Genomic DNA, 62,173 nt, shown 5'->3' on the forward strand with positions numbered 1-62,173 from the left:
AGGCAAGTGGCTGCCACGCGCCATTGACCCACTGCTCGAACACGGCCCCGACCGCGTGGTCGGAGGCGTCGGTGGTGAGCGCGACCCGGGCATCGGCCCTCGGGTGCGCGAGCAGAGTGGCGTTGGCGAGCGCGTTTTTGGTGGCGTCGAAGGCGGCTGCCGTGTCAGTGGTCCAGGCTACGTCCATCTTGCCGGATTTTCCTCGGAGGGAGTCGTATAGGGGCTTCATGAGGGCTGCGGCTCTGGGGATGAACCTGTTGTAGAAGTTCACCATCCCGAGAAACTCCTGGAGGCCCTTGATGGTTGTGGGGCGGGGGAATTGCTGGACGGCCTGCACCTTGTTGGGCAGGGGGACGGCCCCAGCAGGGGTGATGTGGTGACCGAGAAAATCGATCTCGGTTAGGCCGAATTGGCACTTCGCCGGGCTGAGGATGAGCCCGTGTTGGGCTAGGCGCCCGAACAGGATGCGAAGGTGTTCGAGGTGTTCCTGTTTGGAGGAGCTGGCCACGAGAATGTCGTCTAGATAGACGAATAGGAAGTTCAGGTCCCGGAGGACTGAGTCCATAAGGCGCTGGAAAGCCTGTGCTGCATTCTTGAGGCCGAAGGGCATCCTCAGGAACTCGAACAGGCCGAATGGGGTGATGACGGCCGTTTTGGGGATGTCCGCGGGGTGTACGGGGACTTGGTGGTAACCGCGCACCAGGTCGACTTTGGAAAAGACGGTTCGTCCGGCCAGTCGGGCTGAGAAGTCCTGGATGTGTGGCACCGGGTATCGATCGGGGGTGGTGGCGTCGTTGAGGCGGCGGTAGTCCCCGCAAGGGCGCCAGCCTCCGCCGGGCTTGGGGGCGATGTGGAGGGGTGAGGCCCAAGGGCTGCTGGAGCGGCGGATGATGCTGAGTTGTTCCATGTTGGTGAAGTCGGCCCGCGCGATTTCCAGCTTGGCCGGGTTGAGTCTGCGGGCGTGGGCAGAAACTGGGGGGCCGGTGGTGGGAATATAGTGTTCCGCACCGTGCTTGGCGGCTTTGGCCGAAAAGGTCGGGTCAGTGAGGGCGGGAAACTCAGCTAGGAGTGCCGAGTAGTCGTCCGTGGCTCTGGCGAGGCAGTAGGTCGTCAGGCCGGCCGAACGGGCCGGGGTAAAGGCGCCGGGGATGGGGGCCATAGTGTTGATGTCGACGAGGCGGTGCCTCGGAATGTCGACAAGGAGGCCGTGGGCGCGTAGGAAGTCGGCGCCGATGAGTGGGCAGAGGACCTTGGCTGTGAGGAACTCCCAGCGGTAGCGGCGGCCCGCGAGGTCGAGCGTGACCATGCGGGTGCCATATGTGCGGATTTCAGAACTGTTGGCTGCAGCCAGTGTGATACCCCGTGTGCCGCGTTGGATCTCGAGGGCGGAGGCGGGGGTGATGCTGTGCTGGGCCCCTGTGTCGCACAGAAATCGGCGGTTGGTTCTGTCATCAGTGACGTACAGTAGGGGCTCCTTCTGCCCCGCGGCCATCGCGGGGGCCGGTGCGGGGGGGGGTTTGAAGGTACACGGTGGCGTGCAGCGTTGAGCCCTAGCGCCAAAACGGGTGTGGTAGTAGCAGTGACCCGGAGTGGTAGGGCGGTCGGGCCTAGCGGCCCGGGAAGACCGCGTGGTCGTTGCCGTGAGGTCGGGTGCGACGTCGCGAGCGGCCTGTGCAGAGAGCAGCCGGTCGGCCTTTTCGGCTATATCATTCAGGTCCATGGAGTCAGACTCCACAATGAGCGGGCGGATGCTGGCGGGGAGCTGCCGAATGAAAAGCGTGCGAAAAAGGGCGCCGGGATTTTTGTCGTCTGAGAGGGACAGCATGTGGGAAAGCAGGTCTGATGGTGAAGCGTCACCAAGGCCGGGGAGGTCCAGGAGTTGGCAGTGGCGCTGGTAAGAGGACGTTTGAAATTTTTTAAGTAGCGCAGCCTTCAGATGTTCGTACTTGCCCTCCGTTGGTGGATTCTGCAGCGCAGCCCAAACCTTGGGGACTGTAGCGTAGGTGAGCGAGGCGACGAGGTAGTCGTACTTCGTGGCGTTGACTGTAATGCCTTTCAGCCGGAATCTGGACTCAGCTTGAACGAACCAGGCTTCGGCGAGGTTCTCCCAAAAGTCTGGTAATTTAACCGTGACTGCGTTTGTATCCGCCATGCTAGCTTAGGATTCGTCCTGAGCGTCGGGGTCACCAGTGTTGAGATACCGCGGCAAACGTGGGAGTCGAGACCAGAGCTATTGAAAACACAACTGCTTTATTCCAACCACATGAAAAACAGGAACTAGAAAAGCCCGCGCATCCACTTAAATACTTCCCAGACAGGAAGTGCTCCCGGCTGCCTGCCCCTGCGGGAAACAAGTTGCTGGAGGAAAGGGCCCCCGGCTGGGGGCTTCTGCTTAGACTGTCTGTGCCGCCGTGAGCGGATTATGTCCAGTGGTGGCGTGTCGCCACAATGTGACAAATAAAATTGAAATTGAAATTGAAATTGAAATTTGTATATCACCGAACACAAAATCTGCCAAGAACCAGCGCAATCGGGCAGCATTTTAAAACATAATTTTTTTTTCCACCTGAGAGAGTAGATGGGGCCTCGGTTTAATGTCTCATCTGAAAGACGGCACCTCTGACCGTGCAGCTAAAGGTTAAAATAAAAATTAACCCAACAATTTTGCACATCCACCAAAAGAATCCCAGGTCTTGGAGGTGCTGATCTGAATGGGGTATCTAAACCCAAAGAAAACTCGTGAGTGATTCATTCTGGATTCCATAAATGGAAATCGATTGCACCCTAATAGGGCATAGGCACTTTCTTAGGTGGAATACTTTCTTGCCTGCTTTAGATCAGTGTTGTCCAATATCAATGTTAACCACTAGCCACATGTGGCTAATTGGGAATCCAGATGTGGCTAATTGTATTTTAAATTAATAAATAAAAATGAGCAATAGATAGTGCCGTTGCACATGAGATCTCAGTACTCACATTAGCACGCATCTACATGTGATCTTTAACCTTTTTCTGCGTTTGTCAGTAAAATGGTAAGACAAAAAGTGATATGTGTGAGTGTTTTCTTGATTGTCATGTGTGCTTTGGTTACTGCTTATTGGTTTCTGCTAAAAAGGTGTGTAACATGGATGAAAATGCACCATGGAACACACGAGCAACATTGTATGGGGCGGGGAACTATCATAATGGTGAATTCCACCAATTGGAACAACCTCTCCAGGCCAGCAGAAGAAACCATGAAGAGCCAATAAAGAGTGGCTCCAGCAGGGCATGTCATGGCAAAGGGCAAGCAGCAACCAATCATGTTCTGGATGGCGATCAAGGGTGGATCTGGCCCGTCTTGTTGTGCAAGTCAACATTCTCAGCAATCACTCTGATGAAGTCAAAGAAACGCTCATAACTGCTGGACAAAAAGCTGGAAGATGTGCTGTGTCTGATAAATTCATGCCAGAATTCTAAACTTGGGGGAAAGAGAAAGACTATGGGCGGGCACAAAATTTGGATCTGTAACGCCCATTTTTTGGGCGCTATGAGTGTCCTTAGAGGTGTAAAATGGCATCCGCAGCACGTATGCATGCCCTTGTGGGGTGAATTGCGTCAGACGCCATATTGGTGAGGGTGTTAGCAGGCGAGCAGTAAACGCCCGCCAGAAGTATGCACAGCAGGCAGATCATGATGTCAATCAGCGTGCAGCTCTAATTTGACACCAGCACTGCCATTTTGGAACTCAACACTCCAGCTGACGCCTTCTCTTAAGCTCGCACAGCTGAGCACACATTCGGCAGCATGCAGGACCCCCCCACCAGTGCTATTTAAAGGGATCATCAACTAATTACAGGTTAGTTGCTGGTTGATTTCTTCTGGCTGTTGTTATGCATCTACAAGTATTTGGTGCTTTCTATAGTTGTTTGAAGTTGCCAAAATCTACAGAGAGTGGTGTGGCATGTGAAGGACTTTTTCCTGAGTTCAAGGCTTCTGCACAAACCACTTGCTGCCAGACATGGGTGCAGTAGTAGGAATTCCCCTTGGAATACAGCATGACTTGAAGAATGAACAGAGGCTACACAGAACAGGATTAGCTGCTGGAAGAGGGAGGGGGAGGAGGAAGGGGAGAAGGGTTCTCAGTAGGAAGTCATATCTGCCCAGGGTGTTCAGGGAGCATTTCTCCTACCGGAACCTCGGCAAGAAACAGTGTGTGAGACATCTGCGCTTCAGTCAGGACATCCTCACTGAAATCTGCCACCTGCTGCAGCCACAACTGCAACCTCAGAGCAGGGCAAGGATCGCATTGCCAGTGGCTGTGAAGTTGACTGTGGCGATGAACTTTTATGTGTCAGGCTCCTTCCAGGCTGGAGATATTTGCAACATCTTGCAATTTGCCATCCAAGGAGGTCACTGAGGCTCTCTATTCAACGAGAATTGGCTACATTTAATTCTCTCTTGCCAGAGAGCAGCAGGCAGAGCAAGCATGGTGCAGGGTGCCATTGACTGCACGCACATCGCTTTGCAGACTCTGTATGTCAACTCTGCCATGTACCGGAACAATGTCCAGCTGGTGTGCGACCATAGGCAGGGAAACATGCAGGTCAATATCCGGTATCCTGGCAGCAGTCATGATGCCTTCATTCTGTGGCAGTCCGCTGTGCCATCTGCATTTGAGTCATCATGGCAAATCAAAGGATGGCTACTGGGTGTCAAGGGCTATCCACTGATGACATGGTTGATGACTCCAGTGCACAACCCATACACACGTGCACAGAATGCTTACAATGAAAGCCACACTGCTGCACAAAATGTACTGGAGCAGACCATTGGCATGCTGAAACAATGCTTCCGCTGCCTGGACCACACTGGAGAAGCACTGCAGTACTCCACAGAGCAGGTGTCAAGATTCGTGGTGGTCTGCTGCATGCTGCACAACCTCACCATCATGAGGGCACAGCCCTTGCCACCAGCTATATGGTGAGCAGCTGAGGAGGAGGAGGAAGAGGAAGGGAGGAGGCAACCTAGACAGCCCCTTTCTGGTCAGGTGTCTGTGAAGAGCTCACCTGAGTGCAATGCCCAGTTCCCCATTTGAAGGGATAATTACAGTCCTAGCCCTTTTGGGCTATCCCAGATCAGGCGTATTCCCCAGACGTTCACCTTCAGCTTAAGTTAGAGATAGCCGAATTCCACAAGATGCTTAAATGGGTCTAAAGGTTCAGGCTATCTCTCCCTGGAGGAATGGAATGACTAAAGATGTTACCATCCTCCAGATAGGACTTTTAATAAGTTGAACTAGACTGTAACCTTCCGGATATTATGAGGGTCTGGAATACCCCCCAGAATTCTGCAACTCCTTACAAAAGAGTGTACAGAATTTGTGGTTCACAAGTTTATACAGAATTACTCTTTGAGACAATTCTAAAAATATATAGTTTTATTTAAGAGCCGACATTCAGTTAACATCTGTTGAATCAGTCGCAACATTAACAATTCAAAATACAATTCGCTTACATTTCTTATTTCTCAGAGATCCTTATTCTCAAATCTTTACTTTGTTACATTTCTTATTTCTTACTTATTTCTAAACCCAGGACATCCACCAAAATCAATCACTTTGACTTCCCGAGACTCATAGTTAAAGACTTACAGAGATGCCTCTGAAGAGTTGAGAAATGCTTTGCCCGTTTAGCGAGTTCTGACTTTCTGTTAAAAAGGTCTTATTTTTATACTCTTTTGGCAGTGGTTTCTTCTTTGATGTTCTCTGCTGATGTTAGCTAATTGTCTTTATTTATATCTCTTTCAAATGCTTTCTATCTTACTATCAATTCAACTATTGCATGCATAATTATTTCTCTACCTTTCGGTGTTCCAAAAACTATCATAAAAACAATGACAGCTATGGTTTCTGTTTGATGTCATTCCTACAAAATGTTTTCATTCAATTCTTAATATTGGCTTTACTGGTTTTTAGCAGACATTTTGACTCCGTGGTGATCCAAGTTTAATACAAACACAATGCAATTGTTTGGTGCCTCTGTTGAAGTCATATTTTCAAAGCCTTCTTGTTGGTATTATATTTACAATATGTAAATCAAAACCACTTTAACTGTGTGTTTACTTGTTTTCTAGCTATCTCAATTGGTTGCATATTTAATCTTATGGTTCCTGTTTTCCAAGTTTAACATAAAACTATTTGACCAGCAGGTTTTTCTTTACTTGATGTCATGTTTTCAAAGGTACTTGCCTCTTTTAATGTTTGTGTTTCTTTTTCACGTGTTAGCTCTTCACACTTTCAACTGGGCATTCTCATTGTGTTACCTCCAAACTCTAGACCTTTCAGAAGCACCAATGGTTTGCTTCAATCTTTCATTGTTTTAGTATATTTAACTAATTCCCATTTCAAAGCTTGTTCACAACTTTGTTATCAACTGATCTTTTCTCAGAAGCCTGTATTTCTGTTTACAGCCTGTGTCTCCAAGGCTTTCCAGACTTTTAAACCCAGTATATTCTGTATTAATAATATCAGAATTCTGTTCATAGTATCAGGTATTTCTCTGAATCATGGCTATTCCTTCACACATTCACCAAGAGTCCCACACCTTATCTCCCCTCTGTCACTGACCATCAGAGTGTCCTCTTGGCCATAATGCAAAAATAAAAGACACCACAAAACAAACATTCCAAACGAAATTTTTAAATCAAATTATGCCATATTGCATACAAATGCAAACTAATCACCCTTGTGTATTCCCTTAGTGCCTTTCTTCTGTGTGCCTTTGCCTGTCCTAGTACTCCTATGAAGTGCTATCCCAATGGCTGCAGCATGGTTGGAGGAAAGCTGCTGACTTTCAGTGGAGGAGACTGCAGATGGCCTTGGAGGATGATCTCGAGCAGCTCTGGGCCTAGAAGGCCCGACTGCGGACTGCAGCTTCTCAGCATGGGTGGCAGTGGTCTGGGCTGGCTCTCTGACAGGCGACAGCAAGGGCACGGGTGGAGTGGCGGTATTGGGCGCATGAATGCTGTCATCCTGAAAGAGGACGGCAGGTTTGCGTTCCATGGAGCCACTGCCACTCCCCCGGGTCAGCGCCTCAGCATTTCTAGTGATCTGTTGGAGGACAGATTGCTGGACTGCTGTGATACCCTGTGACGTAAGAAAACTACTAAGCACTTGGTTTGAGTATAAAACAAGGCTTTAATCAACTGTTTCACAACCATGAGCTTTAGTTACATCACTAGTTCCTGGTTACAAAAACGTCCTGAGCAAGCTGGGCCCACGCCCGAGTATTTATACTTTCCTTGGACGGCGCCACCAGCTGGCTGCCCAGTGTTATCTCATGAGTCATTTCTACATGAATGGTAAGATTCATGACACCCTGCAAGCCCGTTTGAACACAGGAATCCAGAGCCATGACGGCAGCAGTCTGAGTTTCCATTGCAGCACTCAGACGTTGGGTGGCTGCTGCTTGTGCTGCAATGAAAGCTGAGACATCAGTCATCAGATGCTGCATCATGGTTGGGTCCACAAGTGTGCTAATGGAAATGGCCACCAGGTCCATGTTGGAAAGGGTGGGCTCCAAGCTCTGCACAAAGCCCTGTGCCAAGTTGGAGCCGGACTCCTCCATGCTCCTTGACATCACATGCAGGCTTTCTGGCAAGCTTCCCAATGCACCAAGCATTTCATTGTTCATACCCATAGCCTTCTTCTGTAGCCTGCCCCATCGAAGTGCTCATCTGAGTCCTCTGCAGCAGAACTCATGTGCGACCTCACCCTCCGGCGAGCTGGCACCTGCGCTATCCTTGTCCCCTGCCATGACTCCAGGCCACACCTGCCCGGTGTCTCACCACATGCAGATCCCGCCTCTATGCTATTCTCTAAATTACGCACAGTGTCAGTATCTGAACAGATGGCTGCGAGTGTGAAATCGAGTGGCGGTGTGTCTTCATCTTCATTATCTTCCCGCTCTTTCACCACTACCTGGCCAGGTTGCAGTTCTTGGGTATCTGAAAGGAGAAAGGCACAAGGGTAAGGTTGTGATGAAGGGTGGAGGTGGGGGGTGGCAGGGTGGGGGGGTGACGCAAGAGGTGCATGCTTAAAACATCTGCAACTTGTAACTCAGAAGAGATTATGGGATGAGGGGGTAGTAGGATGTGAGAAGGAGGATTAGGTATGAGGATACCATCATCTTCGATGGTTTCAGCCCCGCCGCTGGCCATGGCCTCAGCAATGGCCGTTCCAATAATGGCCAGCACCATCTCTTCCAATGGGGGTTAGGACATGCAGGTATGCCTGTTCTCCGCCGGTTAGCTCCTGCTGCCTCCGGTTGTGCGCCATCTGCAAGAGAGAAAGGAAGTGTGTCAGTGAGTGTCGTACAATCTGTTTGGGTGATGTGGCTGTCATGGTTGAATAGCTGGCAGTGTGTGCAAGCTGTGAAATGTGCGTGTGAGGCTTGCAGCAGTGCTAAGTGTGTAAGGGTGAGGTAAAGCTATGAATGTTAGGTATGAGTCCTGATTGATAGAGATAGTTAGTAGGTGAGTGATGGGTGTGGTGCATTGAGCAGTGTGTGAGGCTAGTGGTGCAGTTAGAAGGATATGGCATTTGAAGATGCATTCACTGACCTTGACCGCTCGTGTGAGGTCATTGAACTTCTTACGGCAGTGTATCCTGGTCCTTGAGGCTTAACTCCTGGCATTGACCACCACGACTATCTGGTCCCACTGCCTTTTGCGTGTGTGACTGGAGGGCCTCCTGGCCCCCTGTGGATACAGCAGATCTCTCCTCCTCTTCCAGCAAGGCCTCCAGTGCAGCGTCGGAAAACCTTGGAGCCCTCTCTCTCCCATGTTGTGCCATTGTTGATTGTTTCCCAGGTCAGAATCCGTTGTAGAATAACTTCCAGCACCTGCTCCAGCCACAATGCACCTCCCTTTTAAGAGGTGCAGGCTAACTTTAACTGGTGCTAGCCTCTCATGATTATGAGCCCCCTGCTGATGCGTGCAGCCAATCAACAGTTCGGTTAGTGCTGGCTGCATGCAGAAATCATGTAAATGAGCAGGAAGCACAAAGTTGGCATGCTGCCTGCATTACGTTGAATGGGCGTGGGTTAATCGCGCATCGCGATCCCCACGCCTGTTTTCGGGGGCTATCGAATTTAGCCCCATACAAAGTTTTGCACTGAATGGTGGTAGATGTTTGTAAAGTAAATATGCATGTGAAGTACATTTACCTGTATTGTGTGTAAGTCGTTTTCTACTAAAATTAGTGCACGTGGCTGAAACAGTGTCGCCATGCCTGTAGGTAGTCAGCATTTTCTATTGGACAGCATTGCTTCAGATGTCCTGCAACTCTACCACCATTATGTTCTATCTATACCATTCTTAAGACAACATGGTATCAAAAAATGAATTCAGATTTATGCTGTGTCTAATGTTTTATGTGATCTCAATTATTGCAGACTGCTTTTGAACATCCTTTCCTCATGTAAATAACTTGATGAACGTTTCCATTAGCAGACGGTGCCCATTACAAACATTTGTGTCTTTTATTCTCTACTGCACTAAGTTAGCATAGACCAAGTTTAATAATTAATCTCGATCCTCGTAAATTGCTTATTGGAGAACATTTAGGATGCCCACTTTCTCTCCCATCTATTTGGTCAATGGAAAATATCGTATTGTTGGACCAGTTTATAAACGGTAAACTATTGTTTAGCATTTGTTTACAAATAAAAAAACTCACAGAAGCAAATACTTATTCAAAATGCTGCATGGCACACCCAGTAATTTACATTATATACGATGGGTTAACTGTTCAAAAAGAGTCTGTAGTTCTTCCAGTTTCTCTTCGCAGACTCTAGAAAAATCATAGGGCAGGATTTTCATTGGGCCGTGGAGGCAGGATTGGAGGCATGTGGGGGGTTAAAATCTCGAACCCATCCCGCCCTCAACCCGCCTCCATGCCAGTTTCAAAGGAGGTGAATACCCGACCTGTGCTGGTGGCGCCTCCCCGAGGCGGGAAGGGGATTAGTGCCAATTAACTGCCTGTTAATAGGTAGTTAACAGGCAGTTTTTAGCCTAATCCTTATTTTTATCCCTGAAGTGTGGGATTCCCGATGGCTCCAAACCATGCCAAGTTAGTGAGACGGACCGTCGGGCTGAAGGGCTTGGAGGGTTCCAGATGTCCGTTGTTCAGGTGAGTGATGGGTGCATGAGTGCAGAGGTAAGTGTGTTTTGTGTGTGTAAAGTGTTTAAAGAAGTTTTACTTACCTTTTCTTACCTTTACAGCCTTCCTCCCTTCAGGTCTCGGGAGTCCCTCATCTCACCGGCACAGAAAGCAGAATGGCCGCGAGCTGTCAAAAGTTGTAACATTCAGCTTTCTGTTCTGGAGAGATCTCTAAATCAGCCTGAGAGGAAGGAATTAACTTAGTGTACAGATTGTCAGTGTTTGACAGCTTCAAAGAGCTGTCAAACACTGATATTTCATCTGTCAAAAGCTCTTGACAGATGAAATGTCAATCTGTGACGTCACCTGTTGCCGGGTGGCCCTTAATTGGCCTGCTGAGCCCACTGGGCGGGCTCAACAAGGTCAATCAAGGGAAAATCGCGTGGGTTGGCCACAACTCGATGGAGGCGGGACTACAACCCCGAAAGTTGTCGTCCCGCCTCCTACACGCCTCCAGTATTAAAATCCAGCCCATAGTCTCTGGAGGAACATAGCTAAGCGCTACTGACAGAACTCTGTCACCCCCGACATGTGTAGCGGTAAATGAACAGAACTAATGAACGGCTACAAGACCCGACATTTATATATTGGATCCTTTGGCTGTAGAAGCAGCCCCTTTGAGATTGCCTTTTACAAACAGAATCTGAGCAGACTAATATCTCAGTAAACAATGGATACTGCAAATATCTCTTCTCAATGGCACTTACATCTTTCAACTTGTCTGTTTTTAAAACCTGACAATTGGAAATTAGATTTTTAGACTGATGAGTCACATAAAATACCCCTGTTGAGGGTCCTATGGAAATAAGCAGCACGCTATGCTTTGGCAGCCAGACATGGGTATAAAACAATGAAAATACAATTGATTAGACATCCACATTGAATCAGTTGGCAAGGTGGCTGTTTGTTGAATTCAATTGACAAGTGTCTCAGATGGATATTTAATCAACCTACCAGTGATGAGGTTATTCATGCAGCCATGTGGATTGGCCATCCGTAGACTAACTTTGGTACAGAAAGACTCATACGGACCCAGCTGGCTGATGTAGTTTTTAATATGGAGTTAGCTTAACTATTTTAAACCAAATAAAACCAAAGAAAACATTCCGATTTCGTCACAATGTCTAATTTGGCTAAAGTCACTCTGCATAAACTGACACCATTAAAAAGAGCCACAATGGACCATCAGTATGAATGCAGTACAACAATAGCAAAATACTGCGGATGCTGGAAATCTGAAATAACAACAGAAAATGCTGGAAATACTCAGCAGGCCAGGCAGCATCCGTGGAGAGAGAAAGAGAGTTAACGTTTCAGGTCTGGGACTCTTCATCAGAACTGGAAAAAGCTGGAGATGTAACAGATATTAAGCAGGTGCAGGGATGGGGGTTGGGGGGTGGTTAGGAGGGGAGGAAGGAACTGAAAGAATATACTGTGCTTATGTAAGAGGCAGGAAAGATAAAATGTTGCAAATGGGAATGGCAAAATCAAACAGCATGAAAAATGGGGGCAGGGATTATTATCTGAAATTGTTGAACTCGATGTTGAGTCCGGAAGCCTGTAAAGTGCCTAATCGAAAAATGAGGTGCTGTTCATCGAGCTTACGTTGAGCTTCATTGGAACAATGTAATACGCCGAGGACAGAGAGATCAGAGTGGGAGTGAAGCGGAGAATTAAAATGACAGGCGACCGGAAGCTCAGGGTCACCCTTACGGACTGAACGGAGGTGTTCCGCAAAGCGGTCGCCCAATCTGCGTTTGGTCTCCCCAATGTAGAGGAGACCGCATCGTGCGGCCATGGAGGGAAGATCTCCAGAGGAGATGAGGTCAGTGACAGTCTTGGAATGTTAGGGTTGGATCGGAGAGAACGGAGTGCTGCAACTTCAGAGGGAGGTAGGTTGGAGTGAGAGAGGGGAGCAGAGAAATTGAGACAGTCAATGTCATATCGGCAGTTAGCAATGAAAAGATCTAAAGAGGGTAAGAGGCCAGAGGGAGGGGTCCAAGTAGAACGAGAATTTAGAAAGCGGGGGGAAGACTCCTGGCCAAAGAAGTGGGCACGGAGGTGAAGGCGACGGAAAAAGAGAGGGTTAGTGGGTTAGTTACTTCTTTGGAACCTATCTCTTCGACCAAGCTTTTGGTCATCTGTCCTAATTTCTCCTTATGTGGCTCGGTGTCAAATTTTTTGTCTTATAATACTCCTGTGAAGTGCCTTGGGACGTTTTACTATGTTAAAGGAGCTATATAAATACAAGTTGTTGTTGTTGCTGTTTATGTTTTTTTCCCTTCGAGAAGTGATAAAAATTCTTTAATTCTGAATGAAGGGACTGTGTGTGTATGGGGTCCATGTGTGTGGGCTCCATATGTGTGGTGTGTGTGTGTGTGTGTGGGTGCGTGTGTGGGGTGCGTTTGTGTGTGGGGTGCGTTTGTGTGTGGGGTGTGTTTGTGTCTATCCAACCTTCTGACACACCAGTGAGTTCACACTGGGGAGAGGCCCTTTAGACCTGGATCACGTTCGTTCCCCATCCCCACTGTTCTCTCTGTGCTCTAACCCCACCCCAAGTTCGAGACCTTGCCTTCCCCACCCGGTGTTCCTGACCTTCTCCCCCCGAGGTCCTGACCTTCTCCCACCTGCAGCACCTCTCTCCACCCCCTCAAGCTCCTCTCTTCCCACTCCGAGCTCCCCTCTCCCTCCTCCAAGGTCCTCCCCCCCCTTCAAGTTCCTCTCTCTACCCCCCAAGCTCCTCTCTCCTCTCTCCCCACTCCGAGCTCCTCTCTCCCCCTTCAAGCTCCGCTCACCCCCCCCCGAGCTCCTCTCTCTCCACTCCGAACTCCTCTCTCCCCACTCCGAGCTCCTCTCTTCCCCTTCAAGCTCCTCTCACCCCCCCCGAGCGTCTCTCTCCCCACTCCGAGCTCCTCTATCCCCCCTCGAGCTCCTCTCTCCCCCTCCTCTCTCCTCTCTCCCCCCTCCTCTCTCCACTCTCTCCCCCGAGCTCCTCTCTCTCCCCGAGCTCCTCCCTCCCCCCGAGCTCCTCTCTCCCCCGCCCCGAGCTCCTCTCTCCCCCCTCCGAGCTCCTCTCTCCCCCGCCCCCCCGAGGTCCTCTCTCCCCCCCGAGCTCCTCTCTCCCCCGCCCCGAGCTCCTCTCTCCCCCCACCCCCCGAGCTCCTCTCTCCCCCGCTCCGAGCTCCTCTCACCCCCCGCGAGCTCCTCTCCTCCCTCCTCCCCCCTCCGATCCTGTCCGCTCCCCCCATCCCGATCCACTGTCCTCTCCCCCACCGATCCCCTGTTCTCTCCCCTCCCCGATCCCCCTCTCCTCTGCCTGCTCTGATCTCCTGACCTTCTCCCTAATCATGTGCAGCACAAACAGACTGAAACTTCAGTCCGGTGTCTGTAAGCCGGAGCTGCTGAGCCTGAGTCTGGTCCCCACACCCAGACTCCCACCCGGAGGGCGTGGCCTACTACTGAGGTATGCACCCGCCAACCTGCCCCACATAGGAGGACAAGGGCAAACTTCAGCCCGGTGTCTTGACGCCCCCAGCCCCGTGGCTGCAGAGCCTGAGTCTGGTCCCCACACCCAGACTCCCACCCCAAGGCCATGGCCTACTACTTAGGTATGCACCCGCCAGCCTGCCCTACATAGGAGGACAAGGTTCCGGAGGGGGCGGGATGGTGTTTAAGCTCCGCCACCATATGTTGCGCATGCACAGAAGGATGCAGAACACCTCATGCAAGTAGTCACAGTGATAATAATTTGATTGTCAAAGCAATCATCACAAACAGAACAATAATTTGGTTTCAGAATTACAACAGCACAGCATTAATTGGGTTCAATTTAATAATTTTAACAACTCATTTCAGCATTACACTATCATAACCTTAGCTGGAGTCAACTTAATATGACATAACAGTAACATTCAGTATGTGCTTCTCAAAGTTAGCCCTTTTCAGTTCACATTGCAAGGAAACAACAGGAAGCAAGCATAACCGGCCTGTTAAATTCTATAAAGCCTGGGTGATATTGGCATCAAGACTAAAATCTCCTTTATCTGATGACAGTTTAACTGCTATATTGAAACAGTTCCGCCTTCCTTCGCTGGTTTCACTATTGGGTTAAGTCTTCAGGAAATTATTGGTCGTCACCTTTTTCATGGTCCAACACAATCTGCTTGTTCTCACTTCTAGCTATCACCTTGTATGTACTTATATACTGTTACATTACAGACTGGAAATTACTGTTGGGTGAACACTTCACACAATCATATGACATTTCTCTTCTAATTAGCTACTTTAATAGAAACATTAACCCATATATTTTAAACAGGTTAAAGCCTCCATTATTATAGAGGACAGAGTAATATCGTGTAAAGTGTTCATACGCTAAAATGACAGTCAGTTTTAGGTTTATATTTCTACAGTCCTATCATACTTGTTGACCTACTGTGTTCCACAATTCTGCATTTCATTAAAATGTTTTTCACACTTTTCAAATCTATGTACATACATTTATAAATAACTAAACTGAAATCCTTTCATTTAAATGCCCTAACTTATCAGGATTAAAGCATTACTTCAGGCAATCTGACCAGTCAACCTCTCTCCATCAAGGTTAGAATTTCAATTAGTACATATTAGTGGATTTTACAAGGGTGAGCACACCTAATTTTGTTGGCATAAAATCCTGAAACTTATTTTTTATATTTATATTATATGCAGAAGGTTGTGGGTTCAAGTTCCATTCCAGAGACTTGAGCACAAAAATCTAGACTGGCACTTCAGTGCAGTAATGAGGGAGTGCTGCACTGTTGGAGGTGCCATCTTTCGGATGAGACGTTAAACCGAGGCCCCATCTGCTCTCTCAGGTGGATGTAAACGATCCCATGGCACTTGACATAATAAAACTCACTACGCACGTGGTTTGAGCATAAAGCAAGGCTTTAATCAACTTGTTTCAGAACATGGAGGTCTAGTTGTACCTCATTAGTTCCTTGTCTTACAAAATGTCCCTTGCAAGCTGGGGCCGACGCCTGAGTATTTATGCTCCTTGGATGGCGCCACTAGCTGGCCGTCCAGCGTTATTTCATGAGTAGTTTCTTGATGAATGATGAGATTTATAACATTCTTCCTGCCTAAAAGATTTGGAAGTCCGACGACTTTCTCTTAGCGGATCAGGCGGACCACAAATAGCTGCAGTATTTTAGATTTTTGTTTATGGCTAGAAGGCACGTCTCCCCAGACCATGTCTTGGTCCCTGGGCCGCTTGATCCGTACCGGTGGATCGAAAGGGCCCGTGTTACTCTGATCGACCCGAGGGAGGCTGGGGAGATCGTGACTCTGGGTGCGGGTCCCCACAGGTGCAGAACTGGCTTCATCCTGTTGGATAGCCAGGGATTGACCGGCGTCCTGGCCTCGGGTGGCCATCCCACGGGGAGCGCTTGGCTCCCCGAGTGGATCCGGTGGGGCAGCTGGCAGATCTCTCGATGCCCCAGGTAGGGTGTCATCTTCGGGGGAGCGCAGAGTGTCGGCATCATCCCCGTGGGTCCCTCTATCAGTTGGGTCCATGGAACCGGCAGGACAGGGAGACAAGTCCCGGAGCGAAATGGTGGACTCCCGGCCATCCGGGTACCGCACGTGCGCGTACGTGGGGTTGACGTCCGTGAGTTCTACCTCGTCGACGAGAGGATTGGTTTTGACGATCAGACGAATCTTCTGAGCAGCACGGGGCCGGGAGCTGCCAACCATGGCGGTAGAGACGTCCCATGGGTGGAGCGACGCTGGAAGCTGAAGAATTGCTCGTCAGGTGTGACATTGGTAGATGTAGAAAGGAGAGACCTGATGGAATGCAACACGTCAGGGAGCATAGTTTCCCACTGCTGGTCTGGTAGGTTGCGTGACCTCAGCGCTAGACGAACAGCGTTCCAAATGATAGCGTCGTATCTCTCAACCTGTCCGTTACCGATGGGATGATACGGTGTCATTTTACTTGTGGCGATTCCCCTTTGGGAGAGGTAACTTTTGAGTTTGCTTGACATGAAGGAGGGACCCCGATCAGAGTGGATGAAATTGGCCGTACCGCAAAGGGAAAAGACTTGATCAAGGCATTTGATCACTGTGGAAGTAAGCATATTGGAACAGGGGAAAGCAAAGGGAAAGCGTGAATATTCGTCCACCATAATCAGTAAGTAGGTGTTTCGCGCTGAGGAAGGCAATGGCCCTTTAAAGTCAATGCTGAGTCGCTGCATAGGCTGCATAACGTGTATGAGCGAGCCATCCAATGGACGGAAGAATTGCGGTTTTAATTCCGCACAAATTCTACAGGAGGAGCACGTTCTTTTCACATCTGCCGTAGAAAATGGGAGATTTTTAGGTTGCACAAACGCCAGGATGACATAAGTCAGTATGAAGATCCGCCAGAGTCGAAGTTGACATAGAAGAGCAGAATGCCCGCGTGAGGGTATCCGGGGCCACATTCTCTTTGCCGGGTCGATAATGTATGGTGTATCCAAAGGCGGCCAATTCCATCCTCCAGAGTTGTATTTTGTTATTCTTGATCTTAGTGTGTTTCCGGCTATCCAGCATAAAGGCCACGGAGCGCTTATCGGTTATAAGTGTGAAATGGCGACGAGCGAGAAAATGACTCCATTTACGTACCGCTTCGATGATGGCCGTAGCCTCCTTCTCGACAGGAGGATAATGGAGCTCGCTACCCTGCAAAGTTCTGGACAGAAATGCAACGGGTTGACCACCTTGATTCAAGGTAGCAGAGATCGCCATGTCCGATGCATCGCACTCGAACACGAAAGGAAGATTTTCATCAATGGAACGAAGCGTGGCTTTTTCCAGTTGTCGCTTGAGGAGGTTGAAAGCTGAAATAGCCGTTGCCTCTAATGGAAATGACTTTGCGTGAAGTAGGGGCTGGATCTTGTCGGAGAAGTGGGGTATCCATTTCGCATAATAGGCGAACATGCCGAGTGCCCGACGAAGAGAGCCAAGATTCGTAGGGGGAGGGAGCTCCTGAAGCGGACGAAGTCACTCCAGATCTGGTTTGATGACACCGTTGCCCACCCAGTAGCCAAGGATGTTGACTGATGGTACTGATTTCGCAGATTTGGACTCATTTAAGGTTAAGTTGCGACGACGGAGAACGTCAAAATATTTCTGGAGGTTGGCATCATGCTCCTTCTGGTCATGACCAGCAATGGTGATATTATCCAGATGTGGAAAAGTGTCCGTTAAGTTCTCCTGTTTGACTAGGCTATCCATTGCCCGTTGAAAGATGGCCACCCCATTGGTGACCCCAAATAGAAGGCGACAAAACTGGTAAAGCTGACCATTGGCCTCAAAGGCCGTATACTTCTTGTCAGAGTCCTTTAACGGCACTTGATGATATGCACTCTTTAAATCAAAAGTTGAAAATACCTTGTAGTTGGCAAGGTGATTGACCATGTCATCGATGCGTGGTAGTGGGTAGGCATCCAGGTCAGTATACTGGTTAATAGTTTGTGAGTAATCGATGCAAAGACGTTTCTTGTGTTGCTTCAGAGGATTTTTAACAACAACGACTTGAGCCCGCCAGGAAGATGAATATGGCTCAATGATACCATCAGCTAGAAGGCGAGAGATTTCTGTCTCGATAAAGGATCATCTTGGCTGAAACGTCGTGATTTAGTGACTATAGGCTGTCATCGGGGGGAAAGATTGGCAAACAAGGAGGGCTCATCAAGCGCATTCGCCGAAAGCGCACAAAACGGTACTTTGGAAATAGTAAGCTTCCGGCTTTGACCCTCCAAACTCGAAAGTGAGTCTTTGTGTTGTTTCTGGAAATCCTGTCCCAGGAGCACATCACTGCATAGGTTCTTGAGCACCCCGAGTCGTGTGGAGGAATAAGTGCGGCCATTGAGAATAAGGTCGACAAGACAAAAGCCGGAAGAATTGGTGGTCAGTGCCGTCAGAGCCATTGCAATTTCCCTGTCCGAGGGGTAAATACGCAGTTTTAACTTACTGACAGCCCACTCACTAATGAAGCTGTCAGAGCTGCATGAGTCAATTAGTGCACTCAAAATGTGTCCATTTACCGAAACTTTCGTGGCTGCATGGGACAGACTTTGGGGGAAAACAGCTGTGATGGGAGGAGGGGCAGTTTTACCCTTGACAGCTGTAACCTTAGTAGTGGTTCTGTAAGGGGTTTTCCTTGAGAGATTTCCCTGGGGTTTCTCCCTCTAGAGGCCTCTCTTTCTTGCACAGTAAAACCTTGAGTGGTTCGACCCACTCACCCCTTAGATTCTATACTCTGGACTTAGGGGCAGGGATTACAATGTAGAGAAAACTCTTGTAGACCAAGTTTGATGAAACAAAATGGAATTTTATTGCCTAAGGAAAATTATCAAATCAAATGCAAGCAGATAAGGGAGTACATGGGAGGGAAAAACACACAAACAAATCATAATGACACAGTACTAACTAAGGCAAATACAGGCATCTTATACTCTACAAAGATCATCATGAAATAAGGAAACACACGGAACATCGAGGGACAACAACTCATGTTAATTGTACCCTTAAATCCACCCCCTTATTAAACCTATCTAGATCTGATTGTGAAGGGCCAGAAACATGCTCACCAATCCCACTAGGAAGTGCAAGGTTTTGAACCAGTCTGCCTTTGATCCTTTCAGGCTTTCCGTTTCCACGTGGATCATGGAGCCCCTGCGAGCTGCGCCACACCTCTCTCCTGAGGTGGGGGTCGGGGCAGCTGGACACCGGCGGGCCTGGATGTCGGCGGGGTCGAGGATCGTCGGTTAGACCCTGGTTAGAGGAGCCTTGGGCTGGCTCCCATCGCTTCTTCAGTTTATTTTTATCTCTTCTCCTTCCAACCGGGGTGGCTGGAAGGCTTCTTCTCTTGGGGTTTTTATTTTTTTGTTTCTTCTCCCAAGTTGGGGCGATGGCCTCTCGTTCCGGCAACGGCCCGGGGATGGTCGATGATCTGCCGATGTGTTTCCCCGGGGCGGGCCGCTGGCTTCGAGACGGCCTTCTCGATGTTGGCTTGGTTCTTCTTCCTCCTCCGAGTGCCTGCTTCTTCTTCTGAGTGTCCGGATTCAAACTCTGTGTCCTCTCTTCCCCAACTGCCGAAAAGTCTTCCAGATATACCTTTCTCCCAGAAACTTCCATCTCCCGCCCAAAATCAGGTTAGTCTTTGTTTAACTTTTGGTGGGCTGGGAGCACAGCGGGGTAGTTATTATATTTTAAAATGTTTTAAACAGCCGGTAAAGGCCCATCTCTGGTCTTGAATTACCTTCATTGTTTTTAATGTCCTGCTGATCTCGTTATCTAGTCCTGGGTGCTGTTCTCATGAATATGAAATTGTCCCCTTTTGTCTGGGTCAACATTTAGATGGCCTCTGTCTCCAGGCCGATCTTGACTGGATCTGCATCTAATCCTAACGTGTGGGTCTGGTTTCGTTCTCTCAGAAACGGCTTCCAGAACTTACTGTGGGTTGAATCCACAAAGCTGTCTGAGGTTGCGCAGGAACCATTTAAAAGTGTCCCAATAAGCTGGTCACACGGTATGGTGGCCATTTTGTATGCCCCTTTTTCTGGGCTTCTTTTAAAACAGTCTTTAAAATCATGGCCTCTTCTGCCATTTTGACCCTTTATTAATACAAAGTCCAATTTTGCGAATCCTACAGTTCTTGGGGGAGGAGCAGTTTTATAGATTGCAGCTGTAACCTTAGTAGTGGCTCTTGGGGGAGGAGCAGTTTTATAGATAGTAGCTGCGACCGGTATACCTTAGACAAGTGGCCTTTCTTACTAACAGCGGCTCTTGACTGGTATACCTTAGAAAAGTGACCTTTCTTGCTGCAATGATTGCAGGTCGCGTTACAAGCAGGACAAAATTTCCTATAATGGAACACACCTCCACAGAAGAAACACTTCCTTCCAGATTGCCAAGATGCCGCTAGGGTGGGGTTGTCATCAGTGTAGGTTTCTAGGGTAGGGTTGTCATCAGCTGGGTTGGCGTCGTCATCTGTGAGGGCTTCCGCCTGAGGCCTATCGAAAGAGTCACTAAAAGTGATAGCAGCAGCCCGTGCACGTGGTGAAAGATAGGTGTCTGCATTCCTCTTTGCTATGTCCAGAGAACATGCCTGGTCATAGGCAGCCTGTAACTTGAGGGTGTTATTCTCCAACAGACGCTGACGTATGAAGGGAGACGCAATCCCATTAATAAAGGAATCACGAATTAACTCCTGGTACTGCTCAGCTGTAACAGCTTCAAGATTACAATCCTTGCTGAGCCTGCGAAGTTTCTGAAGGAATTGGTCAAGTGTTTCCCTGGGTTGCTGTTGAGTTGTGGCCAGTAGATGCCGAGCAAAAATTTCATTTGGGGACTTGGCATATCGCTGTTGTAGTATTTGGATAGCGGTGTCATTGTCTACACAGTCTTCAATATAATCAAACACATGAGGGGATACATAATTAGCAAGCATTCGTAACTTGTTCGGAACATTCTCACCACACTCCTCAAGGAAGTTGCTAAAGGTACGATAGTAGTGTTTCCATACCTTAGCGGCTGTAAGTGAATTCGGGTCCAGGTCGAGACGGGCGGGTCTGAGTAGTTTCTCCATGATGGATCAATTACTTGTCTGAGTTCCCTTCTACGGTTCGAGTCATAGCTGGACTGTTCCCGAATCACCCAAAGCATGGAGTCGATATCAAGATGATTAAATTGACGTAATAAAACTCACTAGGCACTTGGTTTGAGCATAAAGCAAGGCTTTAATCAACTTGTTTCAGAACATGGAGGTCTAGTTGTACCTCACTAGTTCCTTGTCTTACAAAATGTCCCTGGCAAGCTGAGGCCGACGCCTGAGTATTTATACTCCTTGGACAGTGCCACTAGCTGGCCGTCCAGCGTTATTTCATGAGCAATTTCTTGATGAATGATGAGATTTATAACAGCACTATTTCGAAGAGGAGCAGGGGAGTTACGGCAGTTAAGGGGTACAGTAGCATAGCGGTTATGTTACTGGAATAGTAATTCAGAGGTCTGGACTAATAATCCGGAGATGTGAGTTCAAATCCTACCATGGCAGCTATGGAATTTAAATTCAGTTAATAAAATAAATCTGGAATAAAAAGCTAGTATCAGGAATGGTGACCATGAAACTACTGGATTGTTGTAAAAACTCATCTGGTTCACTAATGTCCTTTAGAGAAGAAAATCTGCCGACCTTACCTGCAATGTGGTTGACTCTTACCTGCCCTCTGAAATGGCCTAGCAAGCCACTCAGTTGTAAAAAACTGCTACAAGAAACAATAATAATAAGAATAAAACTGGACGGACCACCCGGCATTGACCTCGGCACCGGCTTCAGACACGACAACAACACACCCAGCCCAGTTGACCCTGCAAAGTCCTTCTCAATAACATCTGGGGACTTGTGCCAAAATTGGGAGAGCTGTCCCACAGACTAGTCAAGCATCAGCCTGACATAGTCATACTCACAGGGGGAAAAATTCAGTTGATTTGCGCCTCCCGTTAGCGCCCTAAGAGGGCAGTAACGGGGCGCAAAGCAACTCACGCCCGGGTGCAGCACTGCCAACGCCTCCCGCGAAATTCAGCAGGAGGTTAGCGGCGGCGCTAACCGTTAGTGCCCCGCGGCGCTGCGCCGCTGGTGATGACATCATCGCTGTGCGCTGCGCCCCATTCGCGCCCCGGCCGTGGTCTTTGGTAGCACCCCCTGACTTACCACTGGACGCTATGTCCAACGGGGTCAGGGGGGCCTACCTGTGGCTGGGGCGGCGCTATTTAAAGGCGAGGTGCCGGGCAGCCATCTTTGTTGCTGGCCGCCTGCCAGCACCTGCCTGTGCTGCTGTCCCCGGCCTCCTTACCCGCACCGCCCCCCCGCGGAATGCTGGCTGTGCTCTATGAGCCCGGCACTTCTCTTGAGTGCTGGGCTCTTTTGCCGGCACTCCTGATTCCTGGGGACCCAGCTGGGCCCCGGGTCGTGCTGCGCAAGGCCCCTCCTCTTTAAGGAGAGGAAGGCCTGCAATACCGCGACACGATGTGCTGCAGTGCGTGGCGCTGCGGCACGTAGCACTGCGATATTCCCTCACAGCGCCCCAAGAGGGAGGCGGGCCACTTCCAATAGTGCCCCACTTCCCTCTTGAGGCGCTGCCACTCAATTTCTGTCATGGGGCGCTAATTTTCCGGGGCGCTTAAAGTAGTGCCCTGGCGAAGTTAGCGCCCCAAAGGGGGCGCGACTCAATTTTTCGCCCACAGAATCATATCTTTCAGCCAATATCCCAGGCTCCTCCATCAGTATCCCTGGGTATGTCCTGTCTCACCAGCAGGACAGACCTGGCAGAGTGCTATACAGCCGGGAGTGAGTGGACCTGGGAGTCTTTAACATTGACTCCATACCCCATGAAGTCTAATGGCATCAGGTCAAACATGGGGAAAGAAACCTCCTGCTGATTACCACCTACCGCCCTCCCTCAGCTGATGAATTAGTACTCCTCCATTTGGAACACCACTTGGAAGAAGCACTGAGGGTAGCAAGGGCACAGAATGTGCTCTGGGTGGGGGATTTCAATGTTCATCACCATGAGTGGCTTGGTAGCACCACTACTGACCGAGCTAGCCGAGTCCTGAAGCACATAGCTGTCAGACTGGGTGGTGAGTGAACCAACATGAGGGAAAAACATACTTGACCTCGTCCTCACCAATCTACCTGTTGCAGATGCATCTGTCCATGACAGTATTGGTAGCTGTGACCACTGCACTGTCCTTGTGGAGATGAAGTCCTGTCTTCACACTGGGGACACCTTTGATCATGTTGTGTGGCACTACCACCGTGCTAAAGGAGATAGCTTCAGAACAGACCTAGCAGCTCAAAATTGGGCATCCGTGAGGCGCTGTGGGCCATCAGCAGCAGCAGAATTGTATCCCACCACAATCTGTAAATACATGGCCCGGCATATCCCTCACTCTACCATTACCATCAAGCCAGGTGACCAACCCTGGTTCAATGAGGAGTGTAGAAGAGCATGCCAGGAGCAACACCAGGCATACCTAAAAATGAGGTGCTGACCTGGGGAAGCTGCAACACAGGACTACATGCATGCTAAACAATGGAAGCAGCATGCTATAGACATAGCTAAGCAATCCCACAATCAACAGATCAGATCAAAGCTTTGCAGTCCTGCCCTATCCAGTTGTGAATGGTGGTGGACCATTAAAACAACTAATGGGAGGAGGAGGCTCCATGAACATTCCCATCCTCAATGATGGCGGAGCCCAGCATGAGAGTGAAAAAGACAAGGCTGAAGCGTTTTCAACCATCTTCAGCCAGAAGTGCCAAGTGGGTGATTCATATTGGCTTCCTCCTGAGGTCCCCACCATCACAGAAGCCAGTCTTCAGCCAATTCGATTCCCTCCACGTGATATCAAGAAATGGCTGATCGCACTGGATACAGCAAAGGCTATGGATCTTGACAATATCCCGGTGGTCATGCTGAAGACTTGTGCTCTAAAACTAGCCACGCATCTAGTGAAGCTGTTCCAGTACAGCTACAACACTGGCATCTACCCGACAATGTGGAAAACTGCCCAAGTATGTCCTGTCCAAAAAAGCAGGACAAATCCAATCCTGCCAATTACCGCCTCATCTGTCTACTCTCAATCATCATCAAAGTGATGGAAGGTGTGGTCAAAAGCCCGCTTGATTGGAATCCCATCCAGCATCTTAAGCATTCACTCCCTCCACCACCGGTGCACCATGGCTGCAGTGTGTACCATCTACAAGATGCACTGCAGCAACTCGCCAAGGCTTCTTCAACATCACCTCCCAAACCCGCAACCTCTACCACCTAGAAGGACAAGGGCATCAGGAGCGTGGGAACACCACCACCTCCAAGTTCCCCTCCAAGTCACACACCATCCTGACTTGGAATTATAGCACGGTTCCTTTATCGTTACTGGGTCAAAATCCTGGAACTCCCTCCTTAACAGCACTGTGGGAGTACCTTCACCACACGGACTGCAGCGCTTCAAGAAGGCGGCTCATCACCACCTTCTCAAGGGCAATTAGGGTGGACAATAAATGCTGGCCTTGCCAGCGACGTCCACAGCCCAGGAACTAATAAAAAAAAAGTTATCCCCAGTGTCCTGGCCAATATTTATCCCTCAATCAACATCACTAAAACAGATTATCTGGTCATTATCACATTGCTGTTGGTGGGAGCTTGCTGTGCACAATTTGGCTGCCTCATTTCCTACATTCCAACAGTGACTACACTTCAAAAAGTATTTCATTGGCTGTAAAGCGCTTTGGGATGTCTGGTGGTCGTGAAAGGTGCTATAGAAATGCAAGCCTTTCTTTCTTTTTAAAACTCACTTTCACTGTGGCGTTTTCATTAGACATGCTCGTCAATGACAATAGAGGAATTTTCGTTGAAAGTGCCAGATTTGTGCAACTTCCACAGGTTGCTCCAGGCTGTGGGACCTATTTCCTCAAACCTCCTACTTTAAAAATGTATAAAAACCCACCATTGATATGGGGGTACATGTTATGATTTAGTGCCCCCAGTGCAGAGCTTTGCATAAAATGAGCACATATTAGGAATTCAAGCACAGAAATCAGGGCGCCTGATTTGTAGTCCATGCAATTTTCCATTATTTAAAATGAATGTAATTGTAGGATGTGATCCTCAAAGCATAAATCCTGCAACCTCATGTATAAAAGTGGAATTTGACTTATTCAATCACCGTTTAAAGTTCCTGTGAGCAAAATGAGTTGTTGAACATACAATAACCAACGACGTTACATTCAACAGTGAGTTCCATTCACTGGCACTTTAAACAGGTGATTCTATGTTCAGTTTTGGGCACTACACCTTAGGAAGGATATATTGGGCTTGGCGAGGGTGCAGTGCACATTCACCAGAATGATACCATGGCTTAGTGGGTTATATTATGAAGGCAGGTTGCATAAACTTGGCTTGTATTCCCAAGTCACCTGCAATGGCTTCTCTCCCAGCTCCCGCATCGTTACCTCTGGTGTGCCCCAAGGATCTATTCTTGGCCCCCTCCTATTTCTCATCTACATGCTGCCCCTTGGCGACATCATCGGAAACACAGAGTCAGTTTCCACATGTACGCTGACGACACCCAGCTCTACCTCATAATGCAGAAACCCGCATCGAATTAAAAAAGTATTTGGATATGCACTTGAAGTGCCGTAACCTACAAGGCTACGGACCAAGAGCTGGAAAATTTGGATTAGACTAGATAGCTCCTTCTCGGCCGACGCAGACACAGTGGGCCGAATGGCCTCCTTCTGTGCTGTAAATTTCTATGATTCTATATGATAGTAACAATTATTGACAATAATTAAACATACACTGAACAGCAACACTTCCTATGTTTCTATGTTAACAGCAACACTTACGGCAAAAACCTTGTGAGTCCATCGGAGAATCCAAAACATGTTGCAGTTCAGAATTTGGTGTACTTGGTTGGCCAAACCTTCAAATTCCAAAGTATCTGTTCTAACACCCACTTTTTAAACCTTTTTTTCCAACCCTGTTATGTGATGATTCGCGGGTTCCAGAGCATTACCTTATTCAACATTGATTTGTGTGTCCTGCCCTTGCAGCACACGGATCATACTCCCTAACTTGACTCAGGCTCCCTACCTTTCCAGATCTATGGTCTTTCCCATGCAGGTGCTTCTTCAAGGCCTCCCTATCAAACTAAGCGTTTGCCTGTTCTGTGCAATAACTTATTATCAGCTAAAGCTCTCTGACTAGAGTGTCTTCTAATTAAGTTTTACTGACTATTGCTTTTCACTGCATTTTATATTGCCAGAATAAAGCAAGCCTGTCTTATGATTACACATTCATTCTTCTAACAAAACCTGAAAGTTAATATTACTACAATATAAAGATTACAATTAGCAATCGGCAGCTCTAATTATAAATAAATATAATTATGGAATGTGTAATTTCCAAACACCAGTCAAAAAATCTCACACTAAAAGTGGAGTTTTACTTACTCAAGCAACATAAACCAAAGGCCATGATCATGAAATAACAACAGAAAATGCTGGAAAAACTCAGCAGGTCAGGCAACATCCGTGGAGAGAAATTTGAGTTGACATTTCAGGTTGGACCCTTCTTCATGATTCTTCCCCACTCAAAAGTGAGTTAAAATGGTACATGGCCTACTCGCTACTTGTGATGTGGATTTGGTACACCACTCCACTGTGCTAAGTTGCCAATATCTTCTAGTTGAGCTAACCCCATTGTGTTAGATTTTCCACATCCTTTCCTATAACCAGCTGTTTGTAGGCTGATTTCATTGCTTCCATATGGGAGATGGCAGAGGCAAGGACCTCCATGATAACTTGCCTGAGTTTGGGATCTCTCTACATAAAGAAGAAAGACTTACATTTAAATAGCACCTTTCATGACTTCAGGACGTCACAAAGTGCTTTACAGCCAATTAAGTACTTTTTTTGAAGTGTAGTCACTGTTATAATGTAGGAAATGCGACAACTAATTTGTGCACAGCAAGGCCCCACAAACAGCAATGAGATGATGACCAAATAATCTGTTTTTAGTGATGTTAGTTCAGGGATTATTATTGGCCAGGAGAACTCCCCTGCTCTTCCTCGAATAGTGTTGTGGGATCTATTACGTCCACTTGAGAGGGCCTTAGTTTAACGTCTCATCTGAAACACGGCATCTCTGACAGTGCAGCACTCCCTCAGTACTGCACTGGAATGCCAACCTAGATTTTGAGTTCAAATCTCTGAAATGGTATTTGAACCCACAACCTTATGACTCAGCGGCAAGAATGCTACCAACTGAGCCATGGCTAACATGGGCTACTTAGGAGTTAAAGCCATATTTTATCATTTAATACAGACAAAATAACCTAGACTACATTGGTGAGAGGTGTTAAAACAGAATTCTGTAATTTTACTCACAACGCTGACCACAGCTCTTTGGTGTTCCTAAATTATTGCCATCTACATTACAGAAAATTAGAAAAACACACAATTTTCTTGATGTATTTTAGACATAGTTACTGTCGGCTTCTGCTTCAGGGTCCCCTGTATCTCCTGAACCTGAAAGTCTGTGTACATACTTCCATGCTGCTGTCACCATTAGGTCTGCATAATGTAATTCTAAAACCCAGTAACTTTCCCAAATATTTCAGTTCTCTATGCACAAGTTACAATGTTGTGAATGAATTATTGTTATCTCCACTAGTAGAAACAAAAATCCGATCACGCAGAGCTTCATAAAGTTTCTGCTCAAAACATGAGTGCTTGCATGGTTCATTAAAGCTAAAATACAATTAAATCAATTGGTAATTTTTTTCAGACCAGAAGAGTGCAGTATGATATAAGTGAGAAATAAGTCCAATCTGTGCAACAAATATATGGTAATAGATTAAACTAATTCATCATTTGGATTCAAAATAAAGTCCTGGTTTCTTCGTGTTAATATAATGGTACCTCATAGTATTATAAATGCTTACAGTAACAAACTACAAATTAAAATTAAGTTTGTTATGAACAGGTGTAATACAATGGTTTGGGACAGTATTTACCCATAATAATTCTTAAATTCCCCACTAAAGGGATTTTCAAGATGGTCACCACAGTCACTAGTCACTGTTGAACAGAATTGGTTCAGTCTGTGTTATTGCCACATATGCATTTTCAAGAAAGGTGACAAATCCGATTGCGGTAATTACAGAGGAGTCTCCCTGCTGTCTGCCACAGGGAAAGTCATCGCAAGAATCCTCCTCAATCACCTTCTCCCAGTGGCTGAAGAGCTCCTCCCAGAGTCACAATGCAGATTCCGCCCACTAAGGAGCACGATGGACATGATCTTCACCACGTGTCAACTACAAGAGAAATGCAGAGAACAGCACCAACCGCTGTACATGGCCTTCTTTGACCTCATAAAGGCCTTCGACACCGTCAATCATGAGGGATTATGGAGTGTCCTCCTCAAATTCGGCTGCCCTCAAAAGTTTGTCACCATCCACTGCCTGCTTCACGCGACATGCAAGCCGTGATCCTGACCAACAGATCCACCACAGACCCAATTCACGTACGGACTGGGGTGTGCCATCACACCAACGCTCTTCTCGATCTTTCTGGCTGCAATGCTCCATCTCACCCTCAGTAAGCTCCCCGCTGGAGTGGAGCTAATCTACAGAACAAACGGGAAACTGTTCAAGTTACCTTCAGTTCAGATCCAAGGTCGTCCCATCCTCTGTCATCGAATTACAGTATGCAGGCGATACTTGCGTCTGTGTACACTCTGAGGCCGAACTCCAAACCATCGTCAACACCTTCACCGAAGCGTACGAGAGCATGGGCCTTACACTAAACATCCGTAAGACAAAGGTCCTCTACCAACCTGCCCCCGCCACACAGTACTGCTCCCCGATTATCAAAGTCCATGACAAGCCTTGGACAACGTGGACCACTTTCCACCTCGGGAGCCTACGGTCAACAAGGGCAGACGTCGATGATGAAGTCCAACACCGCCTTCAGTGTGCCAGTGCAGCCTTCGGTCATCTGAGGAAGAGAGTGTTTGAAGACCAGGACCTCAAACCCAGCACCAAGCTCATGGTCTACAGAGCAGTAGTGATACCCGCCCTCCTGTATACTTCAGAGACATGGACCATGTACAGCAGGCACCTCAAAGCACTGGAGAGTTACCACCAATGCTGTCTCCGCAAGATCCTGCAAATCCATTGGCAGGATAGGTGCACCAACATCAGTGTTCTCGCTCAGGCCAACATCTCCAGCATCGAAGCTTTGACCACACTTGATCAGCTTCGATGGATGGGCCACATCATCCGCATGCCCGATACGAGACTCCCAAAACAAGCACTGTACTCGGAGCTCCGACACGGCAAGAGAGCCCCAGGTGGGTAGAGGAAACGCTCCAAGGACACCCTCAAACCCTCCTTGAAAAAGTGCAATATCCCCACCAACACCTGGGAATCCCTGGCCCAAGACCGCACAAAGTGGAGGAGAAGCAACCGGGAAGGCACCGAACACCTCGAGTCTCTTCGCCAGAAGCAAGCGGAAGCCAAGCGCAAACAGCGGAAGGAGCGCACGTCAACCCAAGCCCCACATCCACCCTTCCCTTCAACCACCGTCTGCCCCACCTGTGACAGAGACTGTAGGTCCCGCATTGGACTCATCTGTCTCCTGAGAACTCATTTTTAGTGTGGAAGCAAGTCATCCTCGGTTCCGAGGGACTGCCTAAGAAGAAGAAGGAGAAGATCTGTTGGTCCACCCATAGATCTTAACCTGTCCGTGCTAAGTGCCCATGAAACTGGCATGGTCTGTTACTGCAGTGGGCAACCCCAGCTTAATATGAACATCGGCAGGCCAAATAGCCAGCCTGGGGACTTGCATGACACTAACAAACTAATCCCAGTTTGAGTACATGCACACCTTGATAGGATGAATCCATGGACATACATGGATTTGATTGGCTAATCTGGTCCTGATTGGGGTGCTACATGGTGCTGACATTTCAGGGAGATTTTCCTGGGCCTGCACCCAGCTCACTGGATTGCCTGGGTGCAGCAAATATTGGAAAATTGGGTGGGAAAATTGGACACATGCCTGTAAAGGAACCCATCTGATTTTCCTTCTATTAAAGAAAAGACCAAAAGCTCCCTTCTCCACTTCCCAGCATTGTCCCAAAAGAACTGTGTCCAGACTGAAGGTGACATCCACCAGGACCCTTGGCTGTTGGTGTGAATCAACAGTTGGGCAGATACCCTTTGCTTCAATTAATACTTTTGAGACCTGCTTTTGAGTTATGCAATAGCAGGGCCCTATTGCAATGTTTATTCCTGGTCTCAGCCACTTTGTCAGTGACATCCATGTCATGAAGCCAGTATCAGCAGCTTAGAGTGGCACTGCTGTGTGTGCCACAAGTTAGCCTCCGCCATTTGATGTCAAATGTTATGTGCTCCTGGAGTCAGTCATGCCATTTAGTGTGTCAGTGCTATGTATGTCCCTGAAGCCAGCATATGTCACTTGAGGTGTCAATGCCACAGGTGAATGCTTGAAGCTTTCCTTGGCTGTTCACGATGACATTATTGTCCATCTCCACAGAGCTGGCATCTGCTACTCTAGTTTGGCTGGTGTTTGGTTGTCCCAACAGATGATGCTGCCACTGTGTCAAGCATATCCAGAGCCAGACACCACTTGCTCAGTAAATCAGTACCCAGGCGTGTGCACATGGCCAGACATAGCTGCTCGGTGTGTCCGTGCCATATGTGTCTCTGGAGCGAGATGAAGTTACTCAGTGTGTCATTACCACACTTGTACCCGGAGCTGGATTAAGCTGCTCAGCGTGTTAGTGACATACATGCCCCCAGAATCAGACACAGCTACTCAGTGTGTCAGGGACATGCATGTCCCTGGAGCCAGATTAAGCTACTAAATGTGTCTGTGCCAAGCATGTCCCCAGAGATATGCATGTCACCAGAATCAGGCACAGTTGCTCGGTGTGTCAGCACCTGGCATGAGAAGGGAGCCAGTTGCTTGGTGCATCAGCACCAGGCGTGTACAGGGAGCCAGTGTGTCAGTGCCAGGGAGCCAGTGTGTCAGTGCCAGGCATGTCCAGGAAGCCGGTGTGTCAGTGTCAGGTGTCTCCAGGGAGCCAGTGTGTCAGTGCCAGGCAGCTGTTGTGTCAGTGCCAGGCATGTCCAGGGAGTCGGTGTGTCAGTGCCAGGCAGCTGTTGTGTCAGTGCCAGGGAGCCAGTGTGTCAGTGCCAGGTGTGTGCAGGGAGCCAGTGTGTCAGTGTCAGGGAGCCGGTGTGTCAGTGCCAGGGAGCCGGTGTGTCAGTGCCAGGGAACCAGTGTGTCAGTCCCAGGCGTGTCCAGGGAGCCAGTGTGTCAGTGCCAGGGAGCTGGTGTGTCAGTGCCAGGGAGAAGGTGTGTCAGTGCCAGGTGTGTGCATGGAGCCGGTGTGTCGGTGCCAGGTGTGTGCAGGGAGCCGGTGTGTCAGTGCCAGGTGTGTGCAGGGAGGCGGTGTGCCGGTGCCAGGTGTGTGCAGGGAGCCGGTGTGTCGGTGCCAGGTGTGTGCAGGGAGCCGGGTGTCGGTGCCAGGTGTGTCGGTGCCAGGTGTATGCAGGGAGCCGGTGTGTCAGTGCCAAGTGTGTGCAGGGAGCCGGGTGTCGGTGCCAGGTGTGTCGGTGCCAGGTGTGTGCAGGGAGCCGGTGTGTCGGTGCCAGGTGTGTGCAGGGAGCCGGGTGTCGGTGCCAGGTGTGTCGGTGCCAGGTGTGTGCAGGGAGCCGGTGTGTCGGTGCCAGGTGTGTGCAGGGAGCCAGGTGTCGGTGCCAGGTGTGTCGGTGCCACAGACTCGCGGGTGCTGGGGAAGCGCTGCTCTGTCGCCGGCCGCTGTGGTTCCCGGTGGATTGTGGGCAATAGGTGATCCAATCAGGGGAAAGGCAGGAGGTGGCGGCGGGGGAGCGGCTGCGAGCCCCGGGGAGACTCTCGCCTCTCACTCACTGTGTGTCTCACACTCTCGGAGAGAGAGAGAGAGAGAGGCGTCAGTGTGCCGCCGCTGGAACATTCGCGACCGACACAAGGTTCCAGTCGCAGGTCCCGTGCAGCAGCGACAGTGAGGAGACGGAGGGAGAGGACGGCAAGGCGGGCGAGTGAGTGAGTGTGCGAGCCCGCCATACCGCCAATTACTGGCAACCTCTGCCGGTGCTTCAGCCTGTCGGTGTGTTTACAGTTCGGGAGACGCGCGAGTGGTTGTGCGGCCGGCCAGAGAGGCTGCGCAACAGGCTGAGTTAGTGAGTGGGGGAGGGGGGCGATTACACCGTGTCTGCTCCCCTCTCCCCGGGCCGACAGCTCCACCGGACCCGGGCAGCGGTGAAATAAAACCCCACGGCACGGCAGGCCCTGGCTGGTTGGCCGGGAGACACTGACTGACTGAGTCCCGGCCCCGGCCGGGCTCCCTCCCCTCCCGCTGGCGGCTTCGGGCTGTGCCCCTGACGGGTGGGCGCAGCGAGTGGCCATTCCCGGCAGCCGGAAAGTTTCAGCTCACCCCGGCCACCAGCATCTCAACCGGGTGCCGCCTCCTGACTGCTCTGAAGTAGGCCTACGGGGGGCAGAGAGAGAGAGCGAGAGGATGGAGTCAAATCCCAACTATCGGAATTTACTCAGCGGGCGGGGGCCATAAAAGCTGGGGGGTGGGAAAAGCCCCGGTTATAATCGAGCGGCTAAGTTTCTGTAGGAGCCGCTCAACTTGGTGGCTTCATTTCTTGTCTTTAGTTTTCCATCGGGAAAGAAGATTTTCAAAGTGCCAGGCTCACTCAATAAAACTAGAGTGGGGCTGTTCACACCAAGAGTTAATCCAGGGCCAGTCGTGTGTGTGTGTGTATATATATTACAAGAGGTCGTTCACGCACATAACTAATAATGATCATTCCTTGAAGGTGTATTTCTGGTTGCGACCTACGGTGTAAGTGTGCAAGTGAGAACTGGTTGCATTCACTGAGAAAGAAGTCGGCCACCATGTATCTGTCTATCTATGCCAGTTCTCGCCTGAATTTTACACTAGTCAGAGGGGATGTACTTCTTGAAAATCATTTTGAGCCCTTGCACTGAAGTCGGTGTACGTGTCAATTTGTGGAGTTGCGAGTGTCGGTATCAACAGATTTAATCTCCGCCATGATGCAATGCTTTGGTTATACAACTACAAATGTTCTGCTAATGAGGAAATGATCTTAACCAGGTCAAAAACGCAATACCAGAGGGCATCCTTTCAGTTACTGAAGAGCGGTTAAGTCGCAAATGTTGTGCTAGGTTAATTGTACGTGTAATTATGCTGTGTTTTTGCCGGTGGATATACAGTTTACATACTGAAAATGCTTGGATTTGTTGGCACTTTTGTTTACAAGTCATATTTTTGTTAAGTGTAAACTTGCGTCTTTTGCTTTTGCGGAAACGGGGAAGTTGCAGCTGTTGTCTGACCCGTGATGTGGGTGTGGTTCATTGCTGAGGTTTTTTTGTGGCCCCAGCAGATGTTCATTTTGCGGGGGAATAATATTTGCCATGCTGTCACTCTTGAAATAGGAAGCGATGAGACTGCTTAAGAACAGTACAGAAGAGATCAGTATATAAACGTAGAAGTTTTAAGTGTTTAACTTTCAAGTTTCCTCTTTGCACATGGTTAATCCAATATACAGTACTTTTGAAATGATTTGACACTTTGATTAAGTCAGCTGTAATTTGTCTTCTTACTTGACAGTGAAAAATGGAGAGTATTTTGTGCAGTGTACTGTAGGAAAGGTATTTGGTTGTTCAATGTGAAGTTTAGTGTGATAATTATGTCCTTTAATCATAGTCACATAACACATCAGGGTTCTTCATTGGAAAACCTTTTTTGTGGTGGGTATGATGGATGGAATTTCTCTACTTTTATATCACTGGCTCCTGTCAGTTTTGCATAATGAGTTCCTGCAGTTGAAGGAAGGTGAATTTGAATGCACCTGGAAGGTTGTCAACATTGCCCAGTGTTGCTAACCCCCTGGCAGTAGAAACATAGAACTAGGTTACTTCATGGCTAGGAAGTGTGGGGAGAAAATGTATTAAAAATGGACTAACATAAAGACTCGATGATGCTGTAATATTTGACTGAAAATTGTGCAGCAAACAGCTAGCCCGTTGTTCCTTGAGGAGGAATTAATTAAAAATGTCCTAGTAAAGGATCCCCTTGGAATGAGTGACCATAACATGGTTGAGTTCCATATTCAATTAGAGGGTGAGAAGGTTGGATCTCAAACAAGCGTGCTGAGCTTGAATAAAGGAGACTATGAAGGTATGAGAGCGGAATTAATGAGAGTGGACTGGGAAAATAGATTAAAGGGTAAGACGGTACATGACCAGTGGTGTACATTTAAGGAGTTATTTTACAACTTCCAAAAAAAATATATTCCACTGAGGAAAAAAGGGTGTAAAAGAAAAGATAGCCATCCGTGGCTAAGTAAAGTAATTAAGGATAGTATCCGACTAAAAACAAGGGCATATAAGGTAGCCAAATCTAGTGGGAGGATGGAAGATTGGGAAGTCTTTAAAAGACAGCAAAAAATAACAAAAAGATTGATTAAGAAAGGGAAGATAGATTATGAAAGTAAATTAGCAAAAAATATAAAAACAGACAGTAAAAGTTTCTATAGTTATATAAAAAGAAAAAGGGTGGCTAAAGTAAATGTTGGTCCCTTAGAGGATGAGACCGGGAAATTAATGGTGGGAAACATGGAGATGGCAAAAACACTGAACAATTATTTTGTATCAGTCTTTACAGTAGAGGACACTAAGAATATCCCAACACTGGACAAACAGGGGGCTCTAGGGGGGGAGGAACTAAATACAATTAAAATCACTAAGGAAGTGGTACTTGGTAAAATAATGGGACTCAAGGCGGATAAATCCCCTGGACCTGATGGCTTGCATCCCAGGGTCTTGAGGGAAGTAGCGGTAGGGATTGTGGATGCATTGGTAATAATTTTCCAAAACTCACTGGACTCAGCAAAGGTCCCGGCAGATTGGAAAACTGCTAATGTAACACCATTATTTAAAAAGGGTAGTAGGCAGAAGGCTGGAAACTATAGACCTGTTAGCCTAACATCTGTGGTTGGTAAAATGTTAGAGTCCATTATTAAGGAGACAGTAACGGGACATTTGGATAAACACAATTTAATAGGGCAAACTCAGCATGGTTTCATGAAGGGGAAGTCATGTTTAACAAATTTGCTTGAGTTTTTTGAGGAAGTAACATACAGGGTGGATAAAGGGGAACCAGTGGACGTAGTGTATTTAGACTTCCAAAAGGCATTTGACAAGGTGCCACACAAAAGATTATTGCTCAAGATAAAAAATCACGGGATTGGGGGTAATATTCTGGCATGGGTGGAGGATTGGCTCTCTAACAGAAAGCAGAGAGTTGGGATAAATGGTTCGTTCTCAGATTGGCAACCAGTAACTAGTGGTGTTCCGCAGGGGTCAGTGCTGGGTCCCCAACTCTTTACAATCTATATTAACGATTTGGAGGAGGGGACCGAGTGTAACATATCAAAGTTTGCAGATGATACAAAGATGGGACGGAAAGTAATGAGTGAGGAGGACATAAAAAACCTGCAAAGGGACATAGACAGGCTAAGTAAGTGGGCAGAGATTTGGCAGATGGAATACAATACTGGAAAGTGTGAAGTTATGCACTTTGGCAGGAAAAATCATAGAGCAAGTTATTATCTTAATGGCAAGAAACTGGAAAGTACTGTAGTACAAAGGGATCTGGGGGTCCTGGTGCACGAAACTCAAAAAGTTAGTATGCAGGTGCAGCAAGTGATCAAGAAGGCCAATGGAATGTTGGCTTTTATTGCTAGGGGGTTGGAATATAAAAACAGGGAGGTATTGCTGCAGTTGTACAAGGTATTGGTGAGGCCGCACCTGGAATACTGCATACAGTTTTGGTGTCCATACTTAAGAAAAGACATACTTGCTCTCGAGTCAGTACAAAGAAGGTTCACTCGGTTAATCCCGGGGATGAGGGGGTGGTCATATGAGGAGAGGTTGAGTAGATTGGGACTCTACTCATTGGAGTTCAGAAGAATGAGAGGCGATCTTATTGAAACATATAAGATTGTGAAGGGGCTTGATCGGGTGGATGCGGTGAGGATGTTCCCAATGATGGGTGAAACTAGAACTAGGGGGCATAATCTTAAAATAAGGGGCTGCTCATTCAAAACTGAGATGAGGAGAAACTTCTTCACTCAGAGGGTGGTAGGTTTGTGGAATTTGCTGCCCCAGAAAGCTGTGGAAGCTATATCATTAAATAAATTTAAAACAGAAATAGATAGTTTCCTAGAAGTAAAGGGAATAAAGGGTTACGGGGAGCGGGCAGGAAATTGGACATGAGTCTGGGTTCGGAATGGTCATGGCCCTGTGGGTAGTGGAGCGGGCCCAGGGGCCGTGTAGCCTTGTTCTGCTCCTACTGTGTTCTAATTCTGTTAGATTTCAGGAGATGGTTTTATTCCTGTTCCTGGCTGGGGTGGAGATCGCCTTTACAGAAGGGAAGTACTGTAGAAAATATAGGGACAGAGTGATCTCCTGGAAGAATTTCGATCGCCCAGATGGGTCGGAGAGGAATTTCCCAGATTTTTTTCTCCCAAATTGGCCATTGGGTCTTTATCTGGTTTTTCGCCTCTCCCGGGAGATCACATGGGTTCGGGTGGATGCAGAGTGATAGAAGATTTGAGGTTAGGATCAGATCAGCCATGATCTTATTGAATGGTGGAGCAGGCTCGAGGGGCCGATTGGCCTACTCCTGCTCCTATTTCTTATGTTCTTATGTTCTTATGAATGTGCATTTGACCAACCAGAATCTCTGGGGGAATTATTAAATCTTTTGGATGAATTCATGCAAAATTGAGAGGCATCTGCTTTTTAAATTATGGTGCATTCAAACTCCTAACTTACGTGATTTTGCAATTGAAAAACTTATTGTACAGTGTATGTTTTATAAGAATGAAATACTCCTGAAGTCCTGAGTAACTTGGATCTTTAGAGGCATGTTCCATGGTAAGATCCTGCAGTGTTCTTTATCTGTATGCATCTTGTGTTAATTCTTCTACAGATATTTTTCTTCAGAGGCAGTTTGCCTCCCAGATGGGCATGTCATTTTTTAAATTTGTTTGTGGGATGTGGGCGTCACTGGCAAGGCCAGCATTTATTGCCCATCCCTAATTGCCTTTGAGAAGGTGGTGGTGAGCCGCCGCCTTGAACTGCTGCAGTCCGTGTGGTGAAGGTACTCCCACAGTGTTGTTAGGTAGGGAGTTCCAGGATTTTGATCCAGTGACGATGAAGGATCGGCGATATACTTCCAAGTCAGGATGGTGGGGAACTTGGTGTTCCCATGCGCCTGCTGCCCTTGTCCTTCTAGGTGGAAGAGGTCGCGGGTTTGGGAGGTGCTGTTGAAGAAGCCTTGGCGTGTTGCTGCAGTGCATCTTGTAGATGGTACACACTACAGCCATGGTATGCTAGTGGTGGAGGGAGTGCCAATCAAGTGGGCTGCTTTGTCCTGGATGGTGTCGAGTTTCGTGTGTGGGAGCTGCACTCATCAGGCAAGTGGAGCGTATTCCATCACACTCCTGACTTGTGCCTTGTAGATGGCGGAAAGGCTTTGGGGAGTCAGGAGTTGAGACACTCGCTGCAGAATACCTAGCCTCTGACTTGCTCTTGTTGCCACAGTATTTATATACTGGTCCAGTTAAGTTTCTGGTCAATGGTGACCCCCAGGATGTTGATGGTGGGGGATTCGGCAATGGTAATGCCATTGAATGTCAAGGGGCGATGGTTAGACTCTCGCTTGTTGGAGATGGTCATTGCCTGGCACTTCTGTGACGCGACTGTTACCTGCCACTTATCGGCCCAAGTCTGAACGTCGTTCAGGTCTTATTGCATGCGGGCATGGACGGCTTCATTATCTGAGGAGTTGTGAATGGCACTGAACACTGTGCAGTCATCAGTGAACATCCCCATTTCTGACCTTTATGGTGGAGGGAAGGTCTTTGATGAAGCAGCTGTAGATGGTTGGGCCTAGGACACTGCCATTTTTGCTATATTTCAAACGTTTGTGAAACTATATCCTGTTGTCTAACCTCAGTTCACAGGACTATCTTGTGGTCACGGCAAGATATAAATGGCAAGGGCTTCTGGGGGATAAAGTTTGCACATAACGTGCAATTTCTGTGCTACTACATTTTTGGAACTACCTGCTGATTGGAGCTGCCATCTTGTGGAAAATGTGTTAAACTTTTTTCTTTTTACACTCAAACTGAGATATAAAGGTACTCCAAGATAGTTTGGTAAGAACATTGTGGACTCCTTTTCTAGAGTGTTCCTTTAACTAAATCTTAGAAAAATGAGAGAAACGGTGAAGGACTAAAGATGGAGACAAATATACGGATGTTATATTTGACTTCATTAAAGGCGGCTGGTTGCTAGGTGTAACTTTTCAGCCTCTGCATGTGTGGCCTATGAAACATACTTCATACTTGTGATTAAAGACCATATACTTTAAAAATATATATAAATAATGGAGTTATAAGATCTGACTACTTCACATTCCGCATGCATTATAATGGACATTATAATTACCACTGTAAAAGCTGTGATTGGTAAATTTATATTAAGCTGCCTAGCTTACACTTTTTTAAAAGTGCTTTTATGTCCTTTTCCATTTAGTTGCTTCTGATGGGTTGCTAGGTCTCTGCTAATACTGCTTGAGCCAAGTATGTGCGTGACCTGCCTTGATCCCAACTGCGTGACCTGCCTTGATCCCAACAGGTGATTATTTTCCTTCTCATATGAAGCACACCTTGATTGCTCAGATCAGGAATGCACTATGTGGCAGAATTGCTGGTGCAAACCCATTTTGTACCACTATGACATAACTACTTTGGCTGATCCTTTACTAATTTTATCAAAGTGAGAGAGGTTTCAAGTTTACAGTTGAAAACTGTAAATTGACACTAATTAAGCAATTTCACTCAACCTTGTGGCCAACCCGCCCTAAACTTCAGCTCATCCAGAACTCAGCTGCCATATCCTATCGCGCATCACATCCCACTCACTCATTACCCCTGTGCTCGCTGATCTACATTGGCCCCTGGTCCTCCCATGCCTTCAATTTAAAATTCTCATCCTCGTGTTCAAGTTTCTTCATGTAAGTCTTTCATGAACGTCATTAAATGTAAGTCTTTCTTTCATGGCTTGCCCCTTCCTATTTCTAACCTCCTCCAGCCCTACAACATCTGAGAACTGTTCCTCCAACTCTGGTCTCTTGTGCACCTCTACTGTCTTTGCCTCACCATTGGCAGCCATGCCGTGTCGGCTTTAAGTTCTGGAATTCGTCCCTAAACCTCTCCACCTCGCCTCTTAAGATCTTCCTGAAAACCTACCTCTGACCAAGCATTTAGTGATCCCCTCCTAAATATATTCTTCTTTGGCTGGGTGTCAATTTTTGTTTGATTGTGCTTGCACCTTGGGACATTTTCTATCTCAAAGGCACTATATAAATGCATGGTATTGTGATTTCTAGTGGGAGAATGGAAATGTTGCCGTGATTAAGTAAATTCTTTCAGATTAAGTATATTGGGCAAAGTGGAGGGAGCTCTCCTCAATCTTGTTTCCTTGTTTTAACTCCGTAGCACTGATAATGTACTGGTTTCTCTGAGCTTGTCCAAGAATTAGAGCACCACTGTATCTATATATACACAGTTACTTATGCAACAGAGCACATGTGTCTGCAAATGCACAGTGGCTTACCAAGTTTGGGAAGAAATGGTAATATTCAGTGTACATTGCCAACATGACCTGACTTTTTGCACTGATGAAGTGTCTTTTGACCAAAGGGTCATATCTACTAATTGTAATGGCGCTCTAGTGTATATCATGCTGTGATGCACATTGGATTTGTGGGGTAATGATGTTTGACATAATGGGATTCCACTGCTGTGCCACCACTTTTAGTAGGTCTTGGAGTCAGTGTAGGCAGAGTTGATTTTGATATGTCTGCTCCATGCAGAGATTTTCCATTGCATTTATACAAGGATGATAATAGATGTGGCATGAAAAATGCTTGTACAAGGGAATAACTCGTGTATCTAACCTGTGATTAGAAGTCATTGTCATAGTTCCCAAGACAGCTAATCTATTCCTCTCCCTGACCACTGTCTGAGGCTGAACCAGATTGTTCCTTGGCGTCCTATTTGACCCTGAGATGAGCTACCGACCTCATAGCCCCTCCATCACAACACCACCTACTTTCACCTCTGTAACATCACCCGTTTCCACCCTTGCATCAGCTCACCTGTTGGTGAAACACTCATCCATGCCTCTCTTACCTTGACCATTCCAATGCTCTCCTGGCTGACCGCCCACCTTGCACCCTCCATAAACTTGAGCTCATCAAACACTGCTGCCCATATCCTAACTTGCAAAGGCTTTAAACTAGTAAGATGGGGGGGGAGGGATCTACAAGAAACGTAACCAGCCAATTATAAACAAAACAGGAAAAGAGAGCATAGGAAAGAATAAAGTAAGGTAGGACATTGATGGTAAGGGAATAAATAGATTTATAAAACAGAGTCTAAAAAGATGGTTAAACATAAAGTGAGAGTAAATCCTATTAAAAATGAGTTAAACTGTACAGCAATGCACATAATGTCCGTAATAAAATGGGTGCTGGAGGCAATCATGCGTTGCGAGGAACCAGACACAGTAGGGATTACTGAGACATGGCTACAGAAAAATCAGGACTGAGAATTAAACATTGCAGGGTATAACATATTTATAAAAGATAGAGGGGGAAAAAGGGGAGGTGAAGTAGCTGTACTTATTAGGGATAGCATAATGGCAATAAAAAAAAGTGACGCAGCTATCGGCAAGGCAAAAATAGAATCCATATGGATAGAGATAAAAGATGATAAAGGATCAATCACACTGAAAGGTGTAGTCTACAGACCACCTAATAGTGGAAGGGAGGTGGAGGAAGAAATATGCAGACAAATTAGGGAAATGAGTAAAAAACAGAGAATAATAATCATGGGGAATTTCAACTACCCTGATATTAATTGGACAGAAGAGATAGGTAAAGGGGATAAGGGAATGGAGTTCCTACAATATGTATCGGACTCCTTTCTAACCCAATATGTAAAAAGCCCAACACTGGAGGATTCGCTATTGGATTTAGTAATGGGGAATGAACGAGAGCAGATAAAAAGTAAAAGTAGGGGAACATCCAGGCAATAGTGACCATAATGTAATACGTTTTAAGATAATAATTGAGAAGGACATAAGTATGACAAAACCAGGGTAATAGATTGGAGAAAAGCTGATTTTGAGGGGCTGAGAATAGAACTTTGGGGGGGGGGGGAAATAAAATGTGCAACAATATTGGCAAACAGCGATGTAGAACAGCAATGGGAAACATTTAAAACGTGTTCAACAGAGTGCAGGAACAATATATTCCGCTAAAAGGAAAGAACAAACTGAACACTAATGAGACTCCAGGGATGAATAAAGCCATAAGGGAACAATTGAGGATAAGTAAAGAGGCATACATTAAGTACATAGACAGCAGGGAGAATATGAAGAGATTAGGAGAAAAGTCAAAAAAACAATTAGGAAGGCAAAGAGGAACAATGAAATTAAATTATCAAGGAGCATAAAACATAATAAAATATTTTACAGGCACATCAATAAAAAAAGGAAGGTTGGGATGGGAATAGGGCCATTAATGGATAGACAAGATAACACTACAGGTAACGATAGAGAGATGGCAGAAATATTAAATAATTATTTTGCTTCAGTATTTACCAGGGAGCTAGAACAGGTGGACATGACATTGGATGATGAGATTAGTAATGAGATAAGTGCATTTAAAATACAAAGAGAGGATCTATTAAATAAACTAATCAAACTCAAAGAGGATAAAACCCTTGGTCTGGATGGATTGCATCCACACATTTTAAAAAGAATCTAGGGAAGAGATAGCAGAGGCATTACTACATATATTTAGTAATTCATTAGAAAAAGGTGTAGTGCCAGAGGACTGGTGGATAGCCAATGTAACACCTATATTTAAGAAGGGGGATAGAACATGTCCAGGGAATTATAGACCAGTCAGCTTAATGTCGGTGGTAGGAAAAATAATGGAATCCCTACTAAAGGAGAAAATAGAAGAACATCTAGAAACCAAAAACATAGTAATGAATAGTCAGCATGGATTTCAAAAGGGAAAGTCTTGCTTGATCAACCTCATTGAATTTTTTGAAGAGGTAACAGAGAGAGTAGACAATGGTAATGCAGTAGATGTAATTTATCTAGATTTTCGAAAGGCCTTCGATAAGGTACCCCATAATAGACTAAGGTACCCCATAATAGGCTGATGAGCAAGGTCAGAGAATGTGGAGTCAGGGGACAAGTAGCAGAATGGATAGCAAGCTGGCTTCAAGACAGAAAGCAGAGACTAGGGGTAAAAGGTAGCTATTCACAGTGGCAGACGGTAGGTAGTGGTGTTCCACAAGGATCAGTGCTGGGACCACTGTTGTTCACAATTTACATTAACGATTTAGACTTTGGAATCAAAAACACAATTTCTAAATTTGCAGATGACACCAAATTGGGGGGGATAGTCAATACTGAGGAGGACTGCAACAAATTACAGGAGGACATTAATAAACTTGCAGAATGGGCATATAATTGGCAAATGAAGTTCAACACAGATAAATGTGAGGTATTACATTTTGGTGGGAAGAATAGGGGGGTCACTTATTACTTGGTGGGTGGGGTACAAAGGGATCTTGGAGTACAAATACACAAATCGCTAAAAGTTGCGACACAGGTGAGCAAGACCACCAAAAAAGCAAACGAAGCACTTGGGTTAATTTCTAGAGGTATAGAATTGAAAAGTAGGGAAGTTATGCTAAACCTGTATCGAACCTTGGTTTCAGGAAGGTAGATTAGACACTGGAAATAATCATCCATCTGCCTGTCTGGGATGAGGATCAGCTTTATCGTTCTGTCCTTGGGACAACATAACAGTCATTTAAGCTGAGACCTGATGCTGTAATCTGGTCTCAGCAATTGAATCTGCTTGAGTGGAGCTGCCCTATTTTATACTATTGGCAACTGTACTAATAATATTGGTTTCCTTTTGCTTAAAGAACTGATTTCATACAGAATGTGTGTAATGCATTCTGCATGTACGCAAGCATTTAAAAAAAAATGTAAAGTGGCAAACCGAATCAACAGACAATATGGGAGGTGACGAATGAGTGGATGGAACTGTAGAGACCCAGAGGATGAATGCATTGAATCAATGGAGGTGGGGATTTGGGTCACGACTTCACCAAATTAGCACAGCATGAAACCTATTATCCTAAGTGAGCCTGCCTCATGCTGGTGCTTGCATTCATCCTGCAAAATTGTGGATGGATTTCAGGATGAACTTGCCTTTTGTTTGCCATAATTTTCATTTGGTTCGAAGTATGACCGTACCAAGGAAAGTTTTAATAAAAGTAGAAATTCAATGGGCCTACTCTGAAATTGTCCTGATTCTACTTGTTCCTGGAATAGGTAGAATTTGATGAGAAATTGCTCAGTCTTATTTTTGTAACTTCACTGCATGGCAATCCCTTAAATTAATCTCTGTGACCCACTTGGAGCATTGTCTATATTACGTGTCCCTCAGCTTGGTTCTGTGCCATGCCATTGTCAATAAAATATTCATAGTGGATAATCCTGGCACTATAAATGCAAATCACAACTAGGAGTTGATCTTGCTGTTATGTCTATGACCTTTCTGCTTATGGACAGTGATGCTGTGCACAGTTCTTTTATAATCTTTTGTAATGGATATGTGTACAGAATTTTATTGGCTTCCCGTGTCAGTAAGTATAGCTCAGATTATCCAGAAATTGTGATTTATTTTCCTACTTTTAAAGGTAACCTGCGTCTAATGGGCACCTAATATCAGAACAATGAATTAATGAATCCAAATTAAGAGATTACTGTCTGTAGAGATCAGGTGAAGTCTCTCTTTAAGGCTGGGATTTAACTATTTCTTGCCCACAGTTGGGAAATGACCTACTGAAACTGGTTTCACTCTCCAGCATTAATGCACTGAGAAGTCTGATCCCCACTCCAATTCCTGAATTATACTGTCATTTTTGCATTGCATATAGCATCCTTGTGGAGGGTGGGTGGGAAATCACTTCAAAATTTTTCGACGCTGAACTAAACAGGATTATAAAAAGATATAGATAATTAACTCCTGGGACTTGATTTCAGAATTTTTGAACTAAAAATATATCCCCAACAACGGAATAGCTTTTTTGAACAAATCCGAAGGCACTGACAGTTTGCAAGAAACCGAGCACTTGAAGCTGCACTAAAATGATCAGATCGGCTTTTTAAAAAAAAATTCTCAGCATTGTAATGTAAACCTTTTTATGAATGCATTTCTGAACTGCAAAAATATACGCAAGTCTTTATTAAAATGCAAAGTTAGTACCAAGTATTTTTTCTACCCATAACTCTAAAGGTGAAGTTATATACTTTTTTCTGGTATAGTTATTTCATGAGTTCTTTTGGAGATCCCTAGCTTTTGATTCATCTGAGTTGTATCAGTTTCCTTGATAGATCTGCAAAAAATATCCATTTACATAGCAGTCATCTACGCCGTGGAGGTCCTTTATTCAGTCCCTTGTCTGTATTAGCGATCTTATCTAGGGCAACAGTAGGGCTACTAGAGTTGGCCTCAGGACTGTGATTTAAGGAAGAGAAAATCAGCCCGAGTTTCCACCCCTGATCACCTATGCGTGTGGAGCTCGGGAGAGAATAGGATTGGGCTTTTTTTTTTGATGCCTCTGTGTTTATGAATAATGGCCATGGTACTACAGGTAATTCAACAAGGCGTCGCGCCTTAAGGAAGGAAATGGAGAAAAATGATGAGAAGGGGGAACTAAGATTTGTATAATTTCTTAAAAGGACTCCTTTTCTTTTTCTTACCCATGGTATTGTCTGGTCCATCTAGCGAGGAAGTTTTGTACCTTTTTTAGGTTTCTATATATTTTATTTATGTAGCACTTCAATATAGGCTGCATTTTTGCCTTCTCAACATAGCCATGCTAATTATTTGTGCCCTGATCTGTGAGCATTGTTTGCTTGAAACATGGACCAAATGAGTAATTACTTCAATCCCTTCATGTATTGTTCTTGCAAAAAATAGGCTTTTGTATTTGCATGCAACTTGCAATGAAGAGGAATATAAATCTGGGAGAAAATTCAGTGTTAAATTTAGCTGGTTTAACATACTGATTAACATTAAATTATTTTGTAAAGTATGTTATTAAGGAAATAGATCTTGGCATTTCACAGTTCACATATACTCTATTTCATTTTTTATTTTTCATGTACATATTTTATTTTCATATTTCTATCATATTTAGAGCAGGCTACATGTAATGCATATTTTGAAACATTTTTGTAATCCCTCTTCTATTGGGACCTCCATTGAAATGTAATTTATCAGGATCTCCATTTCTGAAAACGTGTATACTGTAATTTTATCCGCATATCTTGCATTCAAATTTGTCATGAATTTGGGGCATTGATGGTTTCATACTATTTGCTCACTTTTACAAGAATCCTGTTAACTTGCCTACCAGGATAACTTTTACACAGATGTTGCAGAATTAATCCACAAAGTAATAAAGCAAAGTTGATGGCTGTCATTTTTAGTAAAATGTTTGTGTAGAAACAAGTTGCAGCTGATGTGCTGTGTAACATGGAGCTGTGTCCGCTTTTCCAGTCCCCTCTGAGTTGTGCTGTGTCAGTTGAATTACATTTTCCAGTAATTATGGTAGTGTGCTTGTGTTTGAATTAACAATAAATAATTGCTCAATTTTCTTTCTCTGGGCTAGAGGGTTGTATGATAGTGATACAGGTGAAACTCTGCAGTGGTCTTAGTGCAGATTTACATTTTCCCACTCACTCCACTGAAGCTTGCAAGATGAATATGTTAGCCTGGATAAAATATCCTTGAGCATTTAATTCCCTCTAGGGATACCCAAGGATTGTTCACAAAAGGCCTCCTCTCTAACACTGGTCTGTTTATTTCCCCTTCCCCTTTCCTTCAAAAGAAAGAACTTGCACTTGTATAGTGCCTGATCTCATTTCTGGTTTATGTATGTAGATCTTATGATTCAATGTAGTAGTTGGGTTTGACTGTTGAGCTGTTTTTCTCTCTGGCAGAATGGTTCTCCTGGCCAAACACTATACCAATTTGTGTTTTATGTATAACTGTTCAACAAAAGGCATTTCTTCTCTGAATCCTTAAACATCTCAAATAACATGACAATTTTGAACTTGCCTTTGTAGATTTTTTGAAATGGTCCCTTGAAAATTTATATATTTTACTTAAACACTTATTGAATGTCAATAATTTAGTTATGTACAGCCCATTTAATTTATGTGACCATCTGCAAGGCAACAACTTATTTATATAGCAGTTTATGTGTAATAAAACATCCAAAGGTGCTTTACAGGAAGTAGTAGAGAAGCTGGATTGGGTAACTTGTGGCATGGTGATCGAGAGAAGCTTTGCTGTGGGGAGAGGAAACTTTTGACAGGGATAGGTAGTGAGGTGAAGCAGTTTAGCAAGAGAATTCTGCTGGCCTGGAGCTGATATTCTGATTGGTCAAGCTCACCATGATGACGGATCTCCTCTTCATACAATATTGCTGAATTTCAATATATTTCAGCCTTTGCCAAGGCTGGGGGCAGGGGAGGGGAAGTAGTACATGGGTGTGGGGGCAAGTGAAAAGATATCCAACGTAAAGGCATAAAACTAGTCTGTGGATAAGTGACCGATGCATGCAGCACCTGTCACCCAGTTTGATGGCTGGTAAATGGAAATCCTGTTGTATAACAGGGTACAAGGAGTCAGTGCTCTTGGCACTTGGATACCATCTGCTAAGCCTGGTACTCCTGGGAACCCTTGCATCTTGAGATGATTCTTCTCTTCCACAGGGAAAGTGAAGGTGTTCTGCCTTGCAAACAAGTTACGTTTTCTTCACTTGTATATAATTTGTTGTGTGTCACCAGCAGTAACTTGGAAGCATCCATTGATAATCTCTGACTGCAACCTCTTCGTAGTTGACCAAGCCATCCTCATTCATGATCCAGTCCGTTTAACTTGCGCTTCCATGGTACAACTCCTACCTGTTCCAACGCAGCCACAGCATCCCAAAATGGCTACGCTTCCCATGCCCGCACAGTCACCTCTAGGGATTTATCCATGGCCTCCTCATCTACATGCTGCCTCTCAAGTGACATTGTATGCAGGCACAGGATCAGTTTCCACATGTAAAGTGATGGCACTCAGGTCTATGTCTCTTAACACTCCCCTTGATTCCACACCCATTACACTGCTTGTTTGTTTCATCAATTGGACATTAGGAAAACAGATGCTGAAGTTTTCAGACCTGCCATAAACTCTACTCCCTTTTCACATAGTTTAACCTCCTCTCCAGCCACATGCTCAGGTTGTGCTAAACCTTGGTGTCCTATTCAACCCAGCTCTGAGCTTCAAACCCCATGTCCTATCCATTACCAAGATTGTTTACTCTCATCATCACAACATTGTCTGTCTGTGTACCTATCTCAGCCCCACCACTACCAAAATTTGTTTAGTTTCTGTTACCTTTAGGTTCATTTTCTCCATTGTCTTTCTTGGTCATCTATCTTCCAATAAGCATCAACTTGTCCAAAATGCAGTAATGTGTGAATTGTCCTGCTGTCCATCAATCATTTCTTGTTGATCTGCAGTAGCTTCTTGTCCCTCAACACACTCAATTCAGAACCTTCATCCTCAAATGCCCCAAGCTACCCCTGCATCCTCAAATTCTGGCCATGTGTGCATTCCTCCCCTTCACCCTACTATTGGTTGCACAGCCTTTAGCCACCTCAGCCCTACTCTATGGAATTCCCTTCCTAAACTCATCCCATCTCCCTATTTCTTTCTCCACTTTTTAAAATCCTTCTTAAACATCTTTGGTCACCTCTGATAGAAATTCTGTCATTATACATAAGGGATTAAAACCCTGCTCATCATAGAACATTCCAGCTCACCTTTGTTTTTCTTAGTCAACTGAGAGATTGGCCATGCCTCTCAATTCAAATACATACATTTTGTGTGATTTGTTCAAATATGTTTAGTTAAGTAGTTTCTTTTGAATTAAATTAAAAAAAAAAAAAAAAAAAAAAAAATTCACAAGGTTCTGGACTCCAGGATATTGGTTAGCCTTTTTTAACATCAGTGAAGGCATGGGATAAAACAACCAGTAGCTGAGATGATCTGAAAAGGGGCTCTCTGTTAGTTTCCTGGACATGCTATAAATTTTACCTACGTATCATGGTAAGTGTGCATTCTTTGTGGGACATGGGGAACTCTGGTTAGCCTTCCCGACTAATCTGAAACAATGGAAGCCAAAATATCTATAACGTTTTTTAAAAAAAGCAAGAGAAATCCAAGAACATAAAAACCTCTGCCAACTCTCGTACCATGGCTCAGTATCTGTTCTTTAAATTTGTCACTCTTAAGCCTTCTAGCGATGTTTTTTCTACATTAAAAGGCTAGATAAATGTAACTTGTTACTCAAAAGGTTAATCATAGCTAACATGCTATACATTTGAACCTATAATAAATACTTTAGTGTGTTTGAAGGAACCCTGATCAACCAATGGAACCCAGGGATGGAGGCAAGACCCCTGGTCTCAGATAGAGAATGGAAGGAAAATTCATGTAATCTGTTTGACCTCTCGAACAACCCTGCTCGCTGATCAGAGTGGCATTGATGCAGGTTGTGGAGTTGACTGGTTCAGACTACTTGGCTATTGCAGCTGAAGGATGTTGCACAACATTACAGCAGGAAAACCAGAAGTAAAAATTGTTAAGTCTGTGTGTTAGTGATAATTACTACACAGACTACAAGAGTAAATTCAACAGGTCTTTACTGGTTGGAGGTAGGGACTATACTGAATACAATATTACTACACAGTGCTTATATACCGGTGTGGTGACCACCGGTATTACGTATACAGCAGCCAGAGAAAGTAGTACATCTCTTAAGGTGGAACAGGCTTAAGTTCTCTTAAGGTGGAACAGGTTACATACACCACAATCCTCCCTTTTTAGCTTAACAGTCATATCCCCATTTAACATAACATATATAACTTCAGGTATAACAGTTCAAAGGTTCAGTCTCTCAGGAGGCTTTCTGATGCGGCTTGGATAACGCCTCTCAGTAGTCTCTGATTCTTGTTGTTGAGGTGCCTCCTCTATTTGGTTTCCAATGTATTGGGTGTCATCATCATCAAGTATATTCCCTGCCGAGGTAGATGCTTCAGGTTCATTAACGTCTTCCACAGTTGTCTCTGTCACAACCATGGGTTCGACCCTTGCTCTCGACTCTACCAGTTGATCCGCATGACGCCTTATCACATTATGACCAATATCTACTGTGTACATCAGAGGTCCTTGTCTGGCCCGAATTGTTCTGGACTGCCATTTTTCGTTTCCATAGCCCCTTGCCAACACTGGTTGTCCTACGTCGAAAGTTCGAGTGGTCTTGTTGTTAATATGCCGAAACTGTTTGTTTTCCACTTCCCTCCGCACATTTGGTTTTAACAAGTCCAACTTGGACCGCAACCTCCTGTTATAAAACATCATGGCAGGACTTTGGTTAGTCACTGCATGATCGGCGATTCGATATGACATCAGGAACTTGTTGACCTTGTGTTGCAGCGGAATCTGATCATCGTTCATGGCCTTAATTGCCTTTTTGAATGTCTGGACAAATCTTTCAGCCAACCCGTTTGTCGCCGGATGATATGGGGCAGAGGTATAATGTTTTACTCCATTCTTCTTTAAGAATTGTCGGAATTCTTCCGATACAAACTGTGGTCCGTTGTCCGAACAGATCTGTTCTGGCAATCCATTCCTTACGAATATTGTTCTTAACACCGCAGTTGTCTTTTCTGAAGTAGTCTTTTCTGAAGTAGTGGTATTCATCTTGATGACTTCTGGCCATTTGGAATGTGCGTCCACCGCGATTAGGAACATGGAGTCCATGAATGGACCAGCAAAGTCAATGTGTACGCGTTGCCATGGGGCTGAAGGCCATTCCCATGGGTGTAGCGGTGCTATCGGAGGTGCATTTTGCACTTTTTGGCACCCAGCGCAGCTTTTCGTTAACTCCTCAATCTGTTGGTCAATACCCGGCCACCATACATAAGCCCTAGCAAGACTTTTCATTTTAACTCCCCCCAGATGACCTTCATGCAGTTCGTTTAAAACTCTCTCCCTTAACTTGGGAGGAATAATCACTCTTGTCCCGTACATCAAGGTACCATGGCAGACGGACAGCTGGTCTCGCCTTGCCGAAAATGCCGGTAACAGAGGATCACCCCGTGTTGGCCATCCTTTCACTGTCACCTCGTAGACTCTGGACAGTGTCGGGTCGTTCCTGGTTTCTCTTTCAATACTTGCATTGGTGACTGGTAAACACTCGATGATGGTCGAATGAAATAACTCAACAGGGTCAACTTTCGTCGTGTCTTCTTCAGGTAGTGGCAGGCGCGACAGCCCATCAGCATTGCCATGCTGTTTCGTACCTTTGAATTCTATTTGATATTGATGTGCCCCTAGGAAAAGAGACCATCTCTGGAGACGCTGCGCTGTCATCACCGAAACACCCTTCTTAGGGTTAAAAATGGATACCAACGGTTGATGGTCTGTCAGAAGTGTGAATTTTTGGCCCTGCAGGTAATGATTAAACTTCTTCACTCCCCATACAAGGCTAAGAGCCTCCCTATCGATCTGCGCATAGTTGCGCTCAGCGGAGGTCAATGATCTGGATGCAAACGCGACTGGCCTTTCCGTGCCATTTGGCAACTTGTGTGAGAGTACTGCCCCAATACCATATGGAGAAGCATCACAAGCCAACCGAATAGGCAGTGTCGGGTTGAAGTGAGCCAACACTTCCTCTGAGGTGATCAATTCTTTGCTTTTGCGAAATGCCTTCTTACAGTTTTCGCCCCATTCCCATGGTACCCCTTTCTGTAAAAGAGCGTTTAACGGGTGCAGTACCGTGGATAGATTTGGCAGAAATTTATGGTAATAGTTAATTAATCCTAGAAACGACCTCAACTGAGAGACATTCTCCGGAGCGGGAGCCTTTACAACTGCCTCAATCTTGTCAGGAGACTTATGAAGCCCCTCCCGGTCAATGACATGGCCACAGTACGAGATCCGCTTCTGGAAGAACTCCCATTTCTGCCGATTTACTCTAAGTCCATACTCTTTCAGTCTGTTGAGCACCAGTTCCAAGTTTGCGAGATGTTGTTCATCACCATCACCTGTGATCAAAATATCGTCCAGGTAACATTGTGTGCCTGGAATTCCCTGTAATACCTGCTCCATGGCCCTCTGCCAAATTGCTGGAGCCGATGCCACTCCAAAAACCAGCCTATTGTACCGGTACAACCCTCGATGCGTGTTGATCGTGAGGTATTGGCGTGACTCTTCCTCAACGTCCATCTGCAAGTACGCCTGCGCCAGGTCTATCTTGGTGAAGTGTTTCCCGCCAGACGAAGCGAAAATATCCTCAATCCGTGGAAGCGGATACTGCACCGTGTGAAGCACCGGATTAACGGTGATTTTGAAATCTCCACAGATGCGAACCTTCCCTGGATCTCCTGGCTTGTTGCTCGCAGGACGTTTCATAACGGGAACAATGGGCGTAGCCCACTCACTCCAATCTACCTTAGACAGTACACCTGAACGTTCTAGTGCTTCCAGTTCCGCTTCAACTGTAGGTCGTATTGCATAGGGTACCGGTCTGGCTTTAAAAAATTTTGGTTGTGCATGTTCATCAATCTTGATGTTTGCCGTAATTCCTCTGTGTTCCCAGTCCCTGCTGGAACACCTCTTTAGCATCATCCAATATTCTGGACAATCGTTTAGGTTTGACATCTGTTTCCCCGGAATCTACCGTTAGTGCCTTCAAGGAGTGCCAGTCCATATTCATTTTCCTAATCCACTCCCGTCCTAGTAGTGGTGGACCTCCTTCAGGTAGCACATATAAGTCCATTACTTGGCTTTCTTCGCCCTTGTGGACCACTTCTACCTCTATTTTTCCGATGGGGTACACTCTTTGCCCCGTGTATGTTTTCAATATAATCTCCGTATCCTGTAGGGGAATATGTTGGAATAACCTTCTGTAATCTTTCTTATTCATGACCGTCAATGCTGATCCAGTGTCCAATTCCATTTTTACTTGGACTCCTGCTATCTGAAGAGTGACCCAAATTGTCTGGAGATCTGCATCCTTACCAACGTTGTGTACTCTTAAGCTATCCAGTTCATTACTGCTAGCGTCTGAATCTGACTTCTGTTCGGTCAAACTGTTCTTTGTCACCTTGTGTACCTTTGCGTATTTTCCTTGCGGTGACTTTTTGTTGCTGGTCTTCTTTCCTGACCGGCATACTTTAGCTATGTGGCCAAGCCTGCCACACGTTCTGCATTCTTGGTTTTTAAACCAACACTGGTTCTGATCGTGCGTTGTCTTTCCACAACGATAACATTTGACAGAACTCAAACCCAATTTGTTTGTACTGAGTTCCGGTGACCGTAGCTGCATTACTGCCGTGCCTCTCGCTGCGGCTTCGTGTGCTGCTGCCATAGTGACCGCCTTCTCAAGCGTCAGCTCATTCTCCTCGAGCAGTTGCTTTTGTGTATCCTGTTTAAATAAACCACACACAAATTTATCTCGTAGTGCCTCTGTCAGTCCCGTTCCAAACTGACAATATTTTGCTAGCTTACGTAATTCCATCAAATATTCAGCATTGCTTTCATTCTGCAGCTGCCTTCTGTCGTAAAATTTAAATTGTTCCGCTAGCATCAGCGGCGTGGGGTTTAGATTTTTCAGGACAGTAACAATCTCCTCGAACGTCTTATCCGCCGGTTCATCTGGTGATACAAGGTGTTTCAATTGCCCGTATGTCTTCGCACCCATTAAATTTAATAATGTTAGTGCTTTATCTGCATCAGGAATTTTATTTGCCTTACAATAATTTTGTATGCGTTCTACATACATGGCCCAATCTTCGATGTCACTATCAAAGGTATTAATGTTCCCATGTTTAGGCATCGTTGCAATTTATTGTATTTTTATGTTATCCAAGATGGCGGCTTCCCGCTCTTGTCGTCGTCCTCCGCCCACAAAATGGCGGTTTTCCCACGCTTGGCGGTCTTCAACCGTCCCCCGACGCTGTCTCCGCTTCACCGCAGCTCTCGCGCCTTCAGTTTCCCCAGACGCTGCGCCTTTTAGCCCGAATGCGGCCCTTATCTCCGGTCGCGATCGATGTCCCCGCGCTGCGCCTCTCGCTCGAAAGCGGCCCGGCCCTTATCTCCGGTCGCGATCGATCTCACCGCCCTTATTCCTCCGTCTTCCCAGCCTCGTCTGTACAGCCAACGCGGTTGACTTTCTGTCGCGTCGCTGCCCGGCTTACCCACCACCGAGGTAGAAAGAAGAAGCTGACAGTCGCTGATGGAGGCTTCGAGGTCAGGATGTCTAATGCACTCCGGTTTCTCGATGCCTGCCGCTCGACGTGTCTTCCAGTAGGGTGATGAGGGTGGAAACCTCTCTTCGACGTCCTGTCTGTGGGCGAAGCCGCCGTGGAAATAACTGCCGCAGGGTAAGAATCGGACTCGTCGCCACTGTTAAGTCTGTGTGTTATAGTGATAATTACTACACAGACTACAAGAGTAAATTCAACAGGTCTTTACTGGTTGGAGGTAGGGACTATACTGAATACAATATTACTACACAGTGCTTATATACCGGTGTGGTCACCACCGGTATTACGTATACAGCAGCCAGAGAAAGTAGTACGTCTCTTAAGGTGGAACAGGCTTAAGTTCTCTTAAGGTGGAACAGGTTACATACACCACAAAAATAAATGTAAACTTGGAAGTTAAAACTGAAAAAACCCCAGAAAATGCTGGACATACTCAGCAGGTCAGACAACATCTGTGGAGAGAGTTAACGTTTCAGGTCGAAGTTAAAACTTAAGTTTTTGCATTCTTGTCACCAACAGCATGTTTATCTAATTGGAAGTTTTTGTCAGTTTATCAATTTGTCATCTTGATTTTGTTCCTGCTCAACTTGCAACAAAAAAAGGAAAGCTGGTTCAAGATTTTTTTCCCCCCGTGTCCTCTCTTTCCATAGCCTCTGACTTATTGTATTAAATTTATTTTTGTTGGTAATAACAACAGAAAATGCTGGAAACACTCAGCAGGCCAGGCAGCATCCATGGAGAGAGAAACAGAGTTAATGCTTCATGAAGGGTCCCAGACCTGAAACATTAACTCTGTTTCTCTCTCCACGGATGCTGCCTGGCCTGCTGAGTGTTTCCAGCGTTTTCTGTTGTTGTTTCAGATTTCCAGCATCCGCAGTATTTTACTACTATATTATTTTTGTCGGTGATGTTTTTCCAAGAAAAATCTATAAATCTGCTTGTCAAAATACCAATGGGCTTTATCATAGTGAATTTGGAAGATGCTTTGGGCAGGGAAAAATGTACTACAGGATTAGCCTGGATTGATTCGAGCCACTCGAGCATGAGTTCATTAAAGCTGCTCTGCTCTACTTCCATTGTTGCAGACAATGATCCAATTGGAGCTTAATGAATCCGACCTACATCTGTTGCTATTAAAACAAAAAGCAACCAACAAACTAAGTGGAAATCCCTCGACAGATAAGAGGTGTGTAATGGAAAGCAGTTCAGTTGAGCTCTGCTGCACTTTCAGAAGGCAAACAAGAATGTGAAAACGTAAGAGGTGCAAAGCTGCCAGCCAAACCAGGATATGTGTCTTCATTTCAGCTGCCTTCATATCAGGACACTTGGAATACAAGTACAGGCAGTCTTGCCTTTCCTATGGTATCTACCATTTAACAATGTCTTGACTGAACTAAGAGGCTATAGAATCAAAGGTACTAATGCAGTCATGGCCACAGCTGGCTTTGATACTGATGCACATACTCAAACATGCTTTGGAGGCTAGAGAGGCTAAAAGAGAGGATTGGATTGAAAAGTGAAATTGGTCCTGTAATTAACTAATTGAGAATCTTAAGAGATTTAGTTTGACACATTGGATACTTAATGCAGAATATTTGGAGTCCCTGAAAGATTTGAGGGTTATTAAATCCAAATTTTGACCTCTACCTCGAGAGGCAGGAATTTTGCTTTCAAAGGATACCAAGTCTATGGCCTAACAACCAAACAAACCAATGAAATTTGTTTCAAAGCCCTAAAATTGCAGCACAATGTTAACATTTTACAAAAATGAAGGAAAACAAAGCACCTTATCTGCAGGTGATGCCTGATTTCCAGTAGTGATGGTTTTCCCTCAGACCTCCTGGAGAGTTGCAAAGATTTTGAGCATGTCAAAGCAGCATTAAATGATGACATTTTGTACAGCATGTTCTACCCCACAGGATTCTGCATGGATATAGAGGACGAAGCAGCAGCATTCACCCTCCCTCCAGTAACTGTGCCAGAAAAACTTTGTTTCCAAGTAGATTTGTCCCCTGCAAGCCATTATTGCCTTGTGTGTCAATGATGCACAATGGCACACAGTGCAATAAAGAATTGCTGGCATGGAACAAAGTTGGCTACTTCGCCAAAATGGAAAACTCTGCCCAACCCACTTAAAAATAAAGCAGGACTGTGTACTTAGTTCACAAGAAATGCTAAATATCCTTTTGATATACCCAACAGCAAATACGATGATGCTCAAATAGTAACAGATGCAGGCTGGTGGTTTATTGGTGTGATTTATTTGCCAACGGAACAGTCTCCGAGCACATGTAAGTGTGTTTTGTGTAAAGGAAGCCTTTTTTTTTTTTAGCAATATGTTTGTTTTTGGTGTTTATGCCATGTTGGAGATAGGTGATAGGAAAAAGGGGATGCCTGACATAAACCCATATCACATTTAAAAGGTACTTGGATGTGCACTTGAAGAGCCGTAACTTACAGGGCTACGGACATAGTGCTGAAAGGTGGGATTAGGCTGGGTAGCTCTTTTCCAACCGGCACAGACACGATGGGCTGAATGGCCTCCTTCTGTGTCATCATTTTGCTGTGATAAAATCCAAGTTTGTTGTTCACCTGTGTATACTTGGAGCGGGGAAGAAAGAGCGGCATGAGTGATGGAAGGAAAAGTTGTCCACTGAAGTTACGGAAGGGGACAAATGCTGCCATTTTTTCTCTCTCGGGTATTCTGTTCACAGGTGTAACACATGACATTGATGAGCAGGTAAAGACCAGCTGGTCCACCGAGCCTGCCACAGACTCGTGCTGGCTGGAGCGTCACGATTAGACACTCGCCCACCCTTGCAGCCATGTAATCTCCTTGAAGCGGTTTTAAAAAAAAAAAAAGGAAAAACCCAGGGAATAAATAAAGGGAAATTTTTCACTGACCCCCCTCAGGCGATCAAAACTAATTCAGGAGATCGCATGCACCATGTGTTCTCTGTAAAGCCGCTTTACAAAAATATGAAGTGGAAGAGGGAAACTAGGTGATGCCTTTGGATCAGTGGTGGCACTTTCACCACTGAGTCAGAAGGTTATGGGTTCCAGCTCCACTCCAGAGACTTGAACACATAATGCAGACTGACTCTTCAGTGCAGTACTGAGGGAGTGCTGCATTGTCGAAGGTGCCATCTTTTGGATGAGACATTAAAACGAAGCCCTGCGGGTGAACATAAAAGATCCCCAAACACTATTTGAAGAAGTTCTGACGAAAGGTCATCGACCTGAAACGTTAACTCTGTTTCTCTTTCCACAGATGCTGCCTGACCTGCTGAGTGTTTATTTCCAGCTTTTTCTGTTTTTTATTTCAGATTTCCAGCATCTGCAGTATTTTGCTTTTGTACTATTTGAAGAAAAGCAGACGAATTCTCCCGGTGCCCTGGCCAAAATTAAATCTTTGGCAACATCACTAAAATAGATGATCTGGTCATTAATCTCATTGTTGTTACAGAACTTTGCTGTGTGCAAATTGGCTGCTGTCTCCCAACATTACAACAGTGACTGCACTTCAAAAGTACTTTATTGGCTGTGAAGCGTTTTGGGATGACCGGAGGTTGTGAAAGGTGCTTTATAAATGCATGTTCATTCTTTCTCATGTCAATGATTTTTTTTTTTAAAAAGCCTTTCTATTGTGACCACTTACCCCTTAAGGAAACATCCTGAAGATGGGAGAAGCCCAAGATGACATTTAGACATTTAAAGTTTTTTAGACTTTTTCTTCCATCTATTTCACTCTGCATCCCTCCCCCAATCTAGGCTGTCAACTTACTTTGTTTTTTTCATCCAACAGGAACAAGGGAGGGATTGAAATTAGCTATTGGGGAAAGTGAAAGTAAATTTTTATTTGCTAATTGCTAAATCTAAACTAAGACAGTGAGAAAATGGGCTGCAGAGAGCAAGTTTATATATTCCAAGGTTCCAGTTACTATCATCCTTCTGGGTCTTTTGGCAGGTTCTGGGTTAGGAGAGGACCATGTGAGAAATGAGAAAATTACCAAGCAGAATGGTAAGAAGGGGAAAATGCCAGGAAGAAAGGGAGAATTTATCTCTCAACTGATTGGGAACATGCAAGGAAAATAGCAAAATATGTACTGTTGTACAGGGTAATTACAGAATTTATGACAATTTTACCTCTTGGCTATGTAATATCATAGGAGGAGACTTTAACCGAATCCAGGATATGCTCTTGAGAAGCAAAGGCCTATCGTCTAAAACTGCAAAAACCCTCTGCAGATACTGTTGGAATCTGTGTGACGGGATGTCTGACATTTCATTAACTTTTGGCTAGACTGTTTCACCTTCTGTCCCCCATATGCAAACTACTTGTGCATACATTTTCTCTTTGTGCCTCTCCTGTGGATACAGAACAGTTTGCACTATTGGAAGGATACATCATTCAACTCCCATTGTGGACTGGGTTGTGGTGGCCGGACATCTCTCTTGGGTGCCTGAGGAGCTGTCGTATCCAAATACATATTTGGCTGGTAGATTTTCTAAGGCATAATCATACACTGGGCATGTTTCCACATTCAATAGGTGTGTGAAAGATTGATGTTGGAAGAAAAACTTTTAGTAAACTGTCCTATTGCTACTATTACTTAATGACTTGCTGCTTTGGATCAGCATTTAGGAACCATGCCAGAGTTGGCTGGATCAGCAGGCCACACGCAAAGGCTTCTTCTGCCTGAGCTAATGTTCAGGTTTTTATAATGTTATCCTGCAGCTTTTGGAACAATGTTTCTCTCTTACGGATTGTATTAAAATATTGTTGAATACCAGGAGACAGATTTTGCAGTGCAAATACTTGCAAGTGTTTTGTGAATTTTTCATTTGTATGAAAGTCAACAATTTGCCTGGCTTGCTTCTGCTTTGTTGCTAGGGTTGTCTGACTTGTTAGTTGTTATTGTGGTTCAGTACTTCCTTTTTCTCTGTCTCTGTCCCTTTCTCTAATTTTTGTGGACAAGTTGCATAAACTTGGCTTGTATACCCTTGAGTATAGTAGATTGAGGGTGATCTGATCAAGGTGCTGAAAATGTGAAAAGCATTTGATAGGGTAGATAGAGAAACTTTCCTCTGGTGGGGAATCAAGAATGAGGGGACATGATCTTCAAATTAGAGCCAGGCTATTCAGGAGCGAAATCAGGAAGCACTTTTTACATGAAATAGAAATTTAGAACTCTCCTCCTAAAAGACTGTGATGCTGGGACAATTGGGGCTTTCATGACTGAGGTCGATCGATTTTTGTTAGTTAAGGGTATCAAGGGGTATGGAGTTTTGAAGATCAGTAAGTGACAAAAGTTTTATGCTGCTCTGGTGTGACCTACTGGTTAACACTAGTGCTACAGTTAGCTTTTTACAAATCAAGGCCATTTCCTGCCTCTCTTCTATCCCCCCCCCCCCACCTCTATTTCAGTGTCCTCTTAGCCATCTTGTAGAGAGTTTCTCTTTTTCCCCTTAAAAAAAAAAAAAAATCATCCTTTGTATACTAAGATTGTCTTGGGACAAATTTTATGATTATTTGTGTGCTAACAATATACAGTGAATTTCTAGAGATTGTGATACTGCATGGCAGAAAGATTGTTTAAACAAAAATCATCCTGTAAAGTACAGGAAACTTTGTGCTATCCAGGACCGAGCTGTTGCCGTCCCATCAAAACTGCCGGACAAACCAGCGCTAATGTTGAAACATACGGAGATTTTGAGCTCCGTATCTGGCAACAAACCCTGTTGCTTAGCAACAGCTTCTAAACAGTCGGCCGTACCTTGGAAGCGTCTCTGTAGCTTAGCACCAGCTTCAGCGAGATCTTGCAGAGCCTGACTGGTGGAAAAAAAAGCAACGAAAAGAAAAAAAACCTAACAAAACGGCTCCTGATTTTTGCCGGTGGCTCGAGCATTCCGGACAGTTACCCTCCGGATAAACCAAAGTTTCCTGTATAGTACTTTGCTCTCTTTCAGCACATTGTTTAAAAACCAAAATGTTATTTTGGGGAGCTGTTAGTGCTGCAACAACCTTGTTGTGCAAAAAGTTATTGCTTTGTAAAGGAACATTAAATATCAGTTCATATAAATGCGTAGGAACTTTTTTTTTTACACTGATTACTGACCTCCGTGGAGTGCAATGCATGGCCAGCAGACCGGAGATATGTTGTTGGCTGTACTTGGCGTTGAGCTCAGTCACAAAGGAGCACTCTATGTATGCAAATGCACATGAACAGTGTTCCACTACTTGACCAGTTCAATTTTCATGTTAGGAGACAACAAGCATTTCAACAAAGGAATTTAAGCATAAGAATTAGAAGCGTTAGGGGACCAGGAGCTAATTTAGGTAAGCAAGGACAGTGGTGATGGGTTAGTGTGATTTGGTGTGAGATGGGATAGGAAACGGGCAGCAGCATTTTGGATGAGCTGAACTTTATGTTGGATTGGGGACACGAGGCTGGCCTGGATAGCATTAGGATAATTGAGTCTGGAGTTGACAAAGACAAGAGTGGCAGATTGGTGCGGCATCAGCAGATATTACCGGAGCTGGAAGTAGATGGTCTTTGTGATGGAAAAGTTATGGGGTTGAAAACTTGGCTCAGTCAACGAAGGTGCCAAGGTTGCTAACAGTCTGATTCAGCTTGAGGCAGTGGCTGGAGAGGGGGAAGGAATTGGAGGAATGGGTACAGAGCTTGTGGTGGGGGGCAAAAATGATGGCTTTGATCTTGACTATTTAGCTGGAAGAAATTGCAGTTCATCCAAGCCTGGATGTTAGTAATGCAGTCTGACAACACTGAAGCAGTAGAGCGGTCAAGACAGATGGTGGACAGGTAGAATCGAGTGCTGTCGGCATACGTGTAGAAGTCGATCCCATGTCTGCTAAGGGTTAGCATGGAAAGATGGGGGGCCTAAAAAGAGTACTTCTGGGCGGGGCAGGGGGGCTCCGACGTGCTGAGGTGGGACGAGATGCCATTGTTGGAGATGCTCTGGCTACAATTGGATGGGTAAGAATAGAACCAGGTGTGGGCAGTCCCATTGAGCTGGACAATTGAGATGAGATGTTGGAGGAGGATGTTGTGGCCAACAGTGTTAACCGGTTCAGAATGGACAATGAAGGATAATACACCATGGTCACAGTCACAGAATATGTTGTTTGTGGCTTTCATTAGGGATGTTTTGGAGCCATGGTAGAGTAGAAACCTGAGCTTCAAATGGGAATTTGCAGGAAAAATGGGCTTGAATTGGGAGGTGACAATTTTTCCAAGGACGTTGGAGATGAAAGGGACATTGGAGATGGGGTGGTAGTCTGCAAGAATAAAGGGGTTAAGGGTGGGTTTTATTGAGGGGTAATGATGATGGCGGTTATGAAAGAGATGGATACAGTACCTGAATAGAGGGAATCATTCCATTGTCAATGAGCGTTGGGGCCAGGAATGGAAGTTTGTCGCTAGCTGTTTAGTTGGAATGGGGTCAAAGGAACAGGAAATGGTTTTGTGGACATGAAGAACTTCAAGAGGGTATGAGGGGAGAGAGAGAGAGATGTGGCTGCAAGGCTAGGGCAGGGGGTAGCTTTGGTGGAAGTTTGGCTTGGTAGGTGAGGGGGGAGAGGGAGTTGAATTGATTGTCACCAAGAAATGCCGGAGCTCCTCACTTGTTTTTGGAGGTATGAGTGGAGGGGATTTTTAGGCGATGGTTGTTAGTGGGGAAATGAAGCTGGGGGTCACCTTTGCCTTTGAAAAGAAATCTTTGCTCTGCAGAAGATTTCTGAAGTAGTGGGTGGTTTTGGCAGACGAGAGGGAGGCCCAATGGTGTTTGATGCTATTCAGCCAAATCTTGTGATGGATGGCTAAATCAGTTGTATGCCAGATGTGCTCAAGTTTGCCACTCACCCCCACCCCGGATTCGAGGGAGTGAAAATGAGGACCATACCAGGGCAATGACCAGGTGAGAGTAAAGATTTTGCTGGGGACAAGAGCATCGACGGTGGAGGTGAAGCCGTTGTTCAGCAAATTGGCAGTTGTAGAGCTATGATGGCAAATGGAAGGTGAAGGGCTAAGCAGTTAGAAGTTTAAAATGAAGTGTATTTTCCAGGGATGCACACACAGGAAAGTGGGAAGGGGGTCTAAGGAAGTGGTCGGAGTTGGCCTTGTCATTGACAGCATGGGAGTGGAGAGGCCACAGGTGATGACAAGGTTGAGGGGGTGGATGTGAATATGGGTAGGAGAGTTTACATGGAAGTGGAGACTTGGGGAGGACTGGACGGCAGTAAATTAAGAGGAGCGGCGGCAAGGGAACTAAGGGAAAGATTGAAATCACCATGAATAAGGAATTGCATAGTGCTGAGGGTGGAAAGGAGGGAGGATGTCAGTGAGAAAGATGGGGTGGAGCCTGGGGAGGAGAATGGGGTCAGTGGATGACAAGGTTTTTAAAGAGACGTGAGATCAGGGTGGGGTGGAGGGGAGTGAAGAAAGAGACCAGGCTTTTTGCAGGCGACATACATTCTGGAGTGGAATAAGTAGAGGAGTGGTGATTGATCCACTGGCAGAGTCCAAAGGGGTAAGGGTGGGTGCAATGACAAGATTGTCTAGGTTAGCCCCAGCAACTGTGCTAGGTAGGAAGATTGGCTATAGAAGGGAATAGCGCCATTGGGATTGCTGCTCATAAGGACACAGTGACTGGTGCAATGAAAGTGTGATTTTATGAACTCC

The 62,173-nt window shown here is 45.8% G+C and overlaps 1 long non-coding RNA gene across 2 annotated transcripts; it reads left to right on the top strand.

Moving 5' to 3' along the window:
- Positions 1-31,685: 31,685 nt before the first annotated feature.
- On the top strand, positions 31,686-59,554 carry LOC147113642 (uncharacterized). 2 transcript variants are annotated; one of them, XR_015079246.1, is made up of 3 exons: positions 31,686-31,977; positions 38,508-38,609; positions 56,938-59,554. It is a non-coding gene; the product is annotated as an uncharacterized LOC147113642 (long non-coding RNA). The 2 variants fall into 2 exon arrangements; XR_015079247.1 differs by having other exon boundaries at positions 31,686-31,913.
- Positions 59,555-62,173: the final 2,619 nt, after the last annotated feature.

This window comes from Somniosus microcephalus, chromosome 8, assembly GCF_052327205.1.
Source record: "Somniosus microcephalus isolate GS21.2 chromosome 8, FLI_Smic_1.0, whole genome shotgun sequence".
NCBI classification, from domain to species: domain Eukaryota; kingdom Metazoa; phylum Chordata; class Chondrichthyes; order Squaliformes; family Somniosidae; genus Somniosus; species Somniosus microcephalus.